At 39.0% G+C, this 71,654-nt stretch overlaps 7 protein-coding genes and 1 pseudogene across 11 annotated transcripts in view; 4 read left to right on the plus strand and 4 right to left on the minus strand.

Moving 5' to 3' along the window:
* vaspb (vasodilator stimulated phosphoprotein b) overlaps positions 1-8,593 on the minus strand; it is a 43,484-nt gene extending 34,891 nt beyond the window's left edge. The window contains exon 1 of one of the 3 annotated variants that reach the window (XM_088427631.1): positions 7,965-8,593. In XM_088427631.1, coding sequence (XP_088283757.1) covers positions 7,965-7,969 — 5 coding nt within the window. In that variant the 5' untranslated portion in view covers positions 7,970-8,593. The remainder of the gene's footprint in view (positions 1-7,964) is intronic. The other 2 variants (XM_088427632.1, XM_088427630.1) reach the window with 2 other exon arrangements.
* A 5,167-nt stretch (positions 8,594-13,760) lies between these two features.
* Positions 13,761-15,337, minus strand: snrpd2 (small nuclear ribonucleoprotein D2 polypeptide). Its single transcript, XM_088428527.1, has 3 exons — positions 15,242-15,337; positions 14,201-14,380; positions 13,761-14,116 (listed from the first exon to the last, which is right to left on the minus strand). Coding segments are annotated over exons 1-3 (357 nt in total). The 5' UTR covers positions 15,244-15,337; the 3' UTR covers positions 13,761-13,941.
* A 1,456-nt stretch (positions 15,338-16,793) lies between these two features.
* On the minus strand, positions 16,794-24,178 carry polr2i (RNA polymerase II subunit I). The gene is made up of 6 exons (XM_088426713.1): positions 23,976-24,178; positions 23,797-23,851; positions 22,978-23,051; positions 21,305-21,379; positions 20,355-20,406; positions 16,794-17,918 (listed from the first exon to the last, which is right to left on the minus strand). Exons 1-6 carry the CDS (start codon positions 24,035-24,037, stop codon positions 17,856-17,858), a joined length of 381 nt encoding a protein of 126 aa, XP_088282839.1. The 5' UTR covers positions 24,038-24,178; the 3' UTR covers positions 16,794-17,855.
* Positions 24,179-25,751: 1,573 nt separating this feature from the next.
* lbhl (LBH regulator of WNT signaling pathway, like) lies at positions 25,752-37,380 on the plus strand. Its single transcript, XM_088428524.1, has 4 exons — positions 25,752-26,109; positions 31,094-31,169; positions 31,836-32,136; positions 36,324-37,380. The coding sequence occupies exons 1-4, from the start codon at positions 26,024-26,026 to the stop codon at positions 36,401-36,403; spliced, it is 543 nt and encodes a 180-aa protein (XP_088284650.1). The 5' UTR covers positions 25,752-26,023; the 3' UTR covers positions 36,404-37,380.
* A 3,168-nt stretch (positions 37,381-40,548) lies between these two features.
* On the plus strand, positions 40,549-44,325 carry LOC148416317 (C5a anaphylatoxin chemotactic receptor 1-like). Of its 2 annotated transcripts, XM_088428254.1 has the most exons (3): positions 40,549-40,870; positions 42,406-42,535; positions 43,289-44,325. In XM_088428254.1, the coding sequence occupies exon 3, from the start codon at positions 43,296-43,298 to the stop codon at positions 44,322-44,324; it is 1,029 nt and encodes a 342-aa protein (XP_088284380.1). In that variant the 5' UTR covers positions 40,549-40,870; positions 42,406-42,535; positions 43,289-43,295; the 3' UTR covers position 44,325. The 2 variants fall into 2 exon arrangements, with proteins under 2 accessions (XP_088284380.1, XP_088284379.1); XM_088428253.1 differs by lacking the exon at positions 40,549-40,870 and having other exon boundaries at positions 41,835-42,535.
* Positions 44,326-47,127: 2,802 nt separating this feature from the next.
* Positions 47,128-49,055, plus strand: LOC148416318 (C5a anaphylatoxin chemotactic receptor 1-like; annotated as a pseudogene).
* Positions 49,056-49,455: 400 nt separating this feature from the next.
* On the plus strand, positions 49,456-54,222 carry LOC148416319 (C5a anaphylatoxin chemotactic receptor 1-like). The gene is made up of 2 exons (XM_088428252.1): positions 49,456-49,602; positions 50,750-54,222. The coding sequence occupies exon 2, from the start codon at positions 50,756-50,758 to the stop codon at positions 51,806-51,808; it is 1,053 nt and encodes a 350-aa protein (XP_088284378.1). The 5' UTR covers positions 49,456-49,602; positions 50,750-50,755; the 3' UTR covers positions 51,809-54,222.
* A 7,988-nt stretch (positions 54,223-62,210) lies between these two features.
* Positions 62,211-71,654, minus strand: part of dact3b (dishevelled-binding antagonist of beta-catenin 3b) — an 18,160-nt gene continuing 8,716 nt past the window's right edge. The window contains exons 2-4 of one of the 2 annotated variants that reach the window (XM_088426764.1): positions 69,080-69,182; positions 66,944-67,054; positions 62,211-65,158 (exon numbers count right to left, since the gene is read on the minus strand). In XM_088426764.1, coding sequence (XP_088282890.1) covers positions 63,660-65,158; positions 66,944-67,054; positions 69,080-69,182 — 1,713 coding nt within the window. In that variant the 3' untranslated portion in view covers positions 62,211-63,659. Of the gene's footprint in view, positions 65,159-66,943; positions 67,055-69,058; positions 69,183-71,654 lie in introns of both variants that reach the window. The other variant, XM_088426762.1, reaches the window with a different exon arrangement.

Raw genomic sequence — 71,654 nt, forward strand, 5'->3', positions numbered from 1 at the left:
TATTACAGTATACTTGTAATATTACATTTACATTACATATTACACTTGATATACATATTTACTACAGCCTTCCGTATTTATTGTGAGAAATCATTAACATGATCTGTGGCTTCACATAAACTGTTAGCTCTTTTTATTACTCACTACCAAAGAAGCAGCTCTCATTTTCAAAAAGGTTGGTGATCCCTGGTTTAGACAGCGCTACATTGTAATATACAAGCAAACAAAAATACATTGTTAACGCTAATGCCCATTTTCAAAGAGTTGTAAATACAAAGAAAAGGAAGAAAGCAGTGCATTTTTTTTAAGATTCAAACTGCGGCAGCAACTAACGATTTCATCTTTGATTCTTTCCTTCTGCTGATTAATTTGTAGATAAAAAGTATTATTTTTAATTGATTTTGTCATTTTTTAAAAAAGGAAATCATTTCAATTATCAACTCATCCTTTCTGCTGTTAGATGGTTTTTGGATAATAAACAAGCCACAATTTTAACGGTAGTCCTGAGTAACTGACACCAACTCCTCTGAAGGATTAAAGTTATGATGCGTTCATCGTAGTGCTATTGAATGAATGACTATTGAATGAGGACTGTGATACAAACCTGCTTATGTGAAGCATTGCACAGTCGTTGGCACATGCCTAACACTGTTTCTAATCAGTTATCTGACATTAGGTTACTTTAGCGTTTTATGACTGCATTATTTTAAGCAGCATACATTAGTGTCTGAATAATTTCTTCAGTGTAGCCGTAACTGTCCAGCATAATGCATGCCAGATGACGTACACTTAAGGTCAAGTAAGGCCATTAGTGAAAATGACCATTTTTACACACTCATTACACACACAACACATAGAATTTAATGTTTCAAATATGGAAAGAAAGATTTTACCCAAATCATGATTCCTCCTAAAATCCTAAAATAAGTAAACTGGGTCAAAAACAGTTGTGTGTGAAATGGATTGTTTCAAGCTTGTCTATTTGTAATTACAGCGATGACCACTAGATTTATTGCACTCATGTCATTCCGGTGTTTCTGACTACTATGGCAAACGCTTAACATTAGTTAATATCTAATGACTAAACAGAAAATGACATAGCAGAATCTCCTAGTCAAATGCTTCTACAACCGAAGATTAGAACAATGCAAACAGGGAATTTAAGGCACTTGGACTATGTCATGGTTGCCTTAAGAGAGCATTTCACAAATGATAGTTGCATTTTTGTATGCACAGCTATCTCCAGGGAGAGCAGGAAGACAACATATCAAGGCCAATCGCGGTCTCTGGGTGAAGCTGCTTTGTTGACAGCAGACACTTTGTAGAAGTGGCAGAGTAACACGATGTCAATGTACTCGTGTACAATGGATGTTCATTGTACTTTTAGCCAGAGTAATGTGAAGATCATTTTAAGTGATGTTTTTGACTACTGAGACCAAATATACAACCATATTGTTGAACCACTCACAGTCATATTGTGGCAGAAAGAAAGCATGATTACCTGAAGCACTTTTAAGAGAAAATGGCCCACTCTCAAAGAAAAGAAAATGGAAGAAATGGAAAGTGTTCAAATACAACAGTCACAATTTTGCAAGAGAATCAAGTAGCATTACAAACAAAAGTTGATATTTTAAGAATGTCAAGTCGTGACAAAAAAGATAATAATCGGGGTGCGGGGGGGGGGTTATCAAAGCCAGCCCGCCATTAACCAAGCGCAAGAAAAGAATTATTCATTAAGGTTTGAAGAGAAGGTTCACTTTTTGTATGTTTTCACTTATACTATTCATCCAAAGTATATTTTCACTTACACTATTCATCCAATCAAACGCATTAAGAGAAACGTTCCCTGTATATATACCCCGTGCAAGCTAACAACAGTGACATGCAGAGTTAAGAGATGCAAACGCAAAACCCCTTTTCCTTGCGAAACAAACAAGCAGCGACACATACACTCACCGAGCCAAAGTAAAAAAGAAATACACTTCTTTTAAGATGGAATAGCTGGAACAAGCGGAGAAAGTGGGTGAGATTTTTTTCTTTTGTATTTCACAACGTGGCTCGTTTACTTATTGCGCAAGAAATAAAAAAAAAAGAATAAACAAACTTGTTAAAAATGAACACAAATAGTTGTGACTTGTTTGTCAACATTGTGCAAGTTTAGACTTCAGGCTGCCTTGTTTACTTGTATGCTGCCCAGGTTCAAATTCAATAAATACAATTTTAAAAAATCCACTGGTCTATCTTTGATTCAATAAACGATAAATGTATTTCCATAGTAGTTTCAAAGCTCTTCAAACAAAAATACTTAAAATAAAAGGCAAACATTACGGTAAATAAACTGTGTTCTCTAATCTGCAATCAATCTCAACTGCCTCTGTGATGCAGTTGTGGCTCTTAAAGGGCCAGTATTATGTTCCTCGCTCCCTGCCTTAAAGGGGTAGTAACATAAATGTCCATTGGGCAGTGCGAACAGTAGATTAAGGGGTGAGAAAAACAGAGGCTTTTGTCATGCAAACATGTGGGAAACATTACCAACTAAAGGCTTTTAAGGTGGAATTGAAAACGGGAATCTCGGGAGCATGCCCGTGAAGCCAACTTCAGCGTCGTCAGCGCGTCCCACTCATGATGCGTGAATGCTAAGCTCGGAAAGACGACGCGTGGAATCTCACCAGCACGCGTTTTGCAGGACTTTATACTCAGTGCAGCTTTGCCACACAATCAGCCGATATTCTCCTATACTGGTCACAGTAAATGGAGTCCACAACATAAAAATAACACTACTTGATGATAGAGGTAGAAAATCCTCATAGATTCAAACGATTGGAAATTTTCCAAGCGTTTTTTTTTTTTTTTTTTTTAAACAGACTCCTCATCTCACCCCAGTGTGCATGCTCGCCAAGAGTTGTTAATGGTATTTTGGTCGCAGCAGTCCTTTTCTGCCAAATCAAGAAGATGTTTGTAGAGGTGAACTTTCATAAACAATAGTTGTCAGCCATGTTTATTGCCCGGTGCTTCCACAAGGTAAGGAAATTCCGGAAGGTACGCGATGCGAAAATCTGGCCCACACAGACACCGCGCTAAGGGGCGTGGGTTCCGTAATGACATCATTTTGACACGTGGAGCCGAGCGGCACTCGCAGACACGTCAAGCATAAACCAAGCTGCCGCGTTTCTTGCAGGATTTGCTCGCCTGCTATTTCTTAGGCTTAGTGAAGTCTAAACCTTGAGTTAGCCCCCTGGTGGTAGAATGACTGAAAGTGCTTGATTTGACATGTACGTAGCCATAAAATCACCGAGGATCAGCTTAATTAATATTGTGATTGCGATTAAAATGTGATTATTGTGCAACGTTGCATCTACGTAGGTGAACACTTTAATGTGATTGTCCACTTCTTTTGTTGAGTTTGATTTCGAACCAGGAGTGTCAATATTTTATAATATTACCTGATGTATGACAGATCTCTTAAGAAAACATGATGGTCTTAGACTGTTGAATTTCCATTTGTGGGCATTTATGCACACTTGTTAAAAATAACACTCACTTCTCTTATTTTGCATCATACAGAATAAGAATTCAAATGTTTATCTGTACCAAAACGTAATAGCTTTCTTCCCTTCAGTGACATTGCTCTAATCTGTGTATGCTTGACGCCTATCTGCGTTCTTAAGCAGGTCTACCCCCTCCCTCTTTCAACTCGTTACAATTAACCCTGTGTTGGTCATGAGGGGTATTTCCACACCCCAATAAATTAAGGTTTATATGGTTAATCATAAAAATGGTTCAATGAGTCAGTAAAGTACTTGGAAAAAAGATTAAAAAGTATAATATAGATATTAGGAGCATTTTAAAAAACATCCCATAGGACCAACACAGGGTTAACTGTTTTAGTAAGTAACAAATATTTGAAGTATCATCAAAAATGGCAGGCCAGATCTTGTGTCTGAGCCAAGACAGATGGGACCTCTGGATTTTCCTTAAGAACGTCCTCTCCTATCTGAGCAAGATGACTAAGATATAGGAGAAGAGGTTGTTTGAAATCTACTAATGCATAGGAAAATTGCCTCGACGCAACGTTTAATCATACCAAAGAGTTGGTTTACATTTTGTTCTATGCAGAGCTACTTGGTATTCTGAATGCCTTTGTGTAATGTTGGATTTAATATGCATAGGTTCACATTTATTCTACTTTTGTCAAACTGCATTCAATTTTATTATTTCTGGATTACTTTTATTCAACTTTGAAATGTTACATTTATTCTAGTTTCATTATAGTACATTTAGTTTTCAGGTTTTACTTTTATCTAAAAGATTCAAAGATTCAAAGAGATTTTACTGTCACATGTATAGCACTATACCACACAGTGAAATTGTTATTAAAATTGTTATTCTGTTCACTTCCCGAGCAGGCTACATTCCATAATCGAACAAATAATAATTAAATGTTAGGAAAAACAGTCCTGAGGTTGCAGTTGTTGAAGTCCCCCGCTGTGATGAACACAGTGTCTGGCTTTAATCCACTTTATGATTTTGCATATCCACTCACGTTTAATCAGTTGGCTATTATTCTGATTGCCTAACTTTAAAATAAGTTTATTAAACAGGTGTTTTTTGTCAAGGTTACAAACATGATTTTGCTGGAGAATGCCAAGAAATAAACTAGGACCAAAATTTAATTCTAGAGTGTTTTGCAACGGTTGCCATTTTCCCACTTGCTGTCGACTGGTAAAAACCAAAAAACATAACAAAAATGCAATTGCTCAGGGCTCAAGTAATGGCCACTCACCACTCAGCATGTGAACGGCACATGAACACATTCAGAACACAGGTTAGGCATAAATGGACACAACCCTGGTGAGGTGTTCCAGGCATGTCCCTTGGCGAGGACACAAACACAGTCAGAACTCAGGTTGGGCATAAATGCACACAACCCTGGTGAGGTGTTCCAGGGATGTCCCTCTGGAAGGAAGCCCCGGGGACATCCCAGGACACACTGGAGAGACTACGTCTCTCGCTCGCCTGGTCTGAGGACACGTTGGGATCACCCAAAAGGAGCTGGACAAAGTGGTTGGGGAAAGAAAAGTTTGGGTATCTCTGCTGAAGCAGCTGCCCCCAACAAAGCTACCCTTGATAATCGTTAGAAAATGGACGGATGGACATCAAATTCATATGCATGTTCCGACTTGTTATATTATTAATGGGTTGTAGTGGACAGCACAACATTTTATATTTTTGGACAGGAATTGAGTTCAGATCAGGAGATACTATTATTAGGTGACAAAAAAAAGTGATCTTTTTTTTGTTCCATGTTGAAGCAGACACATGTAGGAATGTGGATGTGAATTTTGGTGGCAAATGGTCATACGTTTTCAGCTACTTAGACGCTTGTTTTTACTACAGCTAGCAGCTCTGAAGTCTATATGCCAACTCCTGCAGCAAGCACAGCTAACTGCCTATTTGATCACTCCCACTGACTTGCCCTAGCATTGATCAAGTGCTGATACAGCCAACACAAGTAGAATTAGATTGTTTTCCTATCGAAGAAATATGAGACACGGACAGACGAAGCTTCCATTGCGTCGAAAAAATTGCGACCAAAATTTTATTTAAAGTTGAACTTTTAAAAAAAGCCAGCTGGTCTGCATGCTACTGAGACAGATGACTTGACAGACACTCTGTGGGTGTACAGACACTCTGTGGGTGTCAACTTGACACAATTTGGAACTTTGATCTTGATACATCAAACACAAAGCATTCAAAGAATAAAAACTTAACTATAGCTATACTACACGTTGTCAAAACAAGTAAATAGTTCAAAACAGCACCATGCGTTCATTTCTATAAACTCGCAAATGGAAGGTGGAGTTTTCCACTATGGACCTGTACAATTAACACCAGTGGGATAAAACAACAAGTAAATGACCCAAGTTTACAAGCAGTTTCATATTAGAGATTTAGGTCTGCAATACTCACGATTGCATTTTCTTGGTTAGTAAACGTGGAGTATAATTTTTTGGGCTGCAACCAATGATTATTTTAATAACTGATTATGTTGATTACCATCATTCAAATTAAAAATTCAGAAAATGGACAAATATAAGTAATTCAATTACTGTTTAGGTTACTTGTATGCCCAAAAATCTGAAGGAAAAAAGTTACCGTATTTTCCGCACTATAAGGCGCACCTAAAAGCCTTAATTTTTTTTTAAAAAGCTGGCGGTGCGCCTTATATATGGATCAATATTGAGATTGGGATTCAAAAAATGGGGAATGAGCTGATAAAGTAAGCTTTACCTGTTTCTTTCGTGTTTACAGTTGAAAAAGGTTGGTCATATTGACATTGAGTTATTATGCTATTGAGAGTTATTTGAGTTATTGTTATTACTTTGAGTATTACTATATTGTGATTGAAAAAGTTTTAAAATGTCATTAATTGAGGGTGTGCCTTATCTGTTGCACCTTATATATGGAAAAAGTTTTAAAATATGTCATTAATTGAGGGTGCGTCTTATAATCCGGTGCGCCTTATAGTGTGGAAAATATGGTAACTGCTTTTTTGAAGTGAAAGGCAGATGTTTATGAATTGTTTTTTTTTTATATGTCTAATTAAGATGAATAAATAAAGAATTCAGTCAACTTTCATGGAGGACTGCATAAAATGAGAGATTTACCACAGGCATCTCAAGGATTTGGACAACTTAACATTAAACAAACTTCTCCCAATGATTAAATGAGTATCGATATACCAACCAATTTAGGTTGATTAGTCGGTTCTCAAATAATTAATTAAATGTGTCTTTAATTAACCTTTTCTTATTTTTGAGCGCAAGCCCCTTTTCATTTGGCTTTGAACCAATGTTCTTTAACACAAAGGTTAAGGTGGTATATAAAGGTTAGGGGATTTGACTTTCCGAAGAGGCCCGTTGTTATAAAAAAAAAAAAAAGTCTGGCACAAGAAGATTAACGTCAGAAAAAAAAGAAAAACTAGTCACACAGGTTATCAGACCTGAACTGCACTCACTGCTCATGATAGTGTTCCACAATCACAACCTCATCAGCAAAGCTTAATAACTAGGAATGGTGTTAGCGTGATGCTTCAAAATGGAGGAAAAAGAAACCTTACTGGAAAAGGCTGTTGCAAAATGAAGGAAAAAGAAATCATATCTGTGCTGAGACGCATAAAGTGAAGAATGGTGGTGGTTTCGTGGTGGTTTCAAAGCATGTCATTTCCAACTACACAGGCTGTGACAGGATGTGGAATTTCAGGACACGAGCGGCTTTCCACTGAGTAATTTCATCTCGGCTGCGAAACCCAGTGAGCTAAATAGCATAAGACACATGAATGTAATGTGCGCCAATGAAACAAGCCTTGATCCGAACAACAAGCTATGCATTTGCTTAATATTGGTGACAACGTGAAGCGGCGCCATAAGTGTGTTTAGGCAACACTGAATGCTTTAATAGCCAATGAATGACATCATAGAGGGCAAACGCTGTTAAATATTCCAATGAATGTCAAATGTATCACACGCGTAATGACAATTTGAACAGTTAGAAATGCATCCATTGATCATTTGACTTGTTCATCTACTTGAGAGTAACTAAAGATTGAACAGGTAGCTTCGGGACTGGCATTACGCTCACACACTTCCTGATTCACAAAACAGCCTGATTCTCAAAACAGAGGAAATTCACTCGCAGGTCACAAAAACCTACAACAAATTAACATATTCAAACATATCTTGTGTTTGAATACGTTTAAAAGTTGTGAATAGTTTTTTTTTCCTTTATAACATGACGGGAAGCAAGCAGAAGCATGTTCAAAACACTCTTTGGAGCGAGTGCAACGGTTGTTTATACAAAGCCAATAGCGCCTCGGTGCCTTTGTTGAAACTATTGGGCCAAACACAAGAGTGTAGCCTGGAAACACAATGAAGATGAAGGGATTTTGAGTCGCTGTTACCCACCTCATTGTTCGGCCGGAGTGGAGCTCCTCTTCTCTCGCGGAACTTTGACTCACTTCAAAGATGAAGCCAGCGGATTAGTCAAACTAGTCGAAGCGACAGCAAAAGTGTAAGAAATTTGCCGGCAGGGGGGTAAAGACGCATCTACACCCGCAAACGGGGTAGCAACAAGCGGGATAATCGAAGCACACCTCGACGATTTCCTGGTTGTGTGGGACCGGGAGGGGGTGGGGGGTGGATACAGTAGCGCAGCGGGCTTGTCAGGTCCAATCACTATCTCACGTTGGTTTCTACCAGCTAAAACTGGGAAAGCCTGGTGAAAGTAGCGACGCTACTGTAAACCGCAAAAAAGTTTCACCTCAGCGTTGAGGCATCGGCCTCGTCTTACGACTTATGTGTCCCAGCCAGACTTTTTTTTTCCCTCCGGCAGTCAATAGGCCTGCAATTTATTGGCGTGTGAGCTGCCCACAAGAGGATCGTGAGGACTTGTGGTGCGTTCAGGACGCCTCGGGGAAAAACAAACCGGACACGTTCTTCTTGATCGTGCGCGACGCTGTCATTAACAAATTGTCTTTAAAGAAAAAGGGGTACAAGATGATACAATCCAAGACACGAGTGGAATTCAAATATGTATTCTCTAGGAAGAGGTTCATGATTCATTTGAGGAAAAAAAACATCCGAATATGATGCAGCGTTACATGTTTGAACATGTGACGCTCCTTCATATTAGGATGTTTTTAATCAAATAGTAGCAGATGACGCGTGTCCGCCATCTTTCGTGACGCCCCTTTCGTTCCTTCACGTCACCCCAGGTACGATTGGGCGCCTCTGAGAAAAACGCGCTCTGGCTATTAAAAGTGTTCCTCGTCCACTTTTAGAAATGACGAAGAGTGAAATTCCCTCCGTCCCCTCGCTATGGATTTAATGATTTTTTTTTATTTGTTTGTATTTGTTTGTCGACGACATGGCGCTATAACTCATGTTGACCGCACCAACTTTTGGAAAGCTTACATCTCTCTACATTTTTAGGTATTTGAGAAATTAGTTATATCCAATTTGTACGATGCCAAAATTATACGGTGCAATGATTTATGTCACGTGACGTGACCATGACCCTGGTCAAGAGACACAGGGGCAATAGCCGTCTTCAGGGTATCTTTCTGTAAAATGATCAGAAGCCAACTAATCTAGAGCAGGGGTTCTCAAAGTGGGGTGTACGGACCCCTGGGGCTCCATGACCTGACGACAGGGGGTCTGTGAAATAATTTAGTAGATTTGTGTTAATTTATTTTTGTATTAAAATGTGAATGTATTCATGACTCTTCAATGAAGCAACCAATTCAACCAGTTTAAAGGTTTTTAAACATAATGATTTTGAAATTTCCCAAATAGACCCACGTAATTCATGTCATCATCTTGATCAGCTTGATTATTTAGTCACTAAATATTTGGCAGCAACCTGTTTGGGGAAAATTGACCCAATGTGTGATGAGGAAGCATGCAATTTGCAATTATTATTTTGTAAACTTCTGTATGACTGAATGTAACAAATGTACTTGTTGCCAAATTGAATATGTTGGTGAATAAAAAGTCCCTTTCATTTGGCTTCAATTGTTTTTTGTTTTGTTTTGTTTCTGCATACATTAGCAATGGGTTCCTTGGAAAATTTGCTTTCCAAAAAGGGGTCCCTGACTCCAAAAAATTTGAAAACCCTGGTCTTGAAAAAATATAAAAACAACAAACTCTTAAAAGGACAGTGTGTAAGATAGACCGTTTTTTCATTCAAAAGGAACAAATGAAATTGTAAATTTCAAAAACTTGCAAATGAATGTGTTGTTAATGGCCAACAGTATGTTTGAAATATAATCATGAAATATAATCGTCACTTCTCCGGAGGCGGCCATGCTTTTTTTTTTTTTTTTTTTTTTTATAGCTATGGACAAAGGTAAATGCAGCACCTCCTGCTGTCCGAAATCAAAAACACTCTGTCTTACACACTGTCTCTTTAAAGTGGCATTCATGGAAGCCACAGAGCAGAGTTTGAGTGGTTATGCAATAAGGACTTGTGCAATATCAAATCAGTAGTGCATTCTGCCAACAGAGGAAAGCTACAGAATCATTATCTTGCTATTCAGTTTACAAAAAGTAATCAACATGAACCCATGAACAGAAATACCATTAATAACACATTGCAAAGCAAAGCAATGCTATCTTATATGTTGACATGGTTGGTCCAGTTTCAACCAAGTCTCACCAAGAAACAAAACGCTCTAAAAACATACCTTCTTTCTAACGGAAACAGAAATGGATGTTGGGATGAGAAAAGAATGCATTACCACAGCGCAAGGCATGCGTTAAATCGTAAACATCCACAAATCCCCAAATGCTTTTAGAGTCATTGCACACACACACATGCAGGAATGCATGCACATGCACTCTCACACACACACACACACACGCACACACGCATACACCATTCTCTGACCAATTATTGGTAGGGTATCTTGAGTCCTGTACCTCCTGTTAACCCTGCTATTCACCAAAGCTGTCATGCAAATTAAAATGTCTTTTCCAATAGTGAGTGTAGAGTTTTGCAGATGATATTGTACAGATCCTGTGAAAGCATGTGCTGAATATGTATTGGAACATGTTTCCCAAGTTGGTTATGTTCCAAGCGAGAGTGGTAATTCTTCAGCTATAGCAAGAAAGTCATGCCATAATAATAGGGTCTTCTAAGTACCACAACTTTATTTCCAGAACCTGACGTCAGTCGGTCACTCTCCCTGACAACTGACCATTTGACAGAAGTTATGGAATAAAAAAATTGAAAAGACATTTGAGCATGCCAAGACACATGTGGACTGTTGTAAAATATTGTAAGCATAACAGCTCTGAACTTGTTCAAGTATGTAAATAAACAACGGAAGACCACTGAAATTCCAGTGAATTCAAAACGAGCAGATATTAATAATAATAACATCATTGTGAAATAGTCTTGGAAAACTTACTGCATTCTCTTACACTTCCATAAATGGTATATTGGAGACTCAAAATTGTCCCTAAGTACATGTATGATTGTGAGTGTGAATGGCTGCTTGTCCCCAATGATTGGCTGGCAACCAGTTCAGAGTGTCCCCCACCTACTGCTCAAAGACGGTTGGGATACGCACCAGCAAGCTAGCCACCCTAGTGAGGATCAACGGCTACAGGAAATGGATACAGGGATGAAGACAACATGAAAACTCAGGAAATTCAGGAAGGCCCGAGTTGAGACATTTTGGTATATGTTAGCAACAGCATTGATAAGAACTAATTTGCATCTAATTAATGTTTTGTGTTGAAATGAATTGCATTTGTAATTCAGTTACACGGTTGAGTTAATCAAAGTAATTTGCATACATTTTTGTACATTTTGAGGCGCCACCACCATTATAAAAATCTCAAGCATTGACCGGTGTGGTTATAAAAAAGGTTGGGGGACCACTGTGCTAAAGGATTTACGCAGTCGTGGTTCTGTCCCATCACTTCTTTTACTGCAAGGAAACTTGAGAAAACGTATTAGCGAGACGTCGCAAGCTGCTGTCAGCAGCAACTCGCGCTAGTGCTCAATAACAACTGACAGTCCTTCTCCGCAGGTTTCCTCATGCCAAACAACGTTACAATATGCAAACATTCGTACTTTTACAAGCAATGCAATTATCAGCACTGCAATTTACAAGCCAAAGTGACTTTCTGATTGGTTCTTTATTTACAGATCAGCTGTTAGCACACAGCACCAATGTCATTGACATGACTTTGTGAGTTTTTTTTTTTTTTAAATGTATATCATTACGTGGGTGACACCCAGTGTCCAAAATGAGACACTACAGAACCATTTTATTCTGTTCACCTTTTTGCAGTTCTCGGCACTCCTTGCAAAGTTGTACAACCAGATATTTTAATTGGTGCATTTTTAGTCCTCTGGATATTTGCCTTTCATTGTATTTGTTTGTTTATTATGTGTTATATACAAAATATGTATCTTTTGAACAAATGGAAAAAAAATCATAGAAAATTTTGATTTTTTATGCAACTTAAGGGAAAATGTTATGCTGTGATTCACTGGGGACCCAAAAAGAAGTTAGTAATATTTTAACTTTTTTATTTCCACTATACTTTTCACCAGTTTATTTACAAAAGACCCTCGCTATTTGGGGGATAATTGGGACCAGGCCAGGGTGCAAAAATCTACATCTGATCAACACTAATGGTTCTGAAGATACTGTGTATACCTGTCCGATCCGCTTTGTGATAGATTTTCCTCCATGCAGCCCCTGAGCCCAAATGAGCTCGATACCTGTCATATAGCCTGTTTTGGTCAAATGAGCTCAGTAGACACTGACCTCTTATCTCAAAATGTACATTGAATTGGATTTGACGGTTGTTTTATCACTAAATTAAGATTATACACGGATGAATAAAATATGAATAATTCAGTGTTCATGAGGCAAGTCTCCTTTTGTGCCAAAACCTTTCCTTTATTCAATGTACTACCTCAAATTTCCACCAGATGTCAATATCACACAATTACGTGTATTTTTGCTATGCAGCTTACACAACAAAGAAACTAAATCGATTCGTTTTTATTAGCTTGTCTTTAAGGGTCTCGGGAAGAAGACACCATTTCAAGATACCTGATTGTACACAGTGGACCGGTTGCTTGTCATTTGCAGGGCGCAGAGTCAACTGTACATGTGTCCTGGCCTGTTTGTCTTCAATAGAAAACCAAATACTTTAGCGCGCAAAATTGTGAAACACCACATGTATATAAACCACATGCAATAATTATGGTTCGACATGATTAATCATTTGCAGTAAAATGTTTCTAAAATTTTCGGAAAAAAAAACATATCTATACTCTCAGCAGATTGTTCAAATGCTATTATAGTTATATTGTAGTACATAAAGCAACAGAGTTTACTTACGATTTATTTCAAAGTGATAATGCAACTGTGCTGTGCATGAATAGGGTCAATGAACAGTGGCCAGGTCAAACAGATGAAGGGTGACAACAAAGTGAGTCAGCGCATCTGGTTTCATAAATAATGCAAGTCTTCAAACCCTTTTGCTACAGATTTAAAAAACCTTACATCATATATTACTTGTTTCTAAGTCTAGGATACTTGGAAAATTATTTAAAACATTCCCACTTCCATTTACACCACTAACCCTAACCACTGGGACTGTATATCCGGTGTACCACAATACTTGTACAAAAAACGTATATATATATATATATATATATATATATATATATATATATATATATATATATATATATATATATATAGAGAGAGAGAGAGAGAGAGAGAGAGATAGAACATGTCAATAGATTTTCTCAGAACTAAATGGTTAATTGGCAACCCAGCTTGTCGTAAATGGAAAAGTTTCTAAATGCCACTAGACTAGAATGTGTGGATAGGTGTGTAAAGAACCACTGTGATACCATTTCACCTTATTACTACAGTTCCTATACCCACTTTTGAAAAGCCATGGGATATATTGTCCCAACGAGAGTGAAAGGGTTAAAGGCAATTTGTCACATATTGAGCATTACCCACCGAAATCAAGCGTGACATATAAGATTCTGTCTGGTAAAAGGGAAATAGTGTGTGATGACTGTGGGAGGAGTGTAATTTATCTGATTTAAAAGTGATGCACTCTGCAATATAGACATCAAAGTCACAGCTTAAAAAGTATACACTCCAGAATATATTTTTCCAAATTTGGAAATGAAATTACAAAAACAAACTGGCAGAATTGGAGCTACAATGACAACCATTTTTAATTATTACAATGCAAAATACAGACTTTTGAAGAAAAATTAAAGCCCTATTCATATTGGGCCCTGGGTCTTACAGTTACAAAACAAACCAAAAAAATTCCATTGTATAAAAAAAGCGAGAAGACCCGCGGGAAAATCCATGGAACGCTAGTAAGTTTATTTTCCTGTGATGAGAGGATTTCTCAGGACAACAATAACAGAGTCACCCCTGAGAAACATTTTAGAGATGTAGCGATCCTTATTCACTGGTTTGGACTTCTTCTTTCCTTTTCCACTCTTTGGTACTTCAGTCCACATCTCCTTCACGTTTTCCAAGACCATGTTGCAATGCCTGAAACAAATCCGAAGGCAAGACAAAATTACATTTAAAGGTATCACTACCCCACAGTAAAAGTTTATTTTACTTGTTGAGTACCTGTCAAAGGCCTTGACTCTTCCAAGCAACTTTTTGTTGTTGCGACAGTTAATAAGGACCTGTGTGTTGTTCTTTACAGATTGTGTGAGCACAGACAAGGGGCCTGTGTTGAATTCCTCCTCTTCACGTTTCTGGAGTTCTTCTGGGGTCATTTCTGATTTGGGTTTGGTTAACAAACTCCTACATTGAAAGAATGAAAAATTACATAGAGTAACCATATCAGTGCTGCACTGACACTTGACAAGAAAAGCTGTACATTGAGTTGACCGTAAAGAATGATAAAAGAAAATATTGTTTCCCTCTGGTTCATTAAGCTATTACTGTAAGTCATTCTCAACTACCACTCATGACATGTTGGCGGCCTTGTAGAGCTTCACAAAACTGAATGAAACAAAACGCACATCTAAAATATTATATTCAATGAAATCCTAGAATGAACATTGTAAATGCATTCTGGGAGTTTACGTCTACTTTTTTCGTGCAGAAGTAAGTGTGAGAAGCACTGTAAACATGTGTGAACATTAGCAGGCTAGCTAAATGCAGCAAATCCCACTATTGTTAAGTTATTAAGTTTGTAAGACCAACTGGACGTTACAAAAACACATAAATTAATTGTCATTAACAATGCCCTCTCGCGACAAGGCAAAAATATATGCAGTAAAAAATTAAGCAATATCACAGTACTACGTGCATCAACCATGTCTGCATCCAATGTTAGCAGCCGATTTTAGCATGTGAGCAGGTACGCCATCTTGATCACTCGAAACCAAAACTATCCAACTGAGAGTGCAAGGTGTTGTAATTATTAAACAACGCAAACGTAGCTAAAGAGTTACGAGTAATAATTGGACGTGGATGGTTTACAAAGAACACGTTAGCTGCGGCTAAGTAGCTTTAGCTAATTTTAGCAGAATTGTTAACATTAACGACCATTTGCAGTTACAACAATTGTTGGCGCTGTTAGAATATAGGCGCTGTAAGAAGGTAGTCTAAACACTGTCGCCTCTGTATTTTTTTTTTTTAATCAGCCTAAATACTCACATGATTAACAATGACTTGGCCCAAACTGCACCGATCGCGTACAAACTCACTCCGTAAGCGTGACGATTTTTCCCACTCACCGAGAGAGAACTGCTTCCGGGTGTTCCGCGCCTGATTTTTCCATAACTTCCGGGTTGCGGTGTATGTCATTTCAAAATATACTGGCACTTCTTTACTGCGAATTACGACCAATTCCTGCCAAAATTGAGATGTTTCCCCTTATCTTCATTATCCATGGCAGTGTGTTGTATTAAAACATTGCTGGACGGTGTAATTTCAGATCGAAACGATTTAATTTTCTGTGGCACACTTGTTTTGAATGTCCGCCTCACATGCGGAGGTTGTTGTTTGGCCTCCGGCTCTATTTCCGTGTGGCGGTTCGCATGGTTTCCCCTTGCGGATTTTCTCGTTTTACCCTCCTACGTTTCAAAAACATACACGAACACTCTAGTTTATGAAAAGGCGTACCCGTGAGTTTTCTTGACCGTATTAGGTCTGAAATTGGATGCGAACCAGTTCAGGGTGTACGCTGCCTACAGTCCCAAGACAGCTGGGATAGCGAAAAGCGAACATCGTTTGACGCTTGATTAGGTTGAAAGTTGGCGCTTATGTAATAAGTCTGTATGCAAATATGTGAAACCGAAAACTATCCATCAGTAAAAAGTCGTGATTCAAGATGATTTGTGTGTGTGTGTCGGCTTCCCACAAATTCTGTAACGGTTCAAAATTGTGGAGTCAAGAGTGATTCCAGACTTCGCTGAAGGCAGCAACTGAGTTGGTGGATATCCCGCGTACCGCACGATCATTTAAGTATTGCAACTCCCAGCTTATATGTACGCAAATTTGTCTAAAATTAAAATCGCCATTTAGAAAAAAAAAGATTTACGACTTTAGTTCGGTTTTATTTCCCCCTCCTATAAAAAAAAGCCCAAAAATTACACATAACATTCAAAACAAACTTAGCTTTTATTTTAGCATATGCTGATTTTAGCATTTAATGTAGATAATGCCCTCAGTATCTAAGAGCAAAACGTCTGCCTTGCATGAAATAAACTAGCAAAGTAGAACATTGTCTGAGACTGATGAAGTGCAGCTGTAAAAAAACAAACAAAAAACGTTAATGATAAACAATGCTACTCGTATCACCAAAAAACAAAAAACAAAAAAACAAACAAACAAACAAAAACAACCCTCTTTTACACCCCTTTAAAATATAAAAAAATACTGGTACAGTTCGTTCGTTGACACAGTCTTGTTTCCTTGGCAAACCTTAACGTCTTAAATAAGGGCCTTTTAAGTTGTTGAAATAAGTTTGTTGTACTGCTGTCTTTTATTGCAATGAGCTTGGAACAAACGTTTAGTGGTACTTGAGCCACTCCTATCACCGTAAACCAAAACAGCCTCCAAACCACTGATGATACAACACCTGTGTTTTGGAAACAAACGGTTCACTTTCGTTAGTTGTAGCGATGCTGCGATTGCCTTTTGGTTGGCACGTAAACCAGGGAAAACTATGGAAGCTTCAAGAGGGCAAAACGCACCAGACCAAATGTGAAGAAAATATTGATTTATTTTTTAAACAGTAACAAAATAAAGACCCAAAGCCAGGTCACAGGGGCAGCAGCTTTCACAGGGAAACCCAGACTTCCCTCTCCTCTGGTCACATCTTCCAAAAGGGCATAGAGGCATGTCCAGACCAGTTAGCAGACATACTTTATTCAGCAGGTTCGCCCCCCGGGTGCTCATTGCAGGTGGGACATGCGCTGAACACCTCAGCAGGGAGGCATTCTAACCAGATGCCTTGACCCACCTCATCTGGCTACTCCAAATGTGGAAGAGCAGTAGCTGTAACTCAGTTTATAACTTTGTTCCACCCAGATGAGCCAGTTTCTCACCCTATTTGCTTTACTGATTTAGGACCATGGTCTCAGATTTGGAGGTGCCGATTTTCATCCCAACTGCTTGACACTCGGCAATGAAATGCTCCAGTGAGAGTTGAGGATTGCAGCTTGAAAAAGCCAACAGCACTACATCTGTGTATATGTGCCCTCAACCTCAATATTGCCCCAACCACCACAAAAAATGACCTTAAAAAACATAACCCCCAAAAAATATCCAACCAGCTGTTTTGCATTTTTGGGGTTACGAGTTTTGCATCCTAAGTACTTCTATGTAAAATGAATACACATTTGAAGGCCAGAGAGTATAGTGGACACACATATTGGCTGATGACTGTATTGTGATAGCGTACCTATTGTGCATAACTGTTTTTCAACAAATTGAGCTTGTAAATAGTCTGCGTTATTATTTTTTTGATGTTTCAAGTGTCATGAATTGAAATGCGAAAAACGCTGCAGATTGTTAGGGTAGTGGCTTAAGACATACAAAAGCAGGCATTGTCTTTCTACAAGAAGTGTATGACGTAAACACAAACACTTTAATATAAAAATATAATTGGTTGCGGATAACAATCATTCTTTAATTCTGTCAATAAAAGGACACATGTCTATAGTTGAAACAACTCAATTTTGCTAACAAAACTGAAAATTGAAACTGCTAGTAAAGAACAAATAAAACTATCTTCACAAGATGTCTGACAAAGTTGCCACGCACACTATTCCGTCCATCTATGTCCACAGTGAGGGGCAGTGCAGACATAGTAAAGTCTCATTGCATCCTGTGTTGGGAGGAACATAACATAGGATTAGATTTGAAATCTACTAGAATACATCACTCAAAGACTACAATGACTCCTGCTGGGTAGCTTCTAATCATTTGTGATGCTATAATACATACGTGTATCGAGGGCTGCACAATTAATCCAATTTTAATCGAGATCACAATCTTGCCTGACATGATTACTGTATTTTTCGGACTATAAGCCATGGCTTTTTTCTCATGATTTGAGCCCTACGGGTTATAGTGCAGAGCAGCTCTGCTGTGTTTTATCACCTGTCAAGCAAATGTGTGTATCTGCTCAAGAAATGAGTTTATGGAACAACTAAGAAATAGAACTGAAAAGATGTGAATCAATGGCTATGCTCAAAAAGAGTTTTAAAATATACTGTTAAAGATATTTTTAAAAAATGTCTAAATTGAATTAAGATCTTATATAAAAGTTTGTGACGTAAATTTGATATACAGTACACAGTATATATGATTGTATTTATAATATTATGATTGTATATATTATTTATGTGCAGTGTGTGCAATGTTAACTAAAATAATCTATCAATTAAACAACGGGAGACAGAATGCTATCAAAGTGTTGATTTCAAGTTTGAACTGGTATTTAACTATTAGTATTCTGTTGGTGATATGTAGGTAATATCGATCCACCCATTTTCTATGAATGATGGGACGAAACATACAGGCATGTTCAGTCTGTTAAAGAGAGGATGTTGCGGTTGGTAGACAATTCAAGAAGTATTAAAAAAAAAATAAAAAAAAATCACACTTTCATATACCACCTTTTTGCATAAATATCTGATGTTATGACCTGTGGTTTATAGTCCAGTGCGGCTTATCTGTGGCAGAAGATATACTGGTGCGGCTTATAGTCCGTAAGATATGTTAATTATGCTGATCCTCTATGATTTTAACATTTAAAAAGGTGGCTACATACATGTTGATTCAAGCACTTTCAGTCATCCTACCACCAGGGAACATATATAGAGTAGTCTTGTTTGTATGCTGTAGACACCATTTACTGCCACTAGGATGGGAGAATATCGGCAAAATCGTGAAAGCTGCACAGAGTATTAAGTGTTGCAAAACGTGTGCCTTCTTTCTGCACGGAGCGTTCATGCTTCAAGCATAAACCAAGCCTATGCTACATTCACACCAAATGCGAAAAATTGCCTCGCTACACTCATTTGGTTGGTTTTCGGTCACCGGGTGTTTCATTTGGTTGGTTTTCGGTCACCGGGTGTTCACTGCATTTAGCTTGTTCAAATATTCACGCGAGGGGTGGTGGGGTGAACTTCTTGTGCACTTTACAGAGGATCCAGAAAGGAGAACACCGCAGAGAACTTTCATTTTGCAGAGCCAATTTTCTCTGACAGCACCTTTCTTCTTCTTTTTTTATTTTGCATGTCCCCCGCTTTGCGGCAATACTTGTTTAGACAGGGGGAAAAAAAAAAAAAAAATCAAAATCGCACTCAAGTGGCCGTTATTGTGCTAAATAATGTGCTATCGCTATCTTGGCAAAGTACCTACAGTTAAATAGCTGCTAAAAAGGAAGTAAATGTTACATGTATCCCAAGGTTATCCCAAGGTCTCTGCCATTCTACAAGCCAGGTGAGTGTTTTTGCTTGGCTCTGGTTTTGTATTAAAGCTCAGCTGGCTGTGTTGGATAGCTCTGGGTGATGGCAACCCAACACCGTGACATTTTGACTGCTAAGTCCATACTCGCTTCATGTGATTCTGGAACTGTTAGCAGCCTCCCATCGGTACCAGAGTGAAATGGCATTGAGTTTCTCACCTGATTCCTAACCCTAACTGTAATACCACACTAGCTGTCAAATGAGACCCATTTTGGAACATTTGATTGGCAAAAATGACATTTTGACTGCTAAGTCCATACTCCAAGTGATTCTGGTACTTTAGTATTGTTTTCTTTCTTGCAAAAAAACTTTAAGGCTGTTATAGGTGTTGTTACAGGCCTGTTGTTGTAGTATGTGCTTGGTTCCAAGTAGGCTTCATTTTTTTCATTGGTTTGCACTCGGCAATTAAGTTAGCTGTGTTGCCCTGTGTGCCAAGTTTTTGCCTTGTCTTGCGTGAATTTGTTTTATCTACTTTATTTATTTTAGTTGATTCTTATTATTTCTAAGTATCAAGTGTTGAAGCCTTGTTTATATACTGCTTGTTTTAAAAAAAAGTGCAATAAATAGACGTTTGACCTAACATGATGCATAATCATGATTAATAATCATGATTTCAATATTGAACAAAATAATCGTGATTATTATTTTGGACATAATCGTGCAGCCCTATGTGTGTACTTTATAAGCTTTGAAATATTAAAAACATAGTTTGATCTATAAAATAGTGTGCCTTGTTCATATAGTATGTCAACTGATTTGAATTACATAAATATGCAAAAATTATATACCTCTGCTTTCATGCTGTGTGACTGGAAGAACACTGCCTCTTTGTGACCACATCTAGGGAAAGACATGGTGTAACAGCAGCATTAAAACACGCCAACATTCAGTAATAGACATCTCCCACTTTGTGGTGATAGACTGATATTGGCCAGGCTACTTACTAGTGGCGATATTTAGCATTTTGACAAATATTGGTAACTGCCATTAAAACAAACAAACACAAACTGACACAATCAACACTATGCAAACCTGAAAAATTCTTTAAATAAACTTATATTTGAGGACATCTAAAATAAAATTTTTTTTTTGTTTTTTTTCCAAATATCGGTTGACAACCTCCTTGACTATCATTGTATCAGCCCAGGGGAAAAAAAAAAAATATATATATATATCAGTCTATTTCTACTACTTTCACTCTACATGTACAAATTACAATATACAAATGATATAAAGCTGCATATGTATTTCAAGATACATTAAAACTTGTATAAGGTAGTTTTGAATTTGAAATCTGTCCTTTGCGACAAAGGTATTGCAATTATAATAAATATTATTGTAATATAATGAATTTACTGTGTACAAACCTATTAAAAATATTAAGTCTTTTATAAACTCTTTGCTAAGGTGCATAGACTTCACTATTAGTATTAGTGAAGTCTATGCTAAGGGGTGATTTAAAAAAATCCTCTGGTGGTCATGTAACGAAATAAAATTGACATCTAAATAAATTAAGATGCAAAAATTCCTTACAATACTACAAAATCTTTCCAGAAAAAAGGACTTCTGTTTGGAAATGTGATTTGTCAATGTGGACAAGTTAAATTTAATCTCACAAAATGTGTAGACAAGCTACATTTTGGGCTGAAAAAACAAAAACAACAAAAAATGGTAGACTTTTCATATAAAGTTGTTGTCTTTTCTGTTCAATACAATGAATATGAGTAGTAAAACGTACTTGGGGCAAGGATGGTCTTCTGTTCTTGGTAAAGTTGGATCTTGAGATACATCAGCAATGATCTGGGTCAATTCACTGCAGAACACAGAGAAAAGAGAAATGTAGGCCAATAGGGAAAATTTTTGTAGTCTACACCAACACACACGCACACACAAACAACGTAGACGCGCGCGCGCGCGCGCACACACACACACACACGCGCACACACACGCACACACACGCACACACACACACACACACACACACACACACACACACACAGTGGGCCCCCAGGTTACGAGATTAATCGTTCCACGGTTGTGTTTGTAAGGCGAATTCGCCGGATAGCGGGGCAATCTAAACCTCTGTTAAATAGCTAATGCATTTAGAACCCCAGGTAAAAACATCTAAATTGTACATACATATTAAAAATTGATACCAAAATAGTATTGTAAGTGTTACGTATATATAAAATACACGTATACAATCAGAAAACATCATAAATAAAAAAAAATAGAAAGGATTTATTTACCTTTGAGTGGCTTGTTATGCCCATATTCCCTAGCAAGGGTAGCTTCGTATTTCTTGTTTGTCTCCGCTTCGTTTCCATATAAATCTTCTTCTTACTTCTTAGAAAATTGCTCTTATTTTCTGTTGGCGTTAAACTACCTCCGCTGCAACGTGTCACGACAATGCTGGTCTGTTATTGGTCGGCGTCTCGCCTCCCTGAGACACTGGTCTACTCATTGATCAGCGTGATGGGGTCACATATATGCTGGTCTGTATTGATCGTGCACGGGGTCACAAAGATGGCCGCCTAAAGACTTGCTCTCGTGTGAGAGTGCTTTCAATATTGTATTTATTATACATTTTAGTGCTTAATTTAAACTTGAATTGGTGATCTATGAGTCCCAAGATTGCTAGTGATCTTAAAGAGAGAAGTAAGATGATTTATAAGGAAACAAAGCTGGAGATGATTAAGAAATACGAAGAAAGCTAAGCTAGCCTAGCCTAGGCTACCCGTACTAGGGAATATGTTCATAACGAGCGTCACTCAAAGGTAAATAAATCCTTTATATAAAGGGTGTTCCAAACTGGTTGACCCCATTCTAAATGCCCATATCTCGGAAACTACTTGATAGATCTTAATAAAACTAAATACAATTTATGTTGAAAGTCATGAGTTTTGTTAAATTTACAAAGAAAAGTACAAATATTTGTTGGTTCTATGACAGATTTTCATAAATGTTCATGTTTATGAGCCCCGCCTACTTTGCACATGTTGATGGTCGTCCTGGCGATTTCGGTATGCATAAGCAGCCCTTTTCTTGAAATTTATAGTGCCAAGTCCTAATTTGTTTTGTAGTTGGTATCTTTTTTGCAAAATTTGTGAAGTAGGCACATTGCACTGTCTTTGATGACTGAGTTCGAGCATACTTTAAGTCTTGGTCATTCCAACGAAAATTGTCAAAATTATTGGCCTATGAAATGGGTTCAAACATTTTGGAACACCCTGTATTTTTTATTCATGATGCTAATCAATTGTATGCATGCCAAACAGCTGCGTATTGCTATAAAACACAGTAGCACATTTATAACAGGCACATGTACATTTGAGCATTGCTCCATCAATTTAGAAACTTATTTTGAACACATGAATTAGCAGTCCAAATGCAACAACATTTGTTACTTACTCAACCTCATGTGTTATCTTGTTGACATAAATGCAGCTGTTGTCCGCCTCTTGCTGGTAGTCACAGTTTCTGCACTGTGAAATAAAACACAATTTAGAAACTGAATGTGCCGAGTTAAATCCGTGCAATTACTGATATTCATTTGACCAACAACAAACCTTGTGTGTTTCTGAAGGAATCAACGTTTGACAGTATAGAGTCTGGTTGGACATTTAACATGATTTTAAGTGAATCAAATCAACCAATGATTCAATAGTGCATTATAAACTCTGGTCAAGCCACGGCATTTAATCACATTTCTGTAAAGCTTAATAAACTTTTGCCAAATTTGTCTTATAACGGCCAATATAAATCTTCAGGTTTTCAAAACATTTTAATTTTGCGAAGCAGACTGCAAGAACGTCGAATTAGTGAGCAAATCTAAACATAAACAGGAGAGATACCTTTATTACATGCTCATTTTCAGCTGCACCTGAGATAGTTTAACAAAATGCACAAAGCTTGTATTAGCTACGATGCCGTATTTTTGCAGTGTTTTCTTTGTCCTATCTGCCATATTTTATCATTCGTTTTTCAAACGGAAAACCAAAATATCACCACAGGTCATCAGAGGATCTTTATTTCTGCAGATATTGAGTCTTTTGGCATTCATTAAATAATTATTTTTGCTTGTTGAAGAACAAACATAAACACAGAAGTCCCAATAACACACTTTCACTCAATTATGAATGACCAACTTAAAAATACAGGATATTCTGTGATGGCCAAGTGGGAGGCATTTAATGAACTGACATGGAATGACCACTCTCACAAGCTTACCGCGTAGAGTAAAATCCGATTCTCCTTATCTTCTTTTGGATACAACATATTGTTACTGAAAAAACAATTCACACAAAATAAGACAACTCAAATATACACTTATTCAACAACCCTTCATGTTTGCTTCACATTTTGTAGCATAGCTAGCGAGGTACATTTAATAAACCAATGTATCTTACCACTCTTGACAAAACCGGATCCCCACAAAACCTGGCTCGTATGTCCCGGTTTCCAAATCCATTGAAATTACCACTGTTTAACGATTAGAAAAATACCCCGATGATTTCTACTTTCAATTCAATTACAGGAAAAAAGTATTCCTCTCTTGAAACACAAACACGAAACAAGAAAGACACGCACTGAAAACTGACAAATGCGCATGCGTGTGATATTGTTGACCCTTTTCAAGACAGCGCCAGTCAGTGGTTGGAGGTAACTCTCGCATCGGAACTCATAATTAGGAAATACAGTATGCAGAACGCTACACTTCCAAAGTCGTGTTAGCGTTTTTCTAAATGTAGTAGGCGCTATTGGAGAGATTTTTTTCTAAATTATTACAGTAAAGTAAAAATGTAAATTTATGCATTTTATAGATGCATTTTATATGTGATGGTGTCAAAACTTTGAAAATAATAAAATAAATATCCACGAAATTTTATCAAGTCAAAATTAAAAATCGCAGTTTGATATAAGAAGAACATCATTTTACTTCTTTACTCTTAATTGAATATGAACAAAATAAAATAACACAAACATATTAAAAATGAAACATTAAAGAAAGAAAAGGCTTGCACTCACCAAAACAAACAGCGGTCATAATCGATCAGTCTTTTCAATATCTAATGATTTTTCTTGAACACTTTATGCTCAAGCTTTCTCTTCACACTGAGATGTGCAGTGTATCCACTCGGGTGTTCCCAAAAGTTTTTTGATGGCACCGTAGCACATTGAGGAGCTCTCTTTACCTTCAAACAGAGATGTACAACACTGCATATCCACTCGGGTGTCCCAAGAAGTTTTTAAAAGCACCGTAGCGCATGTGTCCAGCCGCCCAGACGGTGTGTCATTGCTGCCTTGGTTAAACAATTGAAGTTTGCAAATCCATTGTAGCTTCAAACACTAACTCGATCCTTTGCAAACAAAAGGATTCCCAGCAGAACTATTTGCCAGGGTTAGCTCACGCCCCTGGTAGCCAAATCAGAAATCTGGCTAAATCGGGACAGGTCAGCTAATAGCTACGCTAGGCCTCTAGCCAAAGCCAACACCGCGTAGCTTGTTTGTTGAGCATTGAACCGCCTTCCTAAAGTGAGCAACCACTCACGTCACGTTCAACGTGAGGCCTCTACATGGCGATCTTATGACTCGTTTGGCAATTACAACTGCCTATTAAATTATGCAGGCTGCTCACATTATCCATCTACGCGTCCGCAAAAGCCTGCAACTGTTAAAGCGAATGCCCTAGCGCCTCCGGGAGAAGGCAGATTACATACAGCCTGCACAAATTAGCTGAATTCTTATTGGCTAAAAACTCCAACTTAAAACTACAACACGAGGAGCAGGAGCCTAACCAAATGGTTATACTATGACACGAAAACAACAGACTATGGCGAATAATTTTATAAATAAAATATATAATAAACAAATGTAGTAAAAATTAATTTGAAATGAAACTAACTTTCAGTATAGTTATTATAATTGTTATAGTTTATTATGATAATGATGTCAGGTTATGTTAGGCCAGCAGACAAGGCCTATCACGGTCCATCGCTGCAAAAACCCCATCCAGAAAAAAAAAAAAAAAAATGGTCAACAGTGCTCACCATCTGTGTGCCCTCGCACATGCACCAACGACTTTGCCAACTCATCAGCGGGGACTGTCAAGCCTGTCTGACGTCACCCATCAAGCCGGTGTAATCGAAAGAGACGCTAATCCAAAGCCTGATTGTGGGTCGGGCTAGGAGAGGGAGGATGATGACACAAGCAAGGAAGTTCAAAGCGAGCACATGCTGGCAAAGTTAGACTGAGGGTACACAAGCGAGGCAGGTGCTTCCTGAACTGGAGCAAGGTTATCGGACACACCGATCACCTGAATCCTCATCTCTTGAGCAGCTCTGAAGGTGTGGGAGACCCATATCCAGGGCTCATCCTGAACACTGTGGACCTTGCTGTGAGCACCGCAGAGAGGGGAAACTGCAGGATCTGCTCACCTTCTTCTGAACCCTCCATTATGCAAACTGTTCCCACTGTCTTCACTACAGTGGATCTGTGTCAAGATGGAGATGAAGAAGACAGCTACTTGACAGCAAATGAAGGGTAAGAGAATGAATGGTATGGTTTGGCAGGCACGGCGTTTGGAACTAGACCTTATTTTGAACTTTGTTCCACCTGGCAATCTAGAAACTGATGGTCTTCATTTTAGCACTCCTGGGTTGCCGTTAAGATAGTAATCCTGTAACAACAGTATAGTTAAATGCTTGTATAGACATCTTGGTTATCAAGAGTTTTGTTTATTTTCAGTTGATTTCGATTATTGCCATCTCCATGAGGTGGATTGTTATAATACAAGAAATTAGCAAATTTGCATCATTTGAACCATAGTTCAAATGATGCAAATTTCAACTTGTATTTTGGTGCAATTTATTTTAAGCAAGATTTTCTGCTGTTCCTTGGGTTTCCATTCTATTCTTTTGTCAGTGCAAACATAGTGAGGTGCGAATGGGAACGCACAGGTGTTCAACAAGAGTGTATATGAAGGGATTACATGGAGGCTAAGCTTCTTCATAACAGATCCTGTAAGTTTCCATCCCAGGTGGCACACAAACAGCTTAGTGTGACACATTTGTCGTTGACATCTTATCAGATTTTTTTTTTTCATCCCCCAGATTTGCACATTCCACAAATGGGTCAAAAATGGTAACGTCCCTTCCAAAGCTGATCCGGTTAGGATGAGAACAGATGATTGTTCTGGTTTTCGGCCAAGCCTTGTTTCTTCATTTGCAATGCAGTCGACCAAGTCCAGCCTAAAGTCATGCACCTTCTCGTTACCTTTACACAAGCTCAGTTTGACAAAGAAGGGTTCAAAAAGGAGATGAGCTGTACTTAATATTATGGCTGGTAAAGGTAGATGTTTTTTCCTTTTGAAAAGCATATACTGAACCTGTACCTGTAGGTAGTAAAAATCATGCACATCAGTGACGTCACCAAGTGTTGCCATGGTTACACTGAAAAGTATCTTCAATAATTACTGATTACTTTCTATAAAAAACAACTTGGTAACTTTACTGATTACTTGCTTTCAAAAGTAAAGTAGGAATACAAATTACTTAAATATTTGTAAGAAGCAGATACCAACCACACTGCTCAACATAAAAATGGCACCCGGTTGTGACTAGGTCTACCAACAGTGGGATCCTTCCAAGAATCCTCTGGCCTCTCTTCATTTATGAGGTTCCCATGACTGTGGTGGAAGGTTTCGAACAGAAATTGAGCAGTTATCTGCAAAGATGGCTGGGATTACCATGCATTGGGTTGTATGGCAACACTAACAAGCTCAGGCTCCCCTTAGTCAGGGAGGAGTTCATTGTGACACAGGCATGGGAACACTTGCAGTCGTCTGGATCCAGAGATACCAAAGTGCAGGGATCGCTGTGAGGACAGGGAGAAAGTGGAGGGCAGCTGACGCGGTCCAGCAGCTAGAGACATGGCTGAAGCATAAGGCTATCCTGGGGACAGTGGTACAAGGCAGAGTCGGAGCCAAAGAGAGGCAGAGGTTGAGGCAGGAGGAGGTGTGAGCTTCAGTCGAAGAAGAGCGAACCAGCGGGGTAGCATAATGAGTGAGAACTGGGGAAGAGCCATGAGTAACAACATGGAGGCAGCGGAAGAAGGCTCCAGGTGGCTCTGGGTGAAGAGGGGCGAGCAGTGGTCGTAGTGGGTGTTGCAGGCCACTTGGACACAGGTCCAGACTTGTTAACCTCAGTCAGGTCGCCTAGAGGAGGGTGTCTGTTGCAAGATCTGAAACACCCGATGCTTTTAGGATGTTAAACTTGACCTGAATTGACCACTTCAAAATAGCTACTTCTTATAAAAAAAAAAAAAAATACATTCTTTATGGGCCAAAATGCATTTTTAATATATATTTTTCAAAATATTGGCAATCTTTATTTGACATATTTACAGTAACTTTTAATGATGTAATTTCAAAACTCAACATTTATGTGGATTGCTTTTAATGTAACAATTACATTTTTGAACTTCCTGCAATCATACAATCTGGTATGACTGAATGCATTTCTTTTTTTGGCAGTGGGACAGTGTGATTGAAGCTACAGTACATAGATAACACTGTTGACTGCGCACCAAACCTCAGTATTTTTGTTCTTAGCTAAGACAAACTCAAATCAGTAAACGCATTTACTTCCATCTTAAAATGCTATGATATCACTTAAACATTGAGACTTCGGTGATTTAGGGCTATATAAATAAATTAGCATTTCACTATGTTCAGTATTAGAGGTGCACTAATTAGGTGTTCTATAAAGTTATGCAGAGGTATTTCTTTGGAGATTTTAGATAGAACTATCGTAACCTGATGATTTTCTGTATGTCATTATCCATTGCTGGATTTACAGAGCAACTTGGATGAATAGAGTGAGATTTTTATTTAAATATTGTCAATTTGTTCATTTTGGTGCGACAGGGTGTATGTATCAAAACACCGGACACTTCTCGATGCCGGCATTGTCATGTAACTAATGAATACTTGACGTTCATCCTTTCTAATTAATCACTGACTCACTAGCGTTGCTGGCTTGCTGATCCCTATCTCAGCCATCTTCGGGCAGTAGGCGGGGGACACCCTGGACGGGTTGCCAGCCAATTGCAGGGCGCACAAAGACAAACAATCACTCACAATCACACCTACGGGGAATTTTGAGTGTCCAATACACCTACCATGTGTATTTTCGGAATGTTAGAGCAGACCAACGTGCCTGGAGAAGACCCATGCGAGCACAGGGAGAACATGCAAACTCCACACAGGAAGGCATGGGCAAGCTCAAATTGAACCTGGGACCTCTGAACTGTGAAGCAGACATGCAACTAGTCTGCCACTGGGTCGCTTTAGAACCTTATATGATGAAATTTAAATAAATGAAATGGTCAAACAAAAATCTTCATGACTTGCAAGGCCCTTGCATGCCTGCTGGTAAATAAACCATGTATCCTTCCCCTTCTCAAATTTTTATTGAATCAAATGCGGACAAAGAATCAATCTCTCCACGCTTGAGACAAATTGTATTTTAAATAAAAAAATAAATCTTTTTTATTGCCTCAAACATGTTTGAGTTATTTCTAGAATACATTCTAAAATTTGACTATGTAATCAATATAAATTTAGCTTAGGCCACAGTGAAAGTCTTCAAGTGTCAGTGTCATTTAGCATGTCTTACAAAACCTGGCCAGCAGATAGAAAAATTTGACTTGTTGTTTTAAGCAATTAATACAGTTGCATGCTGATGATACGATCCGTTATTTTATACAGGCCATGTTCACGTTTTGACAATAAGTAACAAATAAACTCCCGAGGGCCGGCTGTATGCATTTGATTTCCAGTTACATATAAGCAGATTTGCACTGACAACATTTCATGTCCATATATTTTGTATATTTTATAGTTAGCGTGTACATCACATTTACATTTTGTAGTTAAAGACAGAGCATGTGAGAAACAAACAAACAAACAGACAAGTAAACTAACTAACTAACTAACTAACTAACTACAGTATATCCCCACTCACTCACTCACTCACTCACTCACTCACTCACTCACTCACTCACTCACTCACTCACTCACTCACTCACTCACTCACTCACTCACTCGTCTAATATTAATACAGTGATGCTCTTTGATTGATGTGATCTATCTGTGCTCGAATTTAAAATTTACATCATTTGGCCGCAAACCTCTTCATTTGTAATTATAACTCACTAACATTGCCACAAGTCAATAACATTGTTCATTTACAAAATATCACCAAAATGTATTGGTTATTGGTAGACTTTAGAAACAAATCTTTATGTTTAAGTGGTGCAGTTAAACCAAAAAGTGTCTAAAGCAGATTCTACATAAAGTAAGACTGAGATGACATTTGTCTTGCAGCTGAGATGTCATTAAGAAGTACGATTTTAACAGATTGCGTGTTACACCATGACTCTGAAAGTCAATAGGGTACGAGCCAGAGGGACAGCAATTAAATAAAGAAGATAGAAAAGACGAGTAGTGAGGGATTAAAACTGATTTGAACAGACCTTCATTTTTTTCTGAAGTCCTATTTCAGTTTTTGTGGACACCCCAATTAGATTGAAGTGACGGCATGGTCGAAGAAAGAAATGATTTTTTTAAGCGCTCACTGAACACACCACAGACTTTACATCAGGATTTTTTATGAACTAAAGATGACAGGCGACCTTGGTATGTCTCACATCAACTAACACATTTGCAGAGTGCAGCAAATGGTTGGTGGCAGATGAAATGTGGCCGCCACACTCCCACCCACTCTTTCAGAAGAAGAGCATGTCTCACTGTCACAAAATGAATTATGAGCAGCAGCAGACATAATCCATTTTTGTGCAAAGCTCTGTTTGCACTAATCTGCAGAGTGTGTCTGTGTGTGTTACAGGAGACACCATGTGTTCACGCACACAGGCACAGTCACATAATTCACTTAGTCCAGCAGCTTTACGAAAATATGACTGACCATAACCCCGGGAACACAGAGCGTGAGAAGAGATGAAATTTAGCTTGAAAAACAAGAAAATAAATGTACTAATTCTGTTTTGTATCAAAATACAGAAAATAAGTGAACAACCTTGTGAATAAATCTCAGCACGACCTTTCTAAAACTACTGCAAATCTCATTAAGCAAGGATTGTAATTTTCACCCAACAGTTTTGATTTAAAGAGTGGATTTTTCTTTCTTGTCCAATTATGAATTCCTTAGGATTACAAAGAACCCCAGGATGACATTTTTTTCCAAATATGAAAAAAAAAGATTAATTTTCTAATCAGTAAATTCAGAAAACTTGCCAGTGGTTATGCCGAAAATCTTTTAAAGTTGTTTGAAACAGCCTCAATGAGTCTTATTTGCTGCTTTATGTTGGTGAAGGTATGATCACCAGGAAAAGAACTTAATTTGAAGGTGAGGTCATGAACATTTTGAAGATTCAGTACTATTTACTTTTTTCTGGCATACACAAGTCTAACGTATGTTATACTGTAGTGCTTTTGTTGTGTCTGCAGAGGGATGGAGGAGCAGTGTGCTCAAAGTTCAAACTCTGAAGATCTGCAAAAGAAAGAAAAACGGTTACCTTTTCAGGTACATATCAATCTTTGGTTTGGTCACGTCACATGCGTGCGCGCACAGACACACACACACACACACACACACACACACACACACAGGCACACGCACACACACACACACACACGTCGTCTCGATATTCACAGATTCGCAGTTACGGTACGGTTATTTAACAGGTGGGCCATTTATCAGTACTGATGAATTGTCCGTTGGTCCATCACCAACATGTGTGCATGATGAATGATTTGTCACCTTATCCTGTTAAATCTTCCAAATTTCTGGGAAACACTAAAACTGCCATGTAGTTGGGAGCATAAAATTGTGAATACAGTACAGCCTAAATAGGCAGCAATCATACTGTACATTCATGCACCCAAGAATACCTGGCTGAGGCTTGTGCATTTGAATGCAGTACCTCCTGTTTTCACTGAGAGTTTCTGGTGTATTGAGCTGAACAACACTTTCTCCTCAATGAAGGGGACCAAATTAAAACTAACATGAGGTGACACAAGGAGCTGAAACAGGAACTATGTTAACCGAAAGGAACAGAGCACCCCAAAATAAACCCACAACCAAAACCAGCAGAACATGACAGATATTTTAATTTACTCTCAGCTAAGCTTACAATAAATTGCTATATTTCTGCTAAGCTCTTCATCACTCCCCTTCCTCTTCCACCAGATCTTCCCAGACCCAGTTGAGGTAGTGCTTGGCCCGGAGACATCTTTGAATAGCTTGGCTGAGAACCGCCGGAGGGAGCGTTTACCCTCCATTGTTGTGGAGCCTACTGAGGTGAGCGAGGTGGAGAGCGGAGAGCTGCGCTGGCCTCCTGAAAACGTGCACATGGATGACGATGAAGAGGACCTCTTCTTGGAGCAGTGTATTCCCCCAGCCAACATTGCTGACTGGGGAGAGGAAGAGGAGGATGGGGAGGAGAGAACAACAGTTATTTTGAGTCAGCAGGAAGGATTGACACTCATTGGTGAGTTGGGTATGTTGAGGTTTGGGTTAGGGTGCCGTGACTTTTTAAGGGTCTCCCATGAGTTTATAACCTAGGTGATTTTGAGGTGAGAGACAGGACACACCCTGAAGTGTTCTGCACAAAGACACTTTTGCAAAAGTGGGGAGATCGTGCAAAGTACACATAGTAGAGGCTTGGCTGAGAATGAACCTTAAGGTTTTGGACATTGAGGCAGATGTGATTTCCACATTCTTCACCATGATGTGCGGGCCATATTTTAATTTTCAGAACAGTCAGGTTATTCAATTAATAGAATGTTTTGTCCCAAAGCTGCTGAGATTGGTCAGTAAATGAGAATAATTTAGAGTGAACTGCTGACAGTAAACATGAAAAGTTTTTTAAAGAATATTGCGCCATTTGCAACTGGACAAAATCCTCTGTTCGTAATTCAGTTGCAATTTGTGGCAGGCTTTCTTTTGTTTGTAGCGTGGAGTATAATGACTGATCTTCTTTCTACTCGCAAGCATAAACGCAGCGTAAAAATATGAGGATCAGATAGCTCAAGCTGACCCACTTCAGTGTCCTGAGGTAATAAAGCCATTAGTGTGGGATCTTCATGCTATATTGGCAGAAACCCCAGAAAGTCCCGGAAATAAACAGATTCCAAGGAGCTTCAAATGTTGGAGACTTTCTACAGCCAGTCTGGAGAAAATTAGAGGAGAGAAAAGTGTAGTGGTATGTGGTTGTGGGAGCAGAAACTTTAAAAATCCACAACCATCCCTTCATTTCCTTCACACTGATGTAGTGTTCAGACGGTAATTACTGTGAAATTATCTACCGGAACAATGACTTGAACTTCCAATGGCTATGTCATCCGCAAACGTAATGACACGACTACTGGAATGTCTAGCTAAGCAGTTGTGGCTGTGTTATACGTGCTAAAGGGGATGTAGGACACACTCAAGTGCTGAGAGTGACGATGTTACGGTATAGATTCTGACATTTTGTGGCCAGTGTGTCAGATAGTCTAATCAACTGCCCAAGAAGCAGAAGTGTGTTGACTAAAGAATGAGTAAGTGTTGTTTTTTTTAGCCTCTATCATTAAGGGGTCACCATAGCATGTCATGTTTTTCCAATGTTTATTCTGGTGCTTTATTTTGCTTTGCTGAGTTCCCTTCATACATACAATTTACTGTATTCAGCTATGGGGGCTCTGCCTTAAAAGTGAATCCCATTCAAATGTGCAGCCTTTAATGTAGACTCAATGCTACCCATACCAATGTTTGGGATTGTTAGTCATCCCAATTCCAATGAATCTGAGGCATTGTTTAAAACAAATAAAAAGATACAAGATACAATGAGTTGCACATACTTTTCAACATTTATTAATTTGAATGCACTATAAAGATAGGATATTTAAAGGGCAAGTGTGTAAGATTTAGTCCTTTTTTCATTACGGACAGCAGGAGGTGCTGTAGGTGCTGCTACAATATAATGATAACTACACCTATGATTTTATTTAAAACATACATTTGGTCATTAAGAACACAATAATTTGCAAGTTTTTGAAATGTACAATCATTTAATTTGTTGCTTTTTCTTAAAAAAAAACAAAAAAAAGTCCAAATCTTACACATTGTCCCTTTAAAGATTATTATGCATTTTTGCAAACACACGCTCAATTAGAATATGATGAAAAAAATAGCACATTTACCACTGCTTTCCATCACCTTTCTTTTGATCAACACTGATAAGAATTTGGCGAGTCCTCTTCCTGTTTAACACAGAGAACATGATGTCTGTGAGTTACTTAGACCCAGGTGTTGCTGATGTATGGCTTTCACTTTAAATAGTGGGGTTTGAACAAACTTAAAGGTTTTTGTTGATGAAATGTGTTCAATGACAATAGTTTTCTGAAATACAGTATTTCAATATATCCTAGAGACAATAGTAATGCCAATTTTTCATGCAGGACTGCATCAAGGATTATAGTCCATGGTATTCACTGTTGGTTTTGGGCCTTCCTTTTGTGTGTTTTCCATATGATGGACTGTAGATGATGAGCTCCCCAAAGTCTTTGCAATTGTGTGGTGAGGTCAAGTTTATTTGTATACCCCTGAATCACTGCAGTCTTAAAGGGCTTCACAGGTGAAAAATAAGTCATACTTAGCTATGATTATATTGAAAACATACATTTGGTCATAAAAATAAATAAATAATTTAAATACAGATACAGATAAATACACAACAGCATCCCCTAAATTGGAAGGAAAAACTCAAAAAGACAGTGACTTTCACACGTATGCCTTCTGTGTTGTCAGACTCTCGAATAAATAGCCCCCATGCGTACACGTACACATTACTGGGCTACACAGGCTATTTTCCGAAGCTTTTAAACGTCAATCAGTCATTAAAACTTGTTATTCTTAATTAATAGATTAATAGTAATTTAAAATAAATATCTTCAAAATTTTATGAAGTCCAAATTACTAATCGCAGTTTAATATAAGAACATCATTTTATTTCTTTACTATTAATTGAATATGAATTAAAAGAAATAACACACACACAATAAAAATTAAACAATAAATGAAGAAAATGCTTGCACTCACCAAAACAAAACGGCGGTCACAATCGATCAGTCTTTTTATTTTTAATTTTTTAAATTTTTTGTCTCAAGATTTCTCTAGACCTTTTCATGCTCTTTTTCTCTTCGCACTGAGATTTACAGTGTATCCACCCGGGTGTTGCCAAAAGTTTTTTAAAAGCACCGTAGTGCATTGAGGAGCTCTCTTTACCCTGGAACTGAGATGTACAATACTGTATATCAATTTGGGTGTCCCAAGAAGTTTTTAAAAGCACTTTAGCGCATGTGTCCAGCCGTGCTTTGATGTGAAACAATTGAAGTTTGCAAATCCGGTGTAGCTCCAAACACCAAATCGATCCTTTGCAAACAAATGGCATTCCCAGCCGAACTATTTGATAGGGTTAGCTCACGCCCGTTAGCCCAGTCAGAAATATGGCCAAGTCGAAACAGGTTAGCTAATAGCTATGCTACGCCTCTAAAGCAATCAGCCAAAGCCAACACCACATAGCTTGCTTGTTGAGCTTTGCACCGCCTTCCTGCAGTGAGCATCCACTCAAGTCACGTTGAACGCGAAGCCTCTAGATGGCGATCTTATGACTCGGTTGGCTATTACAGCTGTCTATTAAGTTATATGGGCCGCTCACATATCCATCTGCGCTTGCGCAGAAGCCCACGGTGTGTTGATGCGAATGCCCTGGTTTCTGGCTAAGGCAGATTACATACAGCCTGGTGACAAAAGTTATCTGAATCCTAATTGGCTAAAAACTCCAACTCAAAACTACAACACTAGAAAGAGTGTAACCAAATGGATATAATATAACACGAAAAGAACAGAAAATAGAGAACAATTTTATAAATGAAAAACAAACAAAACAAAACAAAACAAAACAAAACAAAAAGCAAACAAACAAACAAAAAATATATTTAGTAAAAACAAACTTGAAATGAAATTGACTTTTATTACAGTTATTATAATTATGATAGTTTATTATGATAATGATGTCAGGTTACGTTAGGCCAGCAGAGAAGGCCTTGCTGGCCCTGGCAGTCCACCACTGCAAAAACCCCATCTAGGGAAAATAAGAAACCTTCAGAAGGGACTGCAAATGGGAGAAGGCCTCTTTCAGGCTCAACAGGTTGCAGTGCCAAGTGTTAAAAATAACACTTCAATGTTGAAAAACATTGTTCTTGAACTAATTGAATATTTACTTTCACCGTTCACAAAGTGGTGAACATTATTGCTTGTGAACAGCATTTTGGGGATGCTCGTTTGAAACCTAGTCATAACATTTTCCCTCCATACATTATCTTAACCGCTTATCCTCACATCTGGCTACAATTAACCTGTTTACCTGTCAGAGTTTCAATTTTTAATGTATTCCTTAACATTCCCTGTCCTAGATTTTTGGGAATATTGCAGGCATCAAATTCAAAACAGTATTTGAAGAATACTAATGGGTTTTTCTTTAGCTGCTGTTTTGTTGAAGGTCTTATCCATTTTTTTCTGTTGTTCCATTTCTCCACTGATCAAAAGGATCCATATAAAAAAAAGAACATAACAAAAGCAGCACCTTTTGAAATATGTGACTTTCAAAGACACTTTCCTATTTTCTGTTTTTAGATCTACAGTCAGATGCGTTTCGAGATGACACCCCCACACTTCCACCAAGCTGTATTTCAGCCCTCAACCAAAACCTCTGAGGATCCCATCAGGGAGCAATAATAAGTTGACAATGAAAGATTCCGTGTACGAGCTGAAAGACGAAAGGTCAGTGCTGAAAGAGGACGTGCGTTCAAGTGCTGCTAAAACTGCGAAGCTCGAAGAAAAGCCATAAATGGTCATGTCCGCCACACTTGTGTGAAGTTATTCACACAAACACACATTGCAAAATGGAAACTTTCACAGAACATTACTGTGTGTGTGTGTGTGTATGTGTGTTTGTCCATTAAACCTTTAGAGCGATTGTGTTATGTTTCATTTCCCTACCTTACGCTTGAAGGTCAGTGAGTCATAGTGCTATAAGAGGACATGCTGCCTTTGCATATTTGTTCCTTTTATTACGTTTCCCAAAGATTTAACTTATTTAATACAGTCATCAAACCTTTTAAACCCAATAGTGACATGATTGAAAAAAAAATGTATTTTTTACCAATTGCATAGTGGTATTAGTAGTGGAGCGGCCCTCATGGCAAATTCCGTCTGGCCTTGCTGTCTTGTCTTCCCCTGTCAGTCAACTGTGTTGAATGTTTCTTGGATGGTTCAAGATCATTAAGTCAAAATTTAAGTTCCTTGTAATTGCAGGTGTAATTGTAATAAAGAGTATCTCTTGATCTACCTACCTACCTACCTACCTACCTACCTACCTACCTATCTATCTATCTATCTATCTATCTATCTATCTATCTATCTATCTATCTATCTATCTATCTATCTATCTATCTATCTATAAAAGTATATAAGGTCAAAGAGTCTTCAAAATTTTAATTGTCAAAAAAGGCAGCTCCTCTTTGTAGAGCAATTCAGATCAAACTTGTAGTTTGCATTGTTCTTATTATTCATTTGGCTTTGTGTCAAGGGGAGCGGGGTGATGCCAGGGGGGGCGTGGATAACCCCAGGGAAAGGGCTTTGGTTTTGCCATGTGAAGTGTAATTGAAATAAAAAGAAATGTTGAATTTCAGGCACTTTGATGCACTTTTTTCAATTTTAGATTAACCTGTTACCTGTATGTATAAAGGCTGTAAAAAAGTAGCTAACAGATATTGAAAGCTGATTAATTTTGTTTTTTTCTCTTTTGTTCATGTTAAAAATCATACAGTTTTGGGTATACTTGTACAATATAGATATCTTGTTTATAGTCAGCGTGGAAAATGTGTGTGTGTGTGTGTGTGGGGGGGGGGGGGGTGTCAACAGGTTGTCTGTTTCCTGGAGGGGGGTGGGGGCTTTGCAAATATAAAGCACTGGTCTGGTGTGACCTGTAAAAATAATGTACATATAATGGTGTCACTGTGTTAAATGTCAAAAATAAATTCAGCATTGTGTCCCACTGCAACAATCCCCGAAATTTAAGGATGTACTGTATATCTTCACAACAGTATAAAATCTCAATTTACTGGAGGAAAAAAAAAAATCAATATTACATTATATAACACAGTGACACATACATGCATGCATGCACCCCCTTTTGGGGATAATGATTCATGTAAAATTTTGAGAAGATGACTGTTTTTGCTTTGTTTCCGCTGCCCTATTTTGAAATCACTCCACTGTGGACGAGCAAGTGTGATTCAAGGAAAGTAGCCATGTTTCAAAAGGTAACCCCAGTAGCACCAGTTCAGATCAGCTCCGGAGAAATGAAATGAACAAAATGAAACGTTCCAAATCAAGTGGGGCACAAAACCGACACCGCGCACGTGAAAAAACTAAAACATTGGAAGCACATCCTAAATTAACAAGCTATTTCATGGGTTGCACCACTACTAGTGCTGCCCGCGTGAGAGCCCGGTGCAGCGACTGCTGTCAGCAGCAGCAACTCTTCCCAGTCCGACGAGCAGCTTTCTAATGTGGGGCTGGAACCGAGGAGGAATGATGATGATTCAGAGGTGGAACTGCAATCGGAGCTGGGGGTTCCACAGCAAACTCCTGTATTGGCTGAAACGTCAAGAGGAGCTGGAGCAGTCGCGCCAGCACACACTGCTGGAGAGGATGATGAACGCAAGGAGAAGGAGGAAGAGCAGGCGGCGGCCATGAATGAATATGGTCGTGAGACTAGCAACAGTGACACTGACAGTGAGATGGAGAGAGAGACACATGCAGCAGCGGAAGTTGGTGGTGGTGTTGGGTTAGAAGCAGATTCAGAAATGCATATTTTAACATTATCTCCTGACCCCACATTGTGGCCACCAAAAATTACTGACGCTGTCAGGACAGAACTAGTTAAAGATCAAATGATGGATTCTAATTTCCCACAAAATAATGAGACCCCTCCTCATTATTCGCTGAGAGGGCTTCCTCAAAGGAAGGCCGGAGACTCAGGTTCCCTAACAGTGAGGTGGATGTGCTAACCGAGTAACCAGGGGTGTAGTGGGCGTGGTACGCAGGGGTACGGCGTCCACCCACTTCTCCCGACGCCACGTTCAATTTTTATTTCGTTTCGAGTTATGCTTAATAATGTTGGCCTGTGATTATTTTGGAGTAGTAAAACATTAAATTTAACATAAGTTCAACTGGTGTTGTAGCCTATGATTGATGTTCTGTTTGTATATATAGAACATCCCAGAATTCCGTACACCCACTTAAAAAATCCCCACTACACTACTGAGAGTAACTGTAAATGTAATCAAGCTGCTGAAGGATATTCAAATACATAATAAATCAAATTCACTCTTCAAATACAAATTACGTGTTTTCATCCCTCCATCCATCCATCCATCCATTCATCCGTTATTGTAACCGCATGTCATAATCGTGTGTCAGGTGTGTTAACCAGTCTGCCACCGTGCCACCCTCTTTCAAGCCATTCATCAACTTTTTTTCTTAAACAGCTTATCCTATCATGGTTCCATAAGCCTCTTGATTTTTGTATATACAGATTACTCTTTCAACTAAGGATGTTTTTTTTTAAAATAAATAAATAAGGTCAAGTACCACCACCCATTCAGAAAAAACTGCACAATAAACCTTTAGAATATAAGTTTTTTTTTGGCCTGATGTATGTGTGAAGTATCAGGATTTTTTCACTTGGTTTAGATTCTCAAAAACAGCACAATTTTTCTCTGCATACAGCTACCCTATCGCCACGGCAACAGCATGCAACCATAAAACTTTTACAGTAACTTTTTATTTAAATGTGTTTTGATGAAACACCCTAAGTTTGAAAGATGTTTTTGTAGGTCTCTGTTTGTTTCATACGCTCCGGGTTTTGGTAGATGTAGGTTGAACTTTCAACTAGGGGGGCTTTGTTTTATATTCATAAAGGACACTATTGAGCAATTAAAACATGTAAATGTGAATGTAAATATAAAAAAAATACTTTCAATAAATTTTATATTCTACTTGTGGTTTGATGAAATACTTTAAGTTTGACGACGGTTGGTTAAATCCTATCAGAGGAGTTTGTTAAAAAATGAGCTCCATAAAACACCAAAAATTGCGTGAAATTCCAAAGTTTGGCTTCACATATGGCTCAAAAGCCCCATTACCATTGTTGTATCAACCAGTGGTGGTCAGTGCATTTCATACTTAGGCCTTCAGTGATGTCCTACTTCGTCCAACTCAGATAAATACCCCTCATAATACCATCATTTATGACACACTGCTGGAGAAATCATATACAGAAGCACATGTAACATGTATACATTAATTGATTATGAGCAAAATAAAATTAAAAGCTTATAAAAATAATTAAAAAAAAAAAAAACTTGCATTCACCTTAACGGCTATCCCCCAAAACACTTATTTCAAACACAAAATCCATTCTTCTTTCCTCAAGAAGTGCGAGGGCACACAGATGGTGAGCACTGTTGACCAATGGTGTTGCATGACTGCTTGCATATATATATATATATATATATATATATATATATATATATATATATATATAATATATACATATGTTTTGTAATTTATAAAATTTTCCATATTCTGTTCCTTTCGTGTCATATTATATCAATTTGGCTATGCTTCTTCTTGTGTTGTAGTTTTAAGTCGGAGTTCTTAGCCAATTAGAATTCAGCTAACTTGTGTCCCCGCCTTACATTTTTTTCACTTAAAGACGTGGACTGTGATGCTTTATTGTCCCCTCTTTATGACATTTCTTTCGGCTTACGACACATCCAGCATGGCGGTCAGTGTGCGTGCATGAATGTGTCTGTGCGTTGAATGTGTCCGCTCTCATGCGTCTATACACACATTGCTAAGCAGGTCAAAATGGCCACATGCTAAAGAGTGTTTAAAATAACATATTTATTGTGCACTTAACTGCTTAATTCAAAGTTGAATGGGTTAGCCATGGGTCCCAAGATTGCTAGTTAAAGAGAGAAGTAAGAAGATGATTTTTATGGAAACAAAGCTGGAGATAATCAAGAAATACAAAGAAGGCTAAGGCTATCTTAGGCTAGGCTACCCTCACTAAGGAATATGGCGATAACAAGCTCGTCACTCACTCAAAGGTAAATAAATCCTTTATTTATGTTTTTATGATGCTATTCAATTGTATACATGTGTATTAGAAATATGTAGCACTCACTATAGTATTTTGAAACCAATTTTTATTATGTATATTAAATTTTGCTCTTTTTACCTGGGGTTTTACATCCATTAGCTATTTAACATAGGTTTGGATTACCCGCCATATGGCAAATTCGAGTAACGATCCTAACCGCGCAATGGATTAATCTCGTAAACCGGGTGCCCACTGTACTGTATGTAGTATGGCACAATTCAGCAAACTTTAGAAAACCTCGCAAGAAATGTCTAAAATACTGTTTTCTATTCCAGTTCGATGTTCTTTGTAAAAAGTGCATCGCCATGACAACAGGATGAGATGAAATCAAAAGACTTCAGTTCCATTAATCATAAACATCTTGAGCTGAAACACACCAAATTTGGAGAAGATCCAAATGTCCAAAAATGTCCAAAGAGATGTTTAATAAACTATCGTCTCTAGGATAAGAACAAAAATGGTAACAAATCCTGGAGTGAATTCAAAACCCATTTTAGGTTTAGCTGATACCTCCTAAAAATGTTTAGCATCTCAAATATAATATTATTCTTGATCTTTTGTTTTGTTGCTGTGAAAACAACAGTTTTATTATAAAATAGTGTAGAATATGAAGGTCATATTCTGGTATAAATGAAAATAAATATCAGTCTTTTTGTTGGGAATAACCCCGGGACACGAGTGGGAGGAGGACCCTGACATGACACACAAGGGAGTGGCACCAAGGGTTTATTAACAGAAAATCGCATGGGAAGCATGGAAGTCCAAAATACAAAGTACAATAAAAGAGAGATCAAAAGGGCCTAAACATACAGGTAACCAGGCAGGAGGTCAATCAAAAACAAGGTACAACAAAAAGAGCACAGAGGGGGAGCAAAAAGGCAAACGAAACAAAAAGGCACAAGCTAAAAAGCTAAAAAAAAAAAACAAAACGCTCAACTGCAGATACTTGGGATAGGAAACGCTGGGAATCACATACGCTTCACTGAGGAGTGGCTCGTAAAATAACCCCACAACTGTCCTTCTGCGCCAGGCGCCTTAAATAAGGCCTTAATGATGATGGTCATCAGGTGCGCAGCCGGTGACCCCGCCCCCTTGCCATGGCAGGAGGACTTCGCCTAAAACAAAAAGCACAATCAGCCAGGGATGTGACACTTTTGCACAGCAATGACATTTTAAATAATGAAAGAAATATTGTAAGAAATTGCAATGGCTTATATAACTCCCTAAATTGCAGTAAATAACTAATATAATGAATGCTGATATCATATGCATATATATTGTACACATTTTAATGCAGATATATTAGAGCCTACTTTGCCACTCTGTTTGGCTCATACATTTGTAAATCTAATACTGATATTAATGGCTGATATTAGCCTCACCACACATCACTGTTTAACGGTCACGTTAAAAAAAAACGCGAGTGTGTATGTGCGGGAGTGTGTGTGAGAGTCTTGCGACATAAAGCATTGCACAGCACAGGAGCGGAACATCTCCCCAGATGAGACACGTGTGCAACATCAACAGCTGAGATACCAAGAGCAAAAGAGCTTGATTTTTTTTGTGATACCAGTCACGGTCAAAGAACGAACCCAGGAGCACACATAGACAGGTAAGAGTTGGAACTGCCTCTTTCTTTGTATACAAGGAAGTCAGAACTACTGGCTTGCACTCAGCGCATGAGGGGAAGGAAGCAAGCGGACGGAATTGAGCTGGGGCTGACTGTACGCTAGGGAAGACTTAGGGAAGCATGGACAGGTGGGGTGGACAGATCTTCCTATCATAGTAGGCAACGTTCGAGTGACAAGCTGGGTCGAGACTTGAGCAGAACAGAATAGTTGGCAGGCAGGATAGTGGTCGAGGACAGACACGGTCGAGGCACGAGGAGGCAAGAATTGTCAGCAGGGAGGGGAGAGGTCAGGGACAGCCGGTGTCAAGGCACAAGCAGGCAAGAGAAGGTAATTGCTTGAAGGCTTGGCATGGGGACAGAAGACAATCTGGTGAGTACTGACAGGGAGCACAGGGATTTATGCAGTACAGTAAATTCGTCGTATTTTTGCTCTTTAGCAGGAAGACTACAGTATTGTATATTCACGACTACAAAGTGAATTGGACCCATGACAGTTGCCTTCGGTGACCCGAGAACCCCATTTCACAACTCTTATCAGTTATGGTTTGCGCAGTTCATTTGGCCAGTTTAAATAGTCCAAGGAAGTCAGAGGTAAATTCTCGGTCAACTGTAAAGAAAAAGGTAAACGATCTCCTTTACGAGATTGATACCAGTTATGCATACAGTAGTCCTTTTTTACAACTCAAATTCCACGTCACTTGAAATTGCTTAACATTTTTTTTTTTTAATTCACAGCTTAATCATGGGTGAAATCTACGATTTACCTGACATCATCTTCAAATCAAATGACAGTCTTCCAGATTACAACTTCACATATTCCGACATCCCCGACATCATTGAGCCAGGGATTCAGCCTTTCCAGATCGTGGCTGTGACCTTCTATGCCCTTGTGGTGTTGTTTGGCGTTCCTGGAAATGTCATAGTGATTTGGGTGACCGGTTTCCAGATGCCCCTGTCGGTCCCAGGCATTTTTTTCCTCAACCTCGCACTGGCTGACCTTCTGTGTTGCCTCTCGCTACCAATTGTCATGGTGCTTCTCACCAATGAGGATCACTGGCAATTCGGCCCAACGGCGTGCACATTGGTCACAGGCCTCTTCTATGTGGTGAAATATAGTAGCATATTGCAGCTCGTCTTCATAAGTCTGGATCGTTGGTTGTTGGTGGCCATCCCCGTGTGGTGCCACAACAACAGGCAGCCCAAGTATGCTGTTTTGGGCTGTGTTGCAGTGTGGTGTCTGGCACTGATAGCAAGTATTCCTCAGTTTGTGTACACTAAACAGATCACACTGGGTGAGCACAAGCGTGAGTGTTTGATAGTTCACAGTGAGCAGAGTGCCTGGCTTGTCACAACGCTCCTTTTCTTGTTCCAATTCCTTCTGCCATTCCTTATTATTTTCATCTGCCATTTGATGGTCTACAAAAAAGCCACCTGTAAAGTGGCACCAACCAGTCATCGCTCCAAGCGGACACTGAAAGTCATCATTGCTGTGGTGATCAGCTTTTTCATGTCGTGGCTTTCCCTGCACATTGTCAACTTCTTGATGTTGACAATTTCTGTGTATTCTCCTCACACTTCAGCCATATACCTGGCCCATGTTTTGACCTTATGTCTTCCTTACATAAATAGCTGCCTCAACCCACTGCTTTATGTGTGTCTGGGCCAGGGCTTCAAATATACCCTGAACCGCTCCTTGTGTAACATCCTGCACCTACTTAACGAGGACCATGTGCCCAGGACCAACATTGCTGGGCATGGAACCAAGGCCTAAACCTTCTCAGGAAAGTGGATGACCAAGGTTCAAGAGAGTGCAGAAACTGAAGTGGGCCATGATCCACCATCCGAATAGATGTGGAGCATGGAACTTTCCTGTAATGACACTGAACAATTGACTCTATCTTGGCGAGCAAACCATATATTGTAAATAAGGCCACATGCCTCACTCTGAATCAATAGAGAAACATGATTAAATTCAGCTCAGTAACATGCTGTAAGGTAAAACTAAAATGCAAAACCCAGCCACACGTCTATGTTCATTGTAAACATTAATTTCTAGTATTCTTTCACAATATTTTAATTTTCATGTCAAAGTTGTGGCAATACATTATATAGGGTGTTCTAAAATGTTTGACCCCATTTCGTAGGCCAATAATTTTGACTTTTTGTTGGAATGACCTCAAATTTTCACAGCTTGTGGAGAAACATTTCATGTTTTTGTGTGTAACGTTTGGCAATTCTATCTTTTCACGTTAAAAAATGCTGTTCACTTCAAAAAGAAAAGGCATTTTGCGTGTTAGAGTATGCTCGGACTCAGTCACTGAAGACAGTGCAGCGTGCCTTCTTCACAAATTTTGTAAAAGGTGCACCAACTACAAGAGAGGCCCAAAACTCTGCTTAAATACATTAAATATAAATAAAAGGTTGTATTACTGGTGTAGCATTATAATTATTGCATTCAACTTTATTTATAAAGGACTTTAAAGCAGGGTCGCCTGGCGGATGAGTGATTAGCATGTCTTCGTCACAGTTAAGGGACTCCAGTTCACTTCCAGCTGCCGGCTTTCCTGTGTGGAGTTTGAATGTTCTCCCCAAGCCCAAGTGTATTCTCTCTGGGCAATCCGGCTTCCTACTACACTCCAAAAACAAACATGGCAGGTGTATTGGACACTCTAAATTGTCCTTAGGTGTGATTGGGTGGGTGAATGGTTGCCTGATCTTATGTACCCTGTGATTGACTGGCAACCAGTGCAGGGTGTCCCCAGCCTACTGCCTCAAGTCAGGTGAGACACACACCAGGAAGCCTGCGACCCTTGTGAAGAGAAGCGGCTCTAGAAAATGGATGGATGGATAGATGAATGGATGGATGGATGGATGGATGGATGGACTTTAAAGCAGTCATTGCTGTGTACAAAAGGATGTGCACGTGATGAAATCGGTGTTGAAACTGCTCAAATACACAGTGAAAAAAGAAAAACAAAACTCTTAACAGTTGATTTTAAATACTGTATTACTTTTTATTTTAGGTCTGTACAATAAAACAAAACTCAGTGCGCAAGATTGTGCATTGTGCAGACTGTTGATGCTGACAGACAGCTCACTTGTTTTGCCAAATTTCAAAATGCATTTGCAATAGAACATTTCAGAAAAAAATTAAAACTGGAAACAAATTTACATTTATAAAATTGTGTACATTTGTATAAAATGTACAATTTTCTGTTCTTTCTTTTTCTCATACTTTTGATGCGCGGTTGTTCATTGAATGCCAACTTTGCCACTCTGCTACATTGTTATACGTGTCTGACATAAATGCCAGATCATGAACCTTAGTGCACATCATTTTTTTTCAGAAGAAGAGTGTGAGTTTGTTTGTGTGTTATTGAGTGTGTCTTGTTGGGTATAAAGCATTGCAAAATGAGAAAAGTGCTCAACTTCCTCCCAAACTGAGACACGTGCAACATCAACAGCAGTTACAGCGTGAGTAAAACATTTGGACTTTTTTCTAAAAAATATTGTGAGACCATTTGAAACAGTTAACTGCTGTTAATGAACATTTTACATAACTACTTTGACTGATTCCCAAGTTGAGATCCTTTAGGCTTATGTTAGTTATACTAAATTGAGTCAACCTTTAGATTTTTAACTCAGAGTTCAACCTCTAACATCAGCTTACCAGAATCAGAAATTTCAACAAAATGTCAAAAATATTCAGTGAAAGTCCACAAAACATCAACACATTATTTAATGCCTTCAAGACGACAGGGATAGAAATAATTTGCAATGCTTAAACTTTTAACGAGATCTTATGAACTGAAGAAAAGAGTAATATTTATTTGAAGTTCAACAATTTATATTTTTCCTACTTCATATATAAAATGTTAAATATTAACAGTTACTTACACTTGCAGGACAGTTATTAAAATATTCCTTAAAATTGCTTGTGAAAATACAACTTTTGTAAATATCAGAGGTGGGCAACTTCCACTTTTTTGCTGGTCTGACCTTTGTCAGAGCCCTGCCCCCTTTACGTCATCGTTGGTCAGTAATTTTTTCAAGCAAGACAAAACTGTGATAGTCAGTGCGCCAGTCCGTCGGTGTATTTTTGTCCAACCTTCCACCACCATGAGAGGTGATATTTTTTTTAATATATAGGGTTAGGGTTAGGTTTAGGGTTTTCGTTAATCTTGTCCGTCATTTGTCAGGCGCTGGTCTAGTTCTGTTTGCACTCACACTATTTATTTTTTCAATTTTAGTACTTACACTTAACCCTAATAACCATCATCATTTTGTCTGGCCTAGAAGAAATGACGGACCGTCGATTACAATTTTGTCTGGCCTAGAAGAAATGACGGACCGACGATGACGGGGGACAGGGCTCTGACAAATGTCGGACCAGACTTATTTTATTCTTATAATTTTAATTGGATTTGTTGTTGTTTGTCTTTCTTATTTTTTAAATTTTCCTAAGCTTTTGCATTGCTATCTTCAAATGATTATTTTTCTTATGTGTGTGTGTGTGTTTTAAATACTGCTTAATAGAAAATGCACTGAAATTTTGTTTTGAATTTACAGCCTAATCATGGAGGATCCTGATTACTTAAGTTACCTCTATGAGTTAAACTACAGCGCTCCAGAAGTCAACTTCACTTTTCTCGATGTTCCCGACAGCATTGGACCAGGGATTCAGCCTGTTCAAATTATGGCTCTGACCTTCTATACCCTTATTCTCTTCTTTGGCATTCCTGGAAATGCAATAGTGATTTGGGGGACCGGTTTCCAAGTGCCTCGATCGGTCCCAACCATTTTGTTTCTCAACCTCGCAATAGCTGACCTCCTGTGTTGTCTCTCGCTTCCTCTTGTCATGATGGTTGTCGCCAACGATGACTACTGGCAATTTGGCCCAACGGCGTGCACAATGGTCACAGGCCTCTTCTACTTGGTGAAGTATTGCAGCATCCTGCAACTCGTTTTCATAAGTCTGGATCGTTGGTTGTTGGTGGCCAAACCCTTGTGGTGCCGCAATAACAGGAGACCCAAGTATGCAGTCCTGGGCTGTGTGGCAGTGTGGTGTCTGGCATTGATAGCAAGCATCCCTCAATTTGTTTACACTAAGGTGTTCATTTTGAGCATTCATAAGCATCTGTGTTTGATGGTTGACCTTGCTCAGGACCCTAAACTCATCACAACACTGACCTTCCTGTTTGAATTTTTCCTGCCATTCTTCATCATTTTCATCTGCCACTTGATGGTCCTCAAAACAGCTGACAGAAAGGTGGCAACCAGCAGGAGGAGATCAAAACGGATGCTGAAGGTCATCATTGCAGTGGTGCTCACCTTCTTCCTGTGCTGGCTACCTCTGCACATTGTCGACTTTTTAGTTTTGATGACCCCTCGGAGTTCCCTTTACAACCCATCCATCTACATGGCCAAAGTTTTGACACTATGCCTGCCATACCTAAATAGCTGCCTCAACCCACTGCTTTATGTGTGTCTGGGCCGGGGCTTCAAAGACACCATGAATCGATCCCCGTGCAACATTCTCTCCTCTTCCTTAATGAGGATCACACACCCAGGAATCAACATTGCTGCTCATGAAGGATTGGTGGGGTGCAGAAATTAAGATTGGCCAATATCAACTTTTGTAAAAATTGAGGAGGGAACTTTCTTTTTTGCATTCTTTTGGTGCCATGGATTCTTGTCTTTTAAAATAGTAATAAAAATAATTCATAGTAAAATTCTGGACGAATGTGTATTTTTTATGGAGGGTAGCTGACACTCTTGATGAGCACTTATCTAATATTTAGCCAATTGAGCACTGTAGTGATACCTGTGACCATTGGATCGCAGTTTTTTCATATATATTACATACTTGTATGGAATAAGTAAGTAAGGAATGGAAATCAATCTTTCATATGATACTACCCAGGTTCACATAGACATAGCACACGATAATCTGTTGGCCTTGAAAGATAAGTGAAATTCTAAATATATTGGAATTCTAGAGGTTACCTTTTCTGATAACGCTTGGCACTGAAAAAGTTAATCATCTGCACTGAACATAGTGTATATATTGGCTCTCTTGGAAAAACACAAATGTGAAAATACATGCCATGCACCTTACTATGAGGCAGTAGAAACTTGCCATCAGATTTAAACCAATGCTGTAATACATTAAAAAAATATCCCAAGTTTATTAGAAAAACATAATTTATATTGTCTTCTTTAAAAATGTTGTTGATGTGAAAGTTGTGTAATCATAAAAATTGAGTACCCATTTAAGCCCAAATTTTTCCTGGACATGAAAACATCCAAATCATGTCATTGGTAACCCTTTGAAATAATCAAGAACTTAAAAAAAAAAAAAAAAAGTGAAATAATTGATGAAAATTACTCATTGTACAAACACACCGAACCAATTTGAGTAAGTACAAATGCATGCATCATCTTAACGATCATGCGTACAAAAAATCAATGTTCTGTTTGAGGCTGTCATCTTTCTCTCTAAGTGCAACCACAAAGTAAACAGCTCTTGTCATGTGACAATATTCTGTAAAAATCTACATTGCACACATTTCACCTGCACATTGTAGTATTTCAGTTCTTCATTAAAAATGATTGAAAAATCAATCATGGAGCCTCATAAATAGAATTTTCTTTACCGTGATTTTTGTGACCAATGAGTTGAAATGTGTTAATATCAATTAGGAGCAGAGTAGCAGAATTGGATATTACTGGATCTTGTAATCTACACTGTAATCTTACATGTGCTTGGATAAAATTTTGATATCAATGATGTGATTATTGATATTAATGCCTGACGAGCAATGAATCTGATCACAGATCACTGTTCTTAACAGTCACATAAAAAATATTACTGTATTTTGTATTTGTACCAGTGTGTGTGTGTGTGTGTGTGTGTGTGTGTGTGTGTGTGTGTGTGCGTGTGTGTGTGCGTGTGTGTGTATGTGATGGAGTATAAAAGGTTGCCAAACAAGGAAAAGACATAACTTCCTCTGAGCAAAGACACGTGCAATATCAACAGCTGTGACGCGGTGAGTAAAACAATTGTACTTTTTAAACATTTGGAAACTTTTCAATCACAATTTCAAATATAACTTATTTTAATAATAATAGTTAAAAAAAATCTCATGACTATTTAGACTGTTTGGAAGTTGTGATATTTCAGACTTTTATTGGTTGAAACAGAGAGTGTAGAAAGTGAATCTTCTAGCTAACTGCCTCCCCCAAATCGAGGCGACTTACGCGTATATTTTTAAGTCACAACATCAGATCACTGCCAGGAATTTGAACAAAAGGTTATCAAAAACACTCTCAGAAAGTGCATGAAACATCAAGACAATGTTCAATGTCTCTAAGAAGTCAATTCAACAAGCATTATTTAAGTATTTTAGGATCATGGAAATCATGGTTTGGATTGTTCCTTAATTTTGGCGTCACGGTTCAGTATAAGTTCATTACAACAAGATAAAGAAATACATGTTTAAAAAGTATAATTTGCATTTTTTTTTTACCTGACCTTAAATAGTGGAAATAACAATTTGTTCAGTCACTTTGAACCTTTAGAACTACCTACCTAGAACTACCTTTGACTCAAAAAAACCTATCTATCTATCTATCTATCTAGAGATAGATATTGATATAAATATAAATATATATACAGATATAGATATAAATAGTAGCCATAGGTAGCTTTGGTAGCTTTAACAAAACATATTCACAAAGCTGCAACCTGTAGAATTTCACTTTCTGGATAATTCATCTTAACTTTCCTGTTTTTAAAATTCTGTCAGGACTACAATATTACAGAAGAATACAGTCATCCATCCATCAAGTAGAGTGACATTTCAACACTGCACAATAAGTTACATGCAAAAGTGTGTTCAATTAAAGGCAGGCACCCAAAGATTTTAGTGTTCCTATATTTTTATATGTAAGGATTTTGAAGGATTAAGATGGAAACAAATGATTCAAACTGTCACTTAACATAACTGCACTTCAACGAGGCATGGCCGTTATTGTACTTCATGCAGTTATGTGTCACAACATTTGTTTTCCATCCATCCAGATCATTCTAGATCATCACTTTTGTGTGTTGCATAGAAAATGTTGGGGACAGGATCAGTCTCATAAAGCTAACATTGCTAACAAGCTAACATCATTTTGTTTTTGCATTTTCAGCTTACCATGGATGCCCTCATTGAATTTAGTGACATCTCTGAATTCAACTTCAGCATTCCAGATTTCAACTTCACGTTTCCTGAGTTTCCTGAGATCCAGAGGCCCATGACTCAACCTATCCAGATCGTGGCTCTGACCTTCTATGGCTTTGTGGTTTTATTTGGCGTTCCTGGGAATGCCATTGTGGTGTGGGTGACTGGTTTCAAAATGCCTCCGTCTGTCACATCGATCTGGTTCCTCAACCTGGCACTGGCTGACCTCCTGTGTTGCCTCTCGCTGCCCCTTCTAATGGTGCCTCTTGCCCACGACGACCACTGGCACTTTGGCCCATTGGCGTGCACTTTGGTCAAAGGCCTCTTCTACTTGGTGATGTATTGCAGCATCCTGCAGCTCGTCTTCATAAGTCTGGATCGTTGGTTGCTGGTGGCCAGGCCCGTCTGGTGCCATAACAACAGGGCACCCAAGTATGCTGTCGTGGGTTGTGTTGCAGTGTGGTGTCTGGCCCTTATAGGAAGCATCCCTCACTTTGTGTACACTCAAGAGATCAGGGTGGGTGAGCACAAGCGCGAGTGTGTGACGGTTCACAGTGTGCAAAGCGCCTGGTTTGTTACAACACTCCGCTTCCTGTTTGGATTCATCCTGCCATTTCTAGTCATTGTCCTTTGCCACTTGATGGTCTACAGGAGAGCTGACAGTAAAGTGGTACCCAACAAGAGTCGTTCCAAGCGGACATTGAGGGTTATCGTTGCCGTGGTGTTCAGTTTCTTCCTATGCTGGCTCCCCCTGCACATCGTCGACTTCTTGGTTTTGGTGACCCCTCGATCATCCCCCCACAGCCCATCCGTGTACCTGGCCCATGTTTTGACCCTATGCCTGGCATACTTCAACAGCTGTCTCAACCCGCTGCTATATGTGTGTCTGGGCCGAAGCTTCAAAGACACGATAAACCGCTCCCTGTGCAACATCCTGCATTTACTCAGCGAGGACCACACGCCCAGGACCAGCATTGCGACTCATGCTACCACAACCTCCTCAGAAAAGGCGATGACTAATGTATGAGGCTGCAGAAAATAATATGGGCCGTGAGGTCGCATTGAATGAGGGAAAAGGGACTATTTTTCTTCCTTTAATTAAAACTACACTGAACAATTATTATGACTCATAACCAGGGAAAGAACCATATTTGGTAATGGACGCCAGGTACTTTACTAAGAAGCAATTGAACCAAATTCAGCTCAATAAAATGCTATACACTAAAAAAACAATTATGCATATTTTAAAAAATGTATTTTTCAGCAATAATTTATGTTCATGTAATATTTTTCATATTCTGTCCCACTGAGGAATAAAATTACAAATTAAATCTTGCATCTGCCTGCATGAAAAATCCAGCCCTCCACCTATTTTCTTGAATGTTGGTCCTTATGAGGGTTACAGGCACGCTGGAGCCTGCCATTAATTTGGAGTGTCCATTGGAGCTACCCTGGATGCTTTGGGGGATGTGGGAGGAAACCGTGGTAATATGGGTACTACAATTACTTTGGTCACTATTGAAATCACATTTATTCATCATGCTTGGTCAAACATGTCTTTTTATAGCATTTTTTTTTTAAACAAGCAGGATACAAACAAGGGCTTCAAGGCTTGACACTTAAAAATAATAATAATGATAAACTAAAATAAAGTAAATAATAATTCAAACAGCTTACTCACTTGCTGAGTGCAAACAATGATAAAAAAGAAGACTACTTGGAACCAAGCACATACTACAACAACAGGCTTGTAACATCATCTACAACAGCCTTAACATTTTTTTTGCAAGAAAAAAAAAAACAGTACAAAAGCACCAGAACAACTAAAGGTGAGGATGGACTTAACCAGTAAAAATGTCATTTTTGGTCATTTAAATCCCAATTTTTTCCAATTTTTGGATTTTCCAAAATGGGCCTCATTTGACAGCTAGGTATATATTAGGAATCAGGTGAGAAACTCAACGCCATTTCCCTCTGGTGCTGATGAGAGGTTGCTAAAAGTACCAGAATCACTCAAAGTGAGTATGGACTTATCAGTCAAAATATAATTTTCGACCATTTCACACTGAATTTATTCAAATTTTTTGCCAATCAGATTTTTCAAAATGGATCTCAATTGACAGCTAGCGCTGTATATTAGGGGTTGAGAAAAGCAGAGACTTTTGTCATGAAAACATGTGGAAAACATTGCCATCTAAAGGTTTTCAAGGTGGAATTAAAACCTTAAATCTCTGGAGCATGCCCGTGAAGCCAACTTCAGCGTCGTGACCGCGTCACACTCTTGATGCATGTACGCTAAGTGTGGAAAAAACGACGCGTGGAATCTCGCCCACACTTGTTTTGCAGCGCTTTATACTTGGTGCATCTTCCCCTGCAGTCAGCCAATATTCTCCCATACTGCTGGCAGTAAATGGAGTCTAAAGCATACAATCAACACTAGTCTGTAACAGAGGTAGAGAATCCTAGTAGATTCAAACGAATTTCTTCCAAGCTTTTTTTTAACAGACTCCTCATCTCTCTCTAGTGTGCATGCTCGCCAGGAGTTGTTTACAGTATTTAGGTCACGGCAGTCCTTTTCAGCGAAATCATGATGGGAGTTTGTAACGGCAAACTTCCATAAGCAATCATTTGTCTGCCATGATTTCTGCCCGGTGCTTCTGCGCGGTAAAGAAATTCTGGAAGGTATGCGTTGCGGAAAATCTGGCCTGCACGGACACCGTGCAAAGGGGTGTGGTTGCCAAAATGACATAATTTTGACGTGTGGAGCTGCAGGGAACTCGTGGACGAGCGCAACCAAACTGCCGACCTTCTTAAGGATTTGCTTGCTTGCTATTTCTCAAGCTTAATGAAGTCTTAACCTTGCGTTTGCCCCCTGGTGGTAGGAGGACTGAAAGTGCTTGATTTGACATGTACGTAGCCGTTTTTTTAAATGATAAAATCGCTGAGGATCAGCCTAATTAATTTTGGCAGCCAATATTCATGGGAAGAACATACAACTCCACACAGGAAGCCCGACGCACTGACTAGTTTGCCACTGCCTGTAAAAGTCATGACTTAATACAACAAAACAAAGTATGATGCAGGAGCAGAATTAATAGAAAGTCAAACAAAGGTCATTTTGTTTGGTTTACAATGGAGATGGAGCTCACTTAGAACTCACGTAAAGATAGTCAAAAAGCAATTCTTTACAAATTTTCTGAGATCGGTTTGAATGATTTCTTTTACTTCAAAATCATCAGTGTTTTACCTTGTCCTGTTGCATGTTTGGCTCATTAACTTTATGTTGCCAAGGTGAGAAAACCACAAACTTAATTTTGACAGCTAAGAATACGTGTGGTATTGAATATATAGTTTGAGGGGAAAAAAAACCCATTTGTTAACAAGGAAAAATAACGGTTCAGATCAATAAACGCTTGCTGATTGAGTGTGTGTGTCTGTGGTTTTTAGGGTGCGTGACATGTTACCAGTATTGCTCCAGAATAGCAAGGAGATAATTCTTGCATCATATCCTTTAATGTTTGGCAATATACTGTCAAAACCACAAAGAAGCCTTCCTGATTTGTTCTCATATCATTTGAAATTTGCACAACACTAATCCTTTTTCTGTAAATGATTAAAAATCATGCTGCTCTGTTGTACAAAAGTACAAAGGTTATTCATTTAATCATATGTACACCTTCTTCCCCTAAAACTGATTTGAACCCATATCAATGGAAATTCACACAAGAAAAAAACGTACGGCCCTCGAGGACGAGAGACTGACACCTATGCTATTTATGATTAAAAATCATGTTGCTCTGCTATACAAAAGTGGGTCATTCACATAGTTCAGGAGGCACCGACTCTGGTCCTGGAGGGCACCTACCCAGCTTGTTTTGGATTCATCCAATGTCCGTCATTCCTGATTCATCTGATCAGTTCATGAGGAAGCTCTGCAGGAGCCTGATAATGATCCTGATTGTTTGAACAAGGTGCATCGGATGAGGATTACGCCCAAAACACAAAATGGGCCATCCAACGCTCCGGTGCATGAATGGTTGTTCGTCTCTGTGTGCCCTGCAATTGGCTGACAACCACCCCAGGGTGTCCCCTGCCTACTGCCCATAGACAGCTGGAATAGGCACCAGCAAGCCAATGACACTACTGAGGGATAAGCAGCTTTAGAAAATGGCTGGATGGGGGTGGCCATGATTTAGCTCCGCCCCTGTTGTAGTGGATGTATATTTATTTTAGTTCTAAGATGATAAGTAGCTCCATAAATAGGCTTCCCTTGCCCGGACCTAAGTCAACTGTGAATTTTGCTATTGCTAACAGCACTCACGTCCGATGAAGCGCTGACCACGATGTTGACCATGACACGCCATTGGAGGGTCCTCGCCGTCTGGCGTTCCAACAGATGGTTACAACAGGGCAGCGCCGCCCGCCCAAGTTCGGGTAACTGTTTATTAGACAGAAAAGTCATGGCGAGACTTGCTGGACTTGGAGTCTGTCCTCGGCCTGCTCCTTTAGAAGCCTCCAAAAAATGTGGGTGTTAAAAAAAAACTCATTGGGGACTGCTGGCAGGGGATTTAGTGAGTTCATGTGTGATTTAGTGAGTTCATGTGTTTGGATGAGGTGTTTGTTTGTGTATATATATATATATATATATATATATATATATATATATATATTATATATATATATAGCCGCTTATCCCCACAGGGGTCGCAGGCTTGCTGGCACATATCTTGGCTGGCTTCGGGCAGTAGACGGGGGACACCCTGAACTGGTTGCCAGCCAATCACAGGGCACAGTATGTCCAATTCACTTGCCATGCATGTTTTTGGGGAGTGGGAGGAAGCCAGGTTGCCCGAAGAGAACCCACGTGGGCTCAGGGAGAACATGCAAACTCCACAAAGGAAGACCGGAGGTGAACCGGGACCTTTGAACTGTGAGGCGGACAGTGGGCCCCCGTGTTACGAACTTAATCCGTTCAGCTGCTATGCTCGTAACTCGAATTGCTCGTATAACGGGCAATCCAAACCTATGTTAATTAGTGAATGCGTGCAATGCGTGCAAAAATCTTGGGTAAAAACATCACCACTTTATACACATATTAAAAATTAGTAACATAATCTAATGTACAGTTAAATTAAATAACACAAATATACAAAGGAAAAATGACATTTACCTTTGGAGCGACGTGACTTGAGCTGGTGGTGGGTGGAGGCGGAGGGGAGCAGAGACCAACCCGCAGAATTTATTTATTTATTTTCTTAAACAAGAACTTTTCTCAAACGAGAACATATCACCGGTGATTTGCTTCTCTTTCATACATAATAGAAGAAGCCTCTCCATTTTGTTGTTGACCGAGGTCCGTCACCTGCTTCGTTTCTAATGTCATCATCCTCTTACTTCTTCCTTTACCATCACTTGCAATTTTAGAAGCCATGTCTAACAGATAAAGTTTGCAAAGTCTTCACAACACACCGACCAGCTGTGCCATCAAGCTAGATGAAGGCATTCGGCCAATAGCATATCGGCATTTCTGTGATTGACGTGATGCCGGCCAATAGCATATCAGCATCTCCGTGACTGAGACCGTGACTGTGACCTTAATCTAACAATAGCATATCGGCATCTCCGTGACTGAGACCGTGACTGTGACCTTAATCGACCAATAGCATATCGGCATCTCCGTGACTGAGACCATGACTGTGACCTTAATCGACCAATAGCATATTGCCATCTCCGTGACTGAGACCGTGACTGTGACCTTATGAGACCAATAGCATATCTGCGTTTCTGTGACATGCAAAAATAGTTATTTTTGTTAATGCAGCAAAGCGAAAAAAATAGTGCAGACACATTGACCGGCATGTTGGATTGCTCGTAAGACAAAAGGTTTGTGCGTAAGGGGGGGACAAAAAACGCCGCAGTCCACGTTCGTAGATGAAAAATTCGTAAAACAGGGAGTTCGTAAACTGGGGGGCCACTGTTTGTGTATATATATATATATATATATATATATATATATATATATATATATATATATATATCAAAAGGACTGCCGTGATATATCATCATATATATCAATATATTGTGATAAGCAATACACCTATTGCAATATGACATTTAGTATTATATTTAGTATCTACTTTGAAACTCCTTATTTTTGTAGTACAGTGGGCCCCTGTGTTACGAACTTAATCCGTTCAGCGGCTACGCTCGTAACTTGAACTGCTCGTATGACGGGCAATCCAAACCTATGTTAATTAGTTAATGCGTGCAACGCGTGCAAAAACCTTAGGTAAAAACATCACGACTTGATACACATATTAAAAATGAGTAACATAATCTACTGTACAGTTCAATTAAATAACATATACAAAGGAAAAATGACATTTACCTTTGGGGCGACGTGACTTGAGCTAGGTGGAGGCGGAGGGGAGAGGAGACCAACCCGCAGAATTTATTTATTTATTTTCTTAAACGGGAACTTTTCTCAAACTAGAACATATCACCGGCGATTTCCTTCTCTTTAATCCATAATAGAAGAGGCCTCTCCATTTTGTTGTCGATCGAGGTCCGTCCCCCGGCAAGGAAAGTCTTGCCCTTAGAAGATTGCCGAGCCGTTATGGCCATACTCACAAGCAAGGTTAACCATGCGTGTGCCTCCTTCGTATTTTTTTTATTTATTATCTCCTGCTTGGTTTCTATTGTCATCATCCTCTTACTTCTTCCTTTACCGCCACTTGCAATTTTAGAAGCCATGTCTAACAGATAAAGTTTGCAAAGTCTTCACAGCATTCCTTCCTTCCGTTTTTCACTCATTTTCTCTCCTTCCTTCCATCCCGACCAGCTGTGCCATCAAGCTAGATAAAGGCGTTCGGCCAATAGCATATCGGCATTTCTGTGAATGACGTGACGCCGGCCAATAGCATCTCAGTGAGTGAGACCGACCGTGACCATAATCAACCAATAGCATATCGGCATCTCCGTGACTGACTCCGTGACTGACACCTTGACTGAGACAGTGACTGTGACATTGTAAGAGCAGTAGCGGTCACCGTTACTGTGACAAGCGTCGTCTATTGATTTTGTTGACGCAGCAAAGCGGAAATGTCTGAACTAATACAATGGCCGGCATGTCAGATTGTTCGTAAGACGAAAGGTTTGCACGTAAGTGGAGGACAAAAAACTCCGTTGTCCACGCTCGTAAGTCGAAATGTTCGCAAAAGAGGGTGTTCGTAAACCGGGGGCCGACTGTATTTAGTTTTTTAAGTCAATCCGCTCTGGACTAGGCCTTCGTATCATGATTTTTTTGGATGAATCGTGTTTTACACGTAAGCACTTCAAAAGCAGCCTGCCATTGTAGTCATATTCCTTCTCCTCACCCGCAGTGTTCAGGTTGTCCAATATCCGACACATACTCCTCCCCAAGTAGCCATATTAATGAGCAGTAGAATCTCATGTTGCATTTATTTCAAACAGGAATTTTGAGATTTCAACCTTTGTTATGTATTATTTCATTTTGTTTCTTTTATTTGCTGGGTAATTTTCATAATATGAAGAAAAAAACTGTACCAAAGCGACTGTATCTTGAGCTTCTGCTGTATTTGATAAATTATAACAATAGATTTCTCCTTGGCTTTTGTCATATTTTTCTCAACAACGTGACTGACGAGTGAGATCTGTTTCGTTTATGGTAGAAGAGTAAAAATGGCTGAAAAAGAGAAGGAAGTGATGCGCAATAAGAAGCTCGCGTGGCAAAGTGCTGCCTCTGTATTCATGCCGTCTGAAGTATTCAACTGCTGGGGACATACTAACACTGTCAAGGGCATGTTTGAAATTAAAAAATGTGGAAATGCTTTTTCTTCCCCAAAAAGAATGTTTAAGATGTGTTCAATCATAGATGTCAATGAAGTGTGGCTTCTAAATTTGTGTACAGTATTCTCATAATTTCCTTTTCAGTCAATGTTAATATATATGCCAGAGATTTTCATTTTTTTTCCTTTCTTTTTGACAAACATTACCCAATATATTGCAATACATATCGGAACGCGCCTTTGCCTTATAGCAATACACTTTTAAGATACAACACCCAGCACTACTTATATGTAGGCATTTTTAGATATATACAAACATTGATGTTTTTACCTGTGCACGTCTGTCCGTTTTCGGCATGGCAAAGATTGTATATACCGTATTTTTCGGACTATAAGCAGCGACTTTTTTGTCATGATTTGAGCCCTGCGATTTATAGTCCAGTGCGGCTTATTCGCTGTTTTTTTTCCCCACCGGTCAAGCAAATGTGTATCTGCTCAAAAAGTCAGTTTACGGAACAACTATGAGATATAACTGCAAAAATGTGAGTCAATGCCTGTGCTCAAAAAGAGTTTTAAAATATATTATTAAAAATATTTAAAAAAATGTCTAAATTGAATAAGATTATTCTGCCCTTCAGAAGTGCAATGCCACCTTTGATGTTTTAGATTTTTACATAGACTTAGAGTACCCTCTTCTGATTACTTCGAAATACTGTATAGTTTTTCTCAGTAGACGTCAGTTCTCCAATGTAGCAGCACACAAAGACGACAGGTTAATGTTCGAGGATTGCTGATCTTGTTTTGTATTGCCTTGGACGAGAATTGTTCGTAAGTACTCAAGTTGTCAAAATGATGACACTGTTCATCTGTTTTGTTTATCGTTAGAGACATTGGAAATATAAGTATTTTTGGTTGTGCAACTTGTTTGTTAGCTCGAGAGGTGCTATGTATCATAAGCTGATTAGCGGTTTTATTTTGCTAGTTTTACGGCAATCTAAAGAGGGTAATGGTCGTTGTTCAAATAAAGCAAAGCAAAAGGAAAGACAGGCTGGTTGTTTGAAACGTCATTATCCAGCCGTCTAGCAGGTGAAAAACCCGACGCTTCGGACTGAGGACGGACGGCATTAAAATCTTGTATAAAAGTTTGTGTTTGATGTACAGTATACAGTATATACAATTGTATTTATAATATTATGATTCTATATATCATTTAGGTGCAGTGTGTGCAATGCTCACTAAATTAATCTATCAATTAAACAATGGGAGACAGAATGCTGTTAAAGAGAGGATGTTGCAGTTGGTAGACGATTTAAAAAAAAAAAAAAAAAAAAAATTATATATATATATATATATATATATATATATATATATATATATATATATATATATATATATATATATATATATATATATATACTGTGTTTCATGCTCAAAGCAACCTCACCCCCAAAATTGAGTTGGGGAGGGATTTTTTTTTTAATAATCAAGCCAGTTGCCCAACCAAAATATATAAAGTATGGCAATCTTTTATATGCCAACATAAATAAACCAGTGGTGGTCTGTGCATTTTACACTAAGGCCTTCAGTGAATGGACCACTCATGCGCACGTACACAGGCTTTTTTTCAGAGCGTTTAAACATCAATAAACCCGTATCAGCAATTAAAGCGTAACATTATACGTGCCAAAACTTAGAATAAGTCATAATAATTTTATAAAGTCCATCAATAGCAGGCACACTTTGACAAGATTGTACGCTAAATTACAAATGGCAATTTAATATGTGTTACGTCTACATGGGCATATTGAGTTGAGTTGAGAGGAGGAAGGAATGGGACCCAAATAACGCAGGAAAACTGAGGCTGAAAATATGTGTCTCAAAAAGGAAGTTTTAACAAGGAAATGAGGCAGGGCCGAACGGGAACAAAACTGGTTGGACAAAGTATCCTCAGACAGGTGGACGAAATCAAATTAACAAGAATGCAGACAATAAAGGCAGATGCGAGTGGAAAAGAAACATGAACAAAACCCCACAACAAAAAAACCCAACCAAACATGACAAGTGAATATGAATGACATAAAATGACAAAAAATTATTATCTCACCCAAGACGACTGTCCCCAAGTTATTTCAGTACAAAATTCATTCTTCTTTTTTTCATCAGAAAGACTTTCATGACTTGCGTGTAGACTTTGTCTTCCCGTGTCATTTCCAATAATAAATCATTTTGTATTGACATGGATGTGTTATGACCCGTGGGTCATATGTAGTTTTTGTATGTGTTCTCCTTTGTTTGTGTGTGTGTGTGCGTGTGCGTGAGTGCCTTTTGGTTGGAGTGTCAATTGTGTGCAGGTGGTGTCATCCCATTGGCTGGCTCTCCTGATTTGCCGCCCTATTTAAACAGCCCACGGACCAAGCTCTGTCTCTCTCTGGTCATCTCACCGCCAGAAAACGCCACCTCAGGAATTGTTCAGAATAGTGTGCTTTAGTGTTTGCTCGGTGTGCTTGTTAGGTGTGCTTGTTAGACTTTGTAGATCGAGCAGCAGTAGTAGGAGGGAGACGCCGTTTTTGTTTAACCTTTTTCCTCCTGTTTTTGCGTTAGGTAGATAGTGAGCCAATTGTTATTTGTTTCCTTTTTGTTTGGCTAGTTAGTTAGGGATTCAGAAGATCTTTTGTTTATTATATTGTTTGTTTGCTCTCCCTCCAAAGACAATAAAAGCTGCTGTTTTTGTTCAACACGTTTAGTTTCACGGGCCTCTTCTGGTGGTGAGGGTATGGACGGGGGAGCACACACGTTATATCCCAGTTCCCCTAGGCTGGGTGTAACAGGATGCCAATGCTGAAAGTCACCTTGGTCCAATTTCCGTTTTGCTCTTCAGTCATTGTGGGTTCTGAAAAAAGCGTCCATAAGTCTGGATTTGATGTACGCTTTATTTTAAATAACTTTAACTACTTCCACCGTTAAACATGGTGGATCAATATAGCACCGCCTTCCTGCAGTGAGCGTCAATTTACGTCATGTTCTACGTGAGGCCTCTAGATGGCAATCTAATGACTCGATTGGCTATTGCAGCTGTCTAACAAAAATATGGGGCTGCACACAATACATCTTTGCCCACTGCACAGAAGTCTTCTACTTGTTCAAGCAAATGCCCGAGCGCCTCCTAGCTGGGCAGACATAGTCTGTCTGGAAGTCTGCCTGGTGACACACGTTAGCTGAATTCTAATTGGCTAAAAAGTCTACACTAAAACGGCAGCACTTGTAGGAGTGTAACCATATGGATATAATATGACACGAAAAGAACAGAATATGGAAAATAATTTTACATATAAAACTAATATATATATATATATATATATATATATATATATATATATATATATATATATATATATATATATATAGTCAAAAATGAATATTAAATGAAATTGACATTTATTATAGTTGTTATAATTATTATAGTTTATTACAGTTATGATAATTTCACGTTATATTAGGCCAGCAGAGGAGCCCTTGCTGGCCCTGATGGTCCACCACTTAAATAAACACACAAACAAACACATAAACTCACCATAACACAAGGCTAGTCATACTTGTCAACATACTGCAGCTCAAACATACTACAGACCAAAACATTTTTATTTATACAATGAAAACTACATTCATCCCGAACAAGGCCACATCATGGATATACACCTAATTACATATTTACAAGAGTATTATCTTCTTTGTATCTCCCTGTATTTCGATTACTGCAGTCTTGCTTTCTAAAGGACTTCTGTTATGATGACTGGCTTGTTCCAATAACAGCTGACAACCAAGTGAGCCAGCCATCTTAGACCTAGTGTAGCTAGATGTAGATGTCCACACAAGAGTTTCATTTAAATACTGACAAGAAGCACAATAATACCTTAATACAGTATTAACATAATTTTTTAGTGTCAAACTCTCAAACTCAACATCATTGCACAAAAGTGACAAAACCATCATCCGCCCCCTGGGTTACAGCGTAGTATGTATGCTGACAAAGAAACATTGTTTCGGGAATGGAAAAAAAAATATTGCTTTTAAATTCTAATGAGAGCATTCATGTGAAAGGTAGATTGCTTTCAACTTCTTGGCCAGGCTTTATTGTGGGTGACCAAAATGTGAAAACAGACAAAAAATGGTTGTTTTTTCACCTGAGCAGTAGTTTACAAAACCAGTTTTGCGTTTTAAATCAAAGCAAAGAGTAAAATTTCAGGCTGTTAGTGAAGTCTTTGTTAAGATTTATATTAACATGTTTGATTTCAAATCGTAATGTTTCCCAAGACTTGAAGTCATTTTGTACAGTATTGTGCAAAATCACCAGGGCACCCTTTACATTTTTTTTGTTTTATAAATATTTTAACAACCATTCAGTATATAATGGGAATGTCAAGCACAGGCCTTTACCTATGTGTGTATTTGTGCCTATCTGTTGATTAGGTAACAAGCGATACCGTAGTTCAGGGAGGGTAATTCTTCTTTTTTTTTACTCCTTTATGCTGATTCAAATATAGAATAGCACTTGATCTTCATTACTTTATATAGAACATCCTTTCTTTGCACAATTTATCCAGATACTAACCAGTTTTATAGCTTTGCACCTTGCTCCATGCACTGCCCATCTACAAATTCTGAGGAAATTGTTTTAGTAGTTTTCGTTTAATCCTGCACTTTGTCATGTCCGGTTACATTCTCAGATACCTAAGCTAGTGATGACCTAAGACTTTTGCACAGCATTTTAATGATCACAATATTTACTTTCACAGACCATCATACTTTGGGAATTTATAAAGCATGAATGAATGAGTCATTAAATAATTCCTTTGGACATCAGCACCGTAGCAACAATTGCAGGTTTTGTCAACATGATTTAATTTGGCATCACATCAAGTAAAGTCACTGAGGGGAAGATAGAGGCCACCATTTTTGATGTGGATGCTTGTTGGAAAACAACCGTGACATACCAGCCTTTAATTAGTGTGCAGTGCAGCAGGGAGTCAAGAAAACCGGCTCTGAGAGTGACGCTTTGGTTTTGAAACCAGTTCACACGGTGGTCATGACTTTGAGGGATCCCGAGCGGAATCTGAGGATCTTCTTCTTGAGTGCATGGGAGGCTTTAATCTTGACAAAGGCCTTTGGCTGGCTGGCTGGGTTGGCGGCAGCAGCCTGCGCAGAGGGTGAGGATGAAGAAGACGCGGTAGTGAGGCGAGGTGGCAGCTGCTGGGGCCAAACAAGCCCTCCACTCTCATCCGAGTCGCTGGAAAGAGAGCTGGAGGCGGGCGAATATACTTCGCTCATGCTGGATGAGGACTCAGCGGGGGCAGCGCCCACAAAGGTGTCCTCTCCTTGGCAAAGCGGTGGTCGCTGTTTGACGTCTGAGTGCCAGCGCGGGGCATGCGGCTGATGTTGATGCGGATGATGATGATGCTGCTGATGGTGGTGACCACCATGACCATGACGAGCTTTTCGAGCTGGCCTCTTATGTTCGTGCTCCATGTGGTTTTCCCCTTCGTCTTGACTTAGTTCTAAATTGGAACACCAACGTCGGTTTGCCCTGTCATTGTTGTTACCTCCATGAACCTTAGCAACCTGACCTTGCGCCTGATCCCCTCTACTTTGATGCCTCTCAGTGGTGCTGTACCTTCGCTCAGGGAGCACCTGCTGGCCAAGGAGGCTGTTCTCTGACTGGGATCGACTGGTTTTACTGCTCGACTTTTTTGACCTCTGTTTTTCTGGGTAGCCCTTTCTTGAGTTTTTGGACTTGGGGTTGTGGTGGTCAGGAGATGCCAAGTGGGCTTTGGATTGCGCTTGGTTGAAGTGTCTTGGGGAGCGTAAAGGGGCATGGCAGGCCTGCCCTGGGATGTATTGAGCACTTACTAGATTGTGCTTGTGATTGATTAGGGGCTGTGGACAATGCTGGGGGTTTGAGGTTTCACAACAAAGGTTGTGCGCCCCAGCACTGCCGTTGGAGTCCAGGGAGGGCAGAGGTGATGGTAGCCTCCCAGTCAGGGAGTGTGGCTTGCACTGGGGGTAGGGCAGCATCAAATAACGCTCCTCTTCCAAAGATGGGGCGTCTCCCCCACAGGACTCACCCTCTGGAAGGTCACAACCCCGACTGGGGATCTTTGAGTTACACGAAAGGTCAACTTGAGGGCCTGGATGTCCTTGCTCTGTGGAAAGAGACGGGCTTTTCCTGTGAAGGGAGGTATGCGCAGGGGTGAAACTGTATGGCGGATCAGGGCTTAGAGTAGTGCGTGGCTGACACGGCCGTGGTGAAAGGGTGTGACGCTGGACAAGATGAAGTATGTAACCTTCAACTCTCATTGCCTGTTGGTAGACTTGTTCTGTCAAAGGATCCCCCGAGGCCCGCTGCTCCTGCTGCCACGGCTGCTCATCTTGGCTGGGCTCCAGCATCCACGCGTCCACTGGTGTCCCCTCCTCGGTGATGCCCTCCAAAGTTGAATGAGGGGCAGAGAATGAGTGAGTCAGGCCACCTTGAGAGATTGCCATGTCTGATTCACCATTCAACATTAGAGGGTCTCCTAATAGAGAGAAAAAAATCATAAACTATTAGACTAAGGGAAAAGTGTCACCATGAAGAGAAAATGAGAGCACACGAGAAAAGCATACTGTACTTTGTTCCATTAATCCATTTTCATACTAGAGCTGGAGCCTAGTTCCATTGACTTCAGCCAAAAGGGTGATAACATCACGGACGGCTTGGAACCAATAATGTAAAATTTATGTAGATTTGATCAACTTGTTTGTGATAGCCAATATTTGCCATTTTATGCAAGAGTTATGGTTATCAGTTTGTAATGTCAAAATTTGTCAAATGATCAGTGTTGTCATTGATCAATTCTACTAAGTATATGACTTATTAAAGTTTGGGGGCAACATTATGCCTATATTTTGCACTAGTGCTCGTCATATACAGAGTAGGAATGTTTGCCGTAGCATCAGTACCTCAGTTGTACTTGGTGCCTGAAAAGCAGGGTTTTTCAATTCCTGTCCCGTCCTGTCCTGGTTTATTTTTTCATTTTTTTTTGAGGGAAGATTGATGTACTGCTGTCAGTATGAGGGCAGTGTGTTGCAGCAGTCATGTGATAAATAGTCTTTGCCAATAGATGGCAGTACAGTACTTTGAGACAAGATCTTAAATGATGTCAACCGGTGTTTGATTTCTCGTGTTAAAACTTGGATTATAATTACTTCATATTGGTAACAAAAGTGTGACTTAGCTCAAAAAAGTTTGAAAAACACTGGTGTAAAGTAACTGAATTACGACAAAGTAATTAATTTACACGTTTTTGCATCCATTATATCTGTCTCTTGTTGTTTTGCTTTTACCTACCTGAACCTTCACTTTATGACTGGACAGCTCTTGAATGCCTTTTAGAGTTCTTTGATGTTTTTACCTGTGCACTTCTGCCCGTTTAGGGCATGGCAAAAATGTTTTATTTTTTGCATATTATCTATTTTTGTTTGTATAAACAATGTTATATGCAGTAATTAAACAAGTTATTTATATAGACATATTGAGATTGTGGGTTTGCTTCCAGCTCTGGCCTTCAAGTGTGGAGTTTGCATGTTCAGGTCATGCCAGCGTGAGTTTTCTCCGGGTACTCCGTTTTTTTTGCCACTACCCAAAAACATACATGTGTAACAGGATTACTTTTTGTAAGGATTCCACTGATTTGGATGAGATGGCTCAACAGCACCTTCCCTCGCCCATGCCGTGGTGTGCCACGATGGCCGAAAACCGCAGAAACCGTATGCAGAAAACCGAAGTACCCGGAGAAAACTCACGCTGGCATGAGAACATGCAAACTATATATATGTATATGACAGAAATCCATTGTGGCAACCAGGAACTTTTGACACAGGAGCGTATTCAGGGGTCATTAGCTAAAATATAACATGTTGCAGACCGAGAAAACGTCTAATGCAACAATGCCGAAGAACATATCATGTGTACTTGCTGCTATTCCAAATGACTCGAGACTAAAAAGCTGTGAACAATTATGCACATGTAATTTCTTTGCTTTATAGCTTGACACACCTTTAAACCATATTAACACCATATTAATGGACATTTCCAGAATGAAACCTGGCTCTCCACTTTATAACATTTCGGTCCCCTTAAATGTGGTTAGAAAATGGAAAAAATTGACTTGTACTTTTATCTAAGAATTTGCAGCAAGGCATGCTTGGGGCACATAAAGGGGAGAGGCAGCAGGGTCGTTATTTATTGACAGAAGCTTTATAATGATGTCCATGTGAAACAGGAAAAGGTGAAAGAGGACCATGTGTGTTTATTTTCCTACCCACAGACTTGGGCCATTCATTGGAGAGAGGCCAGGAAGTGAGCATCTCTGGGAGCTGCGTTGAACTAGTTCTCTCTTTAGGCGAGTGACCTTCGCTTGACTCATACAACCCTAGAAAAAAGTACAGCTTGTATGAGAAAAGAGAAGGTTTATTTTATTGCAATCAAACCTTTGCTTCTTGTAGCACCCATTGCAGGCTGGCCACTAAACAAATATGTGGAAAAAGTATCCAGTAGAAATGGCAAATAAATCATTGGCTTGGCAATATGTAAGAAAAAAATAGCTTACGTGAACAGCTCAATATTTAAATAACACTGGGAGAAAAACATTCTGTTAATTTGATTTATATGTTGATGTAAACTAATTATGGCAGGCTTTTTTTTTTTTAAAGAAAACAAGGGATTCTACAGCTAAAAACCTAAAGTAATAGACAACAAAAACATGAAAAATGTCAAATGAGATATGCGAAAAAAAACAAGTGTCAGACCCAACTCAACAGTGTAATGGACTAAATGGACTTTCACTTATATAGCGCTTTTCTACTTTAGGTACTCAAAGCGCTTTACACTAACTAGTCATTTACCTACTGATGATGCAGCATCAGGAGCAACTGGGGGTTCAGTGTCTTGCTCAAGGACACTTAGACATGGTCTTGATGGTCGGGGGATCGAACCCACGGCCTTTCGGCTGGGAGACGACCACTCTACCACTAAGCCATGCCGCCCCTAATGGAAGTGAAAAGTGCAGTTTTTATTCACAAATTCCAAGTATCTGGCATTCAGTTTCCATTGTTAATACAACATTGAACAAACAGAAATGATATAATAAAAAATGTGTATTAAGCTAACATTCTTTAATGAGTAGGGATTGGACAAGATCTCACACAATGGGATCTCACAAGATCGATAGGCAGTACTAATAACCTGGTAGTATGAGTTTGTCCGACCTCATATCAAGGAATCAAAACTGCAACTAAAGCCAAGGTGCTCTCTTGTGGCTGTTTTTACAATCAGGCACTAAACTACATCCATTGCTGACCAAACGTTTTTCACACTTAACTCAACTGTACTTTTAACTCCACTCATATGCTCATTAGGATGCAATTTTTGACAATATTCTGTATGTATGTACATTTATGTTTGTAAGGTTTATATCAAAGCTTTGTATTAATTGACCTAAATGTCTCTATTTTATACATGCCCTAATTTCATTGATTGAAAAAATAAAGCAAAAACCGTGCAAGATGAATCAAATAAATGTTCTAGATAAATTTGACACTCATTCAAAGAAAAACGTACTGTCACGTTACATGTTTATGTTTGTCGCAAAAAAAAAAAAAAATCAAAGGTGTGTTCTGTACTGATATCATACCTCTAGGTTTTGATTAAAAAAATGAAATAAAACTAATGTAAGGGAGAAATGCTATATTTTATTATTCATCTTCATTTAATTAATTGCCATTTGCTTGATAGAATTTTTATGCATCAAAATTACAAGTGGAACCAGATACTTTGTATTAGCATCAACATTTAAACAAGAGCTGAGTAGGCCGTTTAGATTTTGTAATTTAACCACACACTAATGTTTTTAACATTTTTTTTTTTAAAGTTCATGGCCATTGCGTTAATTTAAAATGTGCATTTTGTCAGTCAAACGAATAATGATGCAAATGAAAACATTCCAAATGCAGTTAGATGACGTATTGAAGCATATTAGATTGTGCAGGTGTACCCAATATTGTGGCCAGTGATTGTGTATCAGTAGCTAGTTGGTTCAGGAGCCTGCAAACAATATTATTGGGGCGGCCTGGCTCAGTGGTCGTGGTCATGGTGACCACTGGTCGTCTTCCAGCCGAAAGGCCGTGGGTTCGATCCCCCGACCATCAAGACCATGTCTAAGTGTCCTTGAGCAAGACACTGAACCCCCAGTTGCTCCTGATGCTGCATCATCAGTAGGTAAATGACTAGTTAGTGTAAAGTGCTTTGAGTACCTAAGTTAGAAAAGCGCTATATAAGTGAAAGCCCATTTACCATTAATGATAATTATAGGAACACAAAAGAAATAGGTTTTATATGAGCTCATAATGTTTTTCTCCTTTTCCTTGATTACAGGTACCTGAAGTCGGTGGACTGTCACCTGTGTCTCCTTGAGCATCATGGTAGTCAGTGTCGATGCGCAGCTCTCCCACTTGTTGCTCCAGCGCTTGTATGAGACCCCACGGCGAACTCTGAAGAGCACTCTAAAACACAAACACACTGTTGCTTGCATGGAATATCATAACTGAGCAAGGAAGAAAACAGTGTGAAACCAAATGACAAGGCAACATTCGAAAGACCACGCGTTATAACATAAGCATTGCTCTCATTTATTGTAGAAATGCTAATCAATGAAGAGCAGCATATTGGCTTTTGAGTGGCTATTGATATGTGTTTGAACACATATGCTTGTGAAGATCAGAGATCCCTTTTAAAAAGCACATTTTCCAAGGAGCCCCATTGCAAATGTTTGCAGAAACTAAACAAACAAAACAAAAATCATTTAAGCCGAACATAAGTGCCCCTATTATTTAGCAACATATTACAATTGACAAGTATATTTGTTACTTTTCAGCTGTTGAAGTTCAGAAAATAAGAATTGCAAATTGCACGCCTCCTTATTACAAATCGGGTCAATATCCCCCCAAAAGGTTGCTTCCAATTATTTAGTCTAAAACAGCACTAGCTTTGCTGGCTTCATCACCACGTTAGCAAGCAATCGTAGACAAAAAACACATTTTGATAAATTGAAAAATTATTACATTTTTAAAAATGTATCAAACTGGTTGAATTGGTTACTTTGTTGAGGAGTTGTGAATTTGTGACTTTCACAGTTAAATATAAAATACAATTAAACAAATAATATAATATAATATAATATAATATAATATAATATAATATATCCAGTATAGATAATACAAAACGTTACATCGTGTATTTTATCATTTAGTTTCCCATGATAAACTGTGCTTGTTCAAATACATAATTCCAATAATGTTAAAGAGAATCCTCTTTATATATAAAGACCTATCTATCTATCTATCTATCTATCTATCTATCTATCTATCTATCTATCTATCTATCTATCTATCTATCTATCTATCTATCTATCTATCTATCTATCTATCTATCTACCTATCCATCCATCCATCCATCCATCCATCCATCCATCCATCCATCCATCCATCCATCCATCCATCCATCTATCTATTATCAAGCTTGGCTTTGGTTTGATTCTACGACAGGTTACATCCATTACTATTATTTCCAACTGTTGCCTGTTTTGAAAGAATAAGCTTAGCACAATAGCATTTGACCTCTAACTCACCTCTGCCTCAGACAAACCATTTCCAACTAAATTCTCATGTGACTGTGTTGGTCACAAACAAACAGGGGGCATTTGATTAGATTATGGCCGAGTTACACAGACTGCTCTTTATGCGAGCATTTTGATCATGTCCTCATGACAAAGTGAAGTTGCCTTCAAATGATAGTTATGCAACTGCGACATTGTTTTCTGCTGAAATACATGTACTATCCACAACAGTATAACACTCAGTTTCGATCCATGGCCAGTGAAGTAACAAGCAAAATGTGTGTTTTTTCTCATACTGTACCCTGAGGGTTTTTTGATTACCATGTTTAGCTTCTCGAAAAGGGCAACATCTAAAAAAAAATTCATTGATAATCGTATTTCCTCATCATTTCATGATCTTTGTATAAATGCTAACCACTAACAACATGGTGCTCACTGCTCAAGGCTAACGACAATAGCCCTCTTCAGGCTGTTGCATGCATGTGATCAGCCTTAAGTGAATTAAACGTTGCGCGGTCAACATCGTCTCACACAAATCGACATCATGTTCCACCCCCTGTTTTTCAAATGCGCGCTTGACTCACCAGAAAACGGCAAAATGCACGTGGACGTTGACATCTTTTGTCTAACACACTCTCATGAAGCAAATGCCGCTTAGGGTCAATTGACCCACGCTAACCTATGCTTCCCCAATCCCCCCTTACCATTGTCTCAACAAGGGTGCTTATTGTTTTGGTCCAAACAAAGCTGTAAGCATCCCTTCGTCAATATGTCCTTGTGTGCTAGAGACCAAAGGCGGGGAGCATTTTTTTTTGCAATTAAAACCATTGGAAATCCATGAATCAATGAAGCCATTTCCCACAACTGATGCCATAGTTCCCATTCTCGTGCTGTCTGTTTAAAAAGCAGGCTGACACTTTACAGCATTTGATGGAGTCCTGCAGCAAGGTACTTTATTGCAAGGAGCTTTTAGCAGGGTGCTGTGAGATTATTGTCTATTATTGATGCCCTCACACTGCTTTCACCATACTGAGCACAATCTATCATTACCCTTTTACAGCGTCCTCGGCTCTAGAATGGTGGGGGATGGGAGCAGACTGTCGACAACCCACCTCACCTAACCATAAAGCAGCTAAACATAGACTGAAGGAGCCAATTCATCACAACATTGCCACTGATTTCTCTACTCCACATCTCCATACTGGAGATACTAAGATAACAAAATGGGTAACACGATGGGGGGAGCTCACGAGCTGTGCTATAAAGAGGGCCGAGATCATAAACCAGCCAGTGGTTCATCACCAAGATATAAACATCCGTGGAACGGACCAATGAGACAGCTTCACTCCAGGAACCTCTA

The sequence above is a fragment of the Hippichthys cyanospilos genome, chromosome 11, assembly GCF_059441005.1.
Source record: "Hippichthys cyanospilos isolate Australia breed blue-spotted pipefish chromosome 11, RoL_Hcya_1.0, whole genome shotgun sequence".
NCBI lineage: Eukaryota > Metazoa > Chordata > Actinopteri > Syngnathiformes > Syngnathidae > Hippichthys > Hippichthys cyanospilos.

Excerpts from the sequence above, each read along its gene's own strand:
- snrpd2 (XM_088428527.1), bottom strand. Across the intron at positions 14,117-14,200 it reads AGAGTCAAGGCCTTTGACAG|GCATTGCAACATGGTCTTGG; the intron begins GTACTCAACAAG and ends GATTTGTTTCAG.
- polr2i (XM_088426713.1), bottom strand. The coding sequence starts at position 24,037 with ATGGATTTGGAAACCGGGACATACGAGCCAGGTTTTGTGGGGATCCGG. Across the intron at positions 23,852-23,975 it reads ATCCGGTTTTGTCAAGAGTG|TAACAATATGTTGTATCCAA; the intron begins GTAAGATACATT and ends TTGTTTTTTCAG. Across the intron at positions 17,919-20,354 it reads CACACAGCATGAAAGCAGAG|GATGCAATGAGACTTTACTA; the intron begins GTATATAATTTT and ends CTCCCAACACAG.
- lbhl (XM_088428524.1), top strand. The coding sequence starts at position 26,024 with ATGCAAACTGTTCCCACTGTCTTCACTACAGTGGATCTGTGTCAAGAT. Across the intron at positions 31,170-31,835 it reads AAAAACGGTTACCTTTTCAG|ATCTTCCCAGACCCAGTTGA; the intron begins GTACATATCAAT and ends CTCTTCCACCAG. Across the intron at positions 32,137-36,323 it reads GGAAGGATTGACACTCATTG|ATCTACAGTCAGATGCGTTT; the intron begins GTGAGTTGGGTA and ends TTCTGTTTTTAG.
- LOC148416317 (XM_088428254.1), top strand. The coding sequence starts at position 43,296 with ATGGGTGAAATCTACGATTTACCTGACATCATCTTCAAATCAAATGAC.
- LOC148416319 (XM_088428252.1), top strand. The coding sequence starts at position 50,756 with ATGGATGCCCTCATTGAATTTAGTGACATCTCTGAATTCAACTTCAGC.